This window comes from Cebidichthys violaceus, unplaced genomic scaffold (assembly GCF_023349555.1).
Source record: "Cebidichthys violaceus isolate CVI_PGR_0920_01 unplaced genomic scaffold, fCebVio1.0.p SCAF_7, whole genome shotgun sequence".
Taxonomy (NCBI): Eukaryota; Metazoa; Chordata; class Actinopteri; order Perciformes; family Stichaeidae; genus Cebidichthys; species Cebidichthys violaceus.
Window position 1 is genome coordinate 1,841,130 of NW_027176927.1, and position 69,279 is coordinate 1,910,408.

General features: G+C 40.9%; 4 protein-coding genes and 1 long non-coding RNA gene across 6 annotated transcripts in view; 4 read left to right on the forward strand and 1 right to left on the reverse strand.

Annotated features, from left to right (window-relative positions):
- ago1 (argonaute RISC component 1) overlaps nucleotides 1-3,654 on the reverse strand; it is an 18,674-nt gene extending 15,020 nt beyond the window's left edge. The window contains exons 1-2 of the mRNA XM_068735499.1: nucleotides 3,228-3,654; nucleotides 102-288 (exon numbers count right to left, since the gene is read on the reverse strand). Of these exons, the coding sequence (XP_068591600.1) occupies nucleotides 102-288; nucleotides 3,228-3,252 (212 nt within the window). The 5' untranslated portion in view covers nucleotides 3,253-3,654. The remainder of the gene's footprint in view (nucleotides 1-101; nucleotides 289-3,227) is intronic.
- A 3,433-nt stretch (nucleotides 3,655-7,087) lies between these two features.
- Nucleotides 7,088-12,402, forward strand: dhdds (dehydrodolichyl diphosphate synthase). 2 transcript variants are annotated; one of them, XM_068736362.1, is made up of 9 exons: nucleotides 7,088-7,131; nucleotides 7,490-7,570; nucleotides 8,381-8,497; nucleotides 8,587-8,729; nucleotides 9,577-9,693; nucleotides 9,828-9,929; nucleotides 10,049-10,163; nucleotides 11,126-11,233; nucleotides 11,696-12,402. In XM_068736362.1, the coding sequence occupies exons 1-9, from the start codon at nucleotides 7,102-7,104 to the stop codon at nucleotides 11,936-11,938; spliced, it is 1,056 nt and encodes a 351-aa protein (XP_068592463.1). In that variant the 5' UTR covers nucleotides 7,088-7,101; the 3' UTR covers nucleotides 11,939-12,402. The 2 variants fall into 2 exon arrangements, with proteins under 2 accessions (XP_068592463.1, XP_068592464.1); XM_068736363.1 differs by lacking the exon at nucleotides 7,088-7,131 and adding an exon at nucleotides 7,138-7,366.
- A 1,914-nt stretch (nucleotides 12,403-14,316) lies between these two features.
- On the forward strand, nucleotides 14,317-18,033 carry LOC137891402 (uncharacterized). The gene is made up of 6 exons (XR_011105346.1): nucleotides 14,317-14,513; nucleotides 15,706-15,720; nucleotides 16,009-16,041; nucleotides 16,396-16,440; nucleotides 16,693-16,749; nucleotides 17,385-18,033. It is a non-coding gene; the product is annotated as an uncharacterized lncRNA (long non-coding RNA).
- A 2,348-nt stretch (nucleotides 18,034-20,381) lies between these two features.
- zgc:193593 (uncharacterized protein LOC564090 homolog) lies at nucleotides 20,382-28,230 on the forward strand. The gene is made up of 3 exons (XM_068736414.1): nucleotides 20,382-20,487; nucleotides 26,473-26,585; nucleotides 28,027-28,230. Exons 2-3 carry the CDS (start codon nucleotides 26,535-26,537, stop codon nucleotides 28,171-28,173), a joined length of 198 nt encoding a protein of 65 aa, XP_068592515.1. The 5' UTR covers nucleotides 20,382-20,487; nucleotides 26,473-26,534; the 3' UTR covers nucleotides 28,174-28,230.
- A 15,985-nt stretch (nucleotides 28,231-44,215) lies between these two features.
- Nucleotides 44,216-48,875, forward strand: LOC137891394 (uncharacterized protein C1orf232). The gene is made up of 4 exons (XM_068735973.1): nucleotides 44,216-44,552; nucleotides 46,125-46,202; nucleotides 46,432-46,538; nucleotides 47,418-48,875. Exons 1-4 carry the CDS (start codon nucleotides 44,472-44,474, stop codon nucleotides 47,779-47,781), a joined length of 630 nt encoding a protein of 209 aa, XP_068592074.1. The 5' UTR covers nucleotides 44,216-44,471; the 3' UTR covers nucleotides 47,782-48,875.
- Nucleotides 48,876-69,279: the final 20,404 nt, after the last annotated feature.

Below are 69,279 nucleotides of genomic sequence, written 5' to 3' on the forward strand. Positions count from 1 at the left end.
GTTGAATAAATAACCACTTCTGATACATGACAACAGATAAATACTGATCACAGACACAAGAAACGCTGTGACCAGATGAAGGGGTAGCACCGTCCCATTACCTGTTGACTCTCCGCGGGCACTTGTCGGGCTTGATGTCCACCTCGTAGTGATAGACGTCAATCTTTGGGATCTCCACCTCGAAGTAGTTGGCCAGCAGCTTGATGGGCTTGCCCACGGTACCCATGCCTGGCCGGCGGGGGGCATGGAACACCTGCTGCAGGGGTGGGGGGAAGGCCCCCATGGGCACTGGAGAGACAGAGGAGACAGGGAGCCATCGATGAGGACAGGTGACAGAGGGGAGGCGGTTCAGAGACAAAGATGGTAGGAATGAGGAGGCAAAGCAAGGGCAAGAACAAGAAAAGGAACAGAGGAAGCAGAGGAAAGCTCTGGGAGCGGATTTTGGCATTCTCCACTCTTATTTTCAACATTTTATAGACCAACCAGCATTTCATTGGCAGAGGAAGTAACAAGCAGCCCGCCGCATCCACTGATTAGTGACCATCATGTCTTAAAAACAAGTCTGAGCCGGTCAGGAGGTCTTAACACAGGGAGGGTCCAGGACGAGATGCTAGATGTGAGGCTAGCTGTGTGACTCCTGCCTGAGAGGGGCCCAGTGCCTTAACCTCTAGGTCCCCAGAGAACAGCCCTCCTCCACCACAACAAAGACCCCAGCTGCCCTGCTCCTCCGTCTCACACACACACACACACACACACACACACACACACACACACACACACAAATTCACGGGTGTACGGAATAGAGGGAGCGCCCTTGCTACGGTGAACACACACACACACACACACACACACACACACACACACACACACCCTCATACACACAAACACAGGGGGCCCCCTCTACATTCCCAGCCTCACCATGGAGACACCACGGCAACACAGCATTGTCATGGATATCAGGGGACCTGTGTGTGTGTGTGTGTGTGTGTGTCTGTGTGTCTGTGTGTGTGTGTGTGTGTGTGTGTGTGTGTGTGTGTGTGTGTGTGTGTGTATGGCTGTTGGAGGAGATGGGAGGAGGCAGGGTGCCGCTGTGGTCGTATTGAAGAGACCTTGGCCTTTTTGGTCACTACACTGAGCATGTGTATCTCAAACTGGAAAAGCCCTGCTTTAAATAGCTGCGATGGAAATCCTCTGGTCCAACATACCCCTCAACCATAAGCTCACTGAGTCTTTTGGAAAATGCCAAACTGACAGGAAGAGTAACATCAGCCATGAAAACACAGAAAGATGGCTCCGCTTCGTGTGCGTCTACGTGTAAAAATCACACAAATCGGACAAACGCCACAAACACAGACGCCAGACATGTGTTGACCACACGTTACACCGTGTGCAGGAGAGCATGTATGTGTGTGTGTGTGTGTGTGTGTGTGTGTGTGTGTGTGTCTCGGGTGAGTTGTGATCGCCGCGCACTCACACAATGACGCACACTTCGCCCTCGTGCCAGTGAAGGCAGATGGTGGGAAGCGGAGCCAGCGCTTTCACACATCCCAAGACAATAGCAGGCTTTTCCCGGGGCGGCAAGACTTAAAGCAGAGCTTCGGTGCTGCATCACGACATGGAGACACAACTCACAACTTTCTGTCTACGGTGACGTAACAAGCAGTAAGACCAGGTCACATGAGAGAGGACTACTATCAAGGGAAACATGTACATGTACATGAAGTTATTCTGGTTTATTTCATGAGCCTTTTGGGGACATCTGCAGGACGACGTCTTCAAGCATTCAGGACTAGACAGTAACATTTTTTTACATTCTGGGTTCAGTGTGTCGTTTTTTTAAAATAAGTCTATCACAAAAGAAACGAGGCTGTACAATCTCAAAATAGGGATGAGTGGTGACCCCTTCCCTCATCAGGAGATCACAACCAAGTGCATGAATGAGGAGGAACAGCCAATTATGCTTCAATTGTTTTGGGCCAAACAGTTTTGGCTCTCTGAATAATTGGCTGTTGACCACAAGCTAAACACGGCAATCAGCTCTATCTTGGAAAATAGCACGTTGAATAATCACACTTCAAAACACAAAAGCAGACTTTGAGATGAGGGGCCCCTCAGGGCCCCCCCCCCCATCCTAAAAAATAAAAACAAGCCTATTCAACTGAATTCCATGCTCAGTGTCATGGATTGACAACGTAATTTCAATCTCGGGCCTATTTGTACAACTAAAGACGCCATCCAAAAGATGCAGTTAACAGGTCCTATATGAGTTCACCATCTCCTTCAACACAACAATAGACAGCATTCAGTTTACAAACCCTGCCTTCCAAAAGTACAAGACAGACTCAAGGCGGGATTATAAATGCTAGGGTTCAAGATGTTCCGTGATAGCTGGGCTTTAGACCTGGGCATCAAGACACACACTACCTAGTTCGTGTTTCGATTGGCTGCTTCCACACCTCAGCCATCCAAGACAACTGCTAAATAAAGATCAGCACTGCCAATGATAAGCACATCTGAAGCACATAAAGCATGCAGACCGAAACCCCACATGTAACTGCAATGCACACTGCACATGCTTCTCAGTCTAAAAAAAATAAGGAGCTTCTGTGATCTATAACAGCAGATGCACGGATATCACAATTGAGGATTATTTTTGGGTTCAACACATATAAATAATTCATGCGTCTCTGCAGATGTTTAAGTCTGTGTCCCTGATGTGTGCGTGTGTGTAATGTACACAGATGTTAACCACTCTTTGGAACAACCTGAGCAGTGTGAGCATCCATAACCATGTCAGAGAAAAGGGAGGCTGTGTGGGGAGTTCTGGGTGCAGCCAGCTGCTGCTGCTGCTGTGGTGGTGGTGGTGGTGGTGGTGCTTGAAGGCGGGCTTCACCTCATCCCTCCTCACCCCAGATTCCCACGACCTCCCCTGGCCCCCGCGCATGGCTGGGGATATTGTCAGCGCTCCCTCAAAAGGCTCGTCTACAGCTATAAATCTGAATAAATAATAACGTTCTCTACAAAGTGGTGTGCATGCAGACTACAAGAGACCCCCCCCCCCCCCCCCCCCCTCCATCCATCTCCCCTCTGTAACGATGCAACAGACGTTGTTCTCACCAAGCTCCCCTTTTTTCCCAATTGCAGTCTATGTATTTGCAGCAGCCATAACTCAGGTATGCGGACTGATACAATTTTTTTTTAACTTAAGTACAAAAAATAGACCTTACCAGCGCCAGACGGTCCCGGCTCCATCCCATTCACTTAGCTGCGCGGGTACAAGCTAGCTTGTCCGGGTACTATGGCCAAAACCCGCCGGCCCCTTCAGGCTGGAAGCGTCTCAGACTTCCAGCCCCCTCCTCTCGGCGTGTAGTCTTCTCCTTCTCTCGGTGCACCCCCCTACCAGAGCCCCCCCAGACCCGCAGAGGAGTTGAGAGGCTAACGGCAGATAGCTGCCCGTTGCTTGTCTGCCCGTTGACCCTGGAGGCAGTTAACGGCAGAGCTGGAGGGCGATGCTGTCTTCTTCTTCTTCTTCGGACCTCTCTTCCTCCGCGGGGGCCGTGATTTGGCCCGAGTTGTTCCGCGGCGTTGTGATTCTCTTGTCGGTCTGTTGTGCTCCTGCTCACCGTTCAAGCAGGATTCTCCAGCGGAACAAAAAAAGGGCCAGCCCCTCACCCCCCCCCCCACCCCCCCCCCCCCAAAAAAAAAAAATCTGAAACTTCTTCTTTGCCATTTAGAAAGTGCAAAGGAACTGTTGATGAACTTGCTGTCACACCCCAGAGGTTGAAGGAGGAACTACACTGCAGATATGCAAATGACCAGAAGCAAGTGCAAGGACGAGCTCACTACTGTGTCTTAAACATTTAATAAAGACACATTATGAATAATAACAATAACGGATAAACCCACAACAGATGACCATAATACTGTGAAATAATTCAGTCCATTTAAAAACTAATAGACTTCTTAAAGACATCAAATCCTGCATGGCGGACGACTTTCTTAAACTTAACCAGAATAAATCTGAAATTATATTATTTGGACCACAGCAATCTCCCTTCGAACATATTCTTCTTTTTTATTTATCAATCTATTAATCAATCATTTCAGTATTCATTCATATTATTTATTTAATTATTTAAAATGTATGTATACAATTTTGCAACACTTTGGGTCCCTATATAATGTTTGTTCATTAATACGTACACTTTGAATTTGTCTGCACACATTATTCATATATCCACCTATTTAAACCTTATGATATGAAACCATCTTAGTATTTAAAAAGAAGGCTAACTATGTGGGGTATGAGTATAATAAATATGAGTAAGGCAGTGGTGGAAAGTATACTCAGGTCCTGTATAAGTACATTTGTGACAGAAGTATATCCATTTTACTTTACATTTCTTCATACTTAAACTTCATTACATTTCAGAAGGAAATTTTGCACATTTTTGATGTGACTTTATCACACACAACATATAATCACTCAACATATGATTTGTTGTTAGAGATGAAACCACCCAGCAATGATGTACTAGTACAAAGTAAGTAGTTAAAATTACTTCAACCTCGACGAGCTAATGAATTCATTAGTGATACTAATTATGGAATGATAAAATACGTAATTATATGACCCATAACACTCCAGGACCAGTTATCAGAGCTGAATAAAGAGAGAGTCCCGTCAACAGAAGTTCTAAATTCTTGATTGTCAAGTGATTCAGAAAGACTTCAGATAGTTCCAGAGAGAGACAAAATTGTGATTTTTGCCAATCAGCAGTCAATAAATTCATAGATTTATAATATTCCTAAACATCAACATACATAGGTATTTTGTAATTATTAGAATTTGCTAATATTTGAGGATTAGTAAGTGTAACAGACTTTCCTGTGTTGTTGAAACTGAGTGGGATTTAGTGGCATCTAGTGGTGAGATTGCAGATTACAAGCAACAACACCCCTCTGTTCACTACCTTTCCAAACGTGTTGGAGAACTTTGGTCCTCTGGTAGTGATATCGTTAGGATTTTATTACTATAAGGAGCTACTCTTATCGATACTCAAGTTATTTTTCATAACTAAATAATTGCTTTTACAAACTCATACTGTAAGGATTACAGGTACGGGAACCCAAGAGCACGACTCAGAGACAGAACACAGGTATAGATTTCTTTACTTGGTAAAGGCAGGGTCAACACCGGAACGTCAGTCCAAAAGGCGAAGAAATCCAATAAGGGGCAGGCAAAACAAAAAAAACAGGCAGGCAGGGTGGGAACAAGCAGATCAGAACAATATGATATACAGTATATAACACTGGAGCGCTTGGCTGAGACACACAAGACAACCTGGCAGGGAACAAGTGCAAGTGAGTGGACCTAAATAGTGAGTGACGAATGAGGGAATGGGCTGCAGGTGAGATGGGCGTGGAAGACCAGGTGAGGGGAATGAGAGACGATATGGTGTGAATGGCCCTGAAATAACAGGAGACTTAAATAAACAGGCAGGCAGGATTAAAACAAACTAATATGAAGGGGGATTTGTGACACATACGGAATAGAATACAAATCATCATTTAGATATAACTAAATATTGTTTCCAGAGCAGCAACAGTAATGTTTAAAAGAGCAAAATCACTGCCAATAATGACGAACACAGACATCAGATATCCTGTCCTCCTGGCTGCTTTGTCTCAGCCTGCAGAAAAGTTTACGAGGACAAACTTGTAAACTTAGACTACAGACAGACCGCTGTTGTTTTAGCTTGTCAGCAAAAAAAAGAAGAAGCTTTTGGCCGAGCATTCATGCTGCTTTTCCAGACATAGCAGCGGTGGATGAGAGATGCGGACAGAGCCGATTGAATTATAGGTCGCTTTCATTTACATGATCATGCTTGTTGAACAAATGTATTGATAAAGTATCGTTTTTTTACTCGCAAATGTTTTAAGTTATGATTACAACAGCAAACAAGCATGCAAGGTAATTGTGCACTTGCATTTTTTAACAAAAAAAGACCACACCAATGCAATGAATAAATATTGGGTTTATTGCTTTTTTTTTTTAAAGGTAACATGGAAAGGCTTGGAAAGCTCAGGGTGCATGGTCAGGGTGCTGGTGTTGTCTCCATTGAATTCTCCTCTTGTGCTGAGGGGGAGAAAAGGACAGAGGTGTAAAGGTTAGTCACACCCATATATAATTGGACAGGAACTTGCGTTGGGAAATGAGGTATGCTGTTTGGTTCCCCAACTTAAGGTATGGAACTTCATTAGTTGTGATCAAAAGTTTGACATCACTAGATCAGTTTTTACATCGCTGTAGCACTTCTGACATGCAGCATTACTGCAGTATGATTCCTTATAATGATATTTATTACACATTCAGTATGATTACTTATATAATGAATGTTAATATTTAGTATGAGTCCTTCTATAATAAACATTTAGCATGTGTTGTCATTGTTGTCTTATTTAAAACACACCTTGTTATGTGTTCAATCTCACTGAGGTTAACTCAGCACTCCTGACCTGCAGCCTCACTGATGCAATTACTGATGCAATTACTGTTGCAAACATTGGATTTGCACTTTTTCACAAATAACGGCCTCACCATTGGGATGATTAATGTTGTGTATATTTTAGTATTTTTGAAGTATCAGTGAGTTGCAGGTGCTCTCCACCGACTGCAAGACCCAGGGCGTGTTGGGAAACGCCAGGGTGTCGCCTGATCTAAGAGCTGATTGGCTCTTAGTTTTGACAACAAACACCACGTTTTGTAGAAAATAAACTACAAATATAGAGAATAAAGGATAGAATACAATGCTAGATTCATGCACATTTTCACGTAAATATATATTTACAAGCAAATATAAATAAATTCGAATATGGTCTGCAAACCACAACAGTTCGGTTACAGTTTGGTGTACTTTAATTTTAAATTTAAGTCCAATTATTTTACTTGTAACGTATATACAAATACTTGAGTATCTTTATATTGAGGTATTTCTAAATTTAACTTTTCGTATGGAGGTTAAGTTCATCCACATATTTTGAAAATCTACTAACGTCTAACCGGAAGTAGTCACTGCGCGTTTACGTCACTTTACTCCAATGCGGAAGAGGTCGTCATCGTTAAAAGCCGTGAGTTGGAAGCTCCCTGAAATATGATAAAATTACAGTGATTTTGTAGAGCAGAACAGCGTCGGGTTCAATAGTTTGAATGAACTAAGCGGTTTCCATAAAGCGTGTGTGTTTACCGGACCACGTGGGACTCGGTTTTGGGCTTTTATAGCCTCACAGCAGTTCAGTTCACTGCATGTCTCGTGAGCCAGGCTAAATCAATCACTGGCTGCATGAAACATTACAGAAATCACACGTTAGTAAGACGTTATTTTGGGCATATAAACAGCAGCTTCGTCATTGTTTCTGACTAGTGAAGGGTGGGGTACAATGTTGACATTCATAACAATTTAAAATAATTTAAATCACCTATTTTTAGACTGTTGAAAGCCCGAACATGTCGTGGATAAGGGAGGGGGAATTAAACCTGCTTGAAAAGATTTCAGCCAATATCCTGAAGGTAAGCCTAATGTTGTGTATTCTTGTGTGCTTCTTTGTATGTACCTCTCGTTTTTATCCCCCCTGGAAATTAAATAAGCTTCTAAGCTGTGTTTGAAATACCCAGAGGGTCATTAAACAACACTAACCGCAGTTTGTTGTATTACCACAAGTATCAAATACTGTTGTGACCGTTTACTACAGAATCAGTTCACTGCACAGTACTAGTATCTAAAACAAAATGATGCATTGTATTGTTTTTTAATTTTGATATTAATTCTTAAGGAGGTGTAATTCCTGGCTTTGTATCGTGCTGCAGACAGAATATTCTTCTCCATCCAGATGTTTCGATAAGTCTTTGAGGATTCTGTAAACACCTGGTTAACCTAAGTGTTGTTAAACAACTGTCTGGGTTTTTCAAAGATCAACAGTTTTAGTTTTGTGACTCGACTGTAATGTTAATACATAGGAGCACAAAGCCAGAGTTAACATCTCAATAGCTTGTTTCGTTCGATTTTACTGAATCACTGTTCCAGAGCTTTCCACTGGATCTCTCAGTCTTCATCGGCAGGTAGAGGTTGCTCATACGTCGTCCGCTGATGAGGACTGTGAGATGAAGGTCAAAGTTTTTAAAAAAAGAATGCAAGTGGAGCTCAGGTCATGAATGAAACTTAAAAGACAAGAGGAATCTTCACACTGTAGAAGCTTGAACCAGAGAATATTTAGCATGTTTTTGCTTTCCTGCTGATTGGCAAATTATTTTAGCTCTATACGACCTTATTACTAACATTACTTAATGTCTGCATTGTCTGACCTGCATTGCGTCTCCCAGGCTGGACCCATGCCTAAACATGTGGCCTTCATCATGGACGGCAACCGCCGCTTTGCACGCAAGAAACACATGGAGCGCCAGGAAGGACACATGCAGGGCTTCAACAAGCTGGCAGAGGTGAGCTCAACGCTTCTCAAACACACGGCACCCAAGCATAAAACCGGTTTGCTCATTTTACGTGCGTTCCTTTGTCCCTTCTACACCAGACGTTACGGTGGTGTAAGCACCTGAACATCCAAGAGGTTACAGTGTACGCCTTCAGCATCGAGAACTTCAAGCGCACTCAAAACGAGGTGGATGGGCTGATGGAGCTGGCTAGGCAGAAGTTTGAGAAGCTGTTGGATGAACGGTGAGTTTCCTGTTCAGGAGTCTAAAAAAGGCGTTTTGTTTTTTTTTCTTTTCTTTTCTTCGCTTGTTGCTTTTGGGACAAGTCACATTTGATACATCTTATGATTCACAGCTTCCTTAAAGATAAGTCGAGAGGAACCAAACGACTGTTTAGTGTAGTTAAAGTAAGTTAAGTGTCTTCGCAAGAATTAAACGTCGAGGTGTCAGTGTCAGTATTTTGCAAAAATGAACCGGGCTTCAGATGGATAGTACGCAGCCAAGTGTAACAAGAACTTTTTTTTCAAACTCCCTGTCTAATGCTTTTATATCTGCATAGTTCAGTTACAACCGGATACGCTAACAATGGCCAATGAGTAAGATATACTGTGGACTGAAGGGGAAGAAAGGCTGACCTATAAATAGGAGCAACAATATCAGTTGTTTCCATGTTATTTTAGATGACACTGACTTCTCCCCTGCAATACACCAGAATATCTAGTTTACACCTTTTAGATTTGGCCTCTTATTGCACTGTAAATGTACAAAAAAACATGTTAAAACCAATCAACAAGTAAAGGCTCGTTAATCTGCAGTTCCACAAGTGACCACTAGAGGTCGACCCAAGAGTGATCTAGTCTCTTTTATTTACTCTCGTATCAACTTGCCTCCTGTTGCTGCCTTGAATTATCTGGTTAAATAAAGGCTAATAATAATAATAATAATAATGATAATATTCAATAGTCTTGGATTGAATGTCATCTTGGATGTTTCAGCCTCGTCTAATTGGTCGTTTTGTTCTCCCTCTTCTTATTTTCTTGATTGTTCCTCTCCCCCCCACACCCCTCTGGTCTCTCTCTCTCCTTCTGTAGGGAGAATCTGGAGAAGCATGGCGTGTGCATCCGGGTGCTGGGCGACTTGAATATGCTGCCGCTGGACCTTCAGCAACTTATTGCCAAAGCTGTGGTCAGCACCAAGGCGCACAATAAGTATGCGTTTTATTGATTTGTTCCTCCGCTTCGATGACGCCTATCGTTAGTGGCTCACCCTTACCGCCACACTGGCCATGTGACACAAACAGATGTGTATTCTAAATGACCACAGGTATACAAATGTTTTGCAGATGTTTCCTGAATGTGTGCTTCGCCTACACGTCGAGATATGAAATCACCAATGCGGTCAGAGAAATGGCTTGGGGAGTGGAGCGGGGCTTGATCAAAGCAAGGTGACGAACGGCAAAGACAGTACCGAGTTGCTCTTGTTGATGTTCTGCCAACACCCACAATGCAACCTGGGGAGCTTTTGGTCTAACGAGCCGCGTTTGTGTTGTTCTGTGGTGCTCAGTGACGTTTCAGAGTCGCTGCTCAGTGAGTGTTTGTACAGCAATAAATCTCCCAATCCTGATCTGCTCATCCGCACTTCTGGAGAGGTCCGACTCAGCGACTTCCTTCTTTGGCAGGTGAGGAGGACAACGACTGCATGGGGAAATCAATGATTTGTTTAATTATGATTATCATTAACTTTGAAAACACTAAAGTAAGATTGGAGATATGAATTCCAAGGCTTGGTTTAGTGTTCAGTGATCAATGCAAATTAGGAGGACTGGCTAATCTCCAGGCGTAATTCAGAATTAGAGAGCTTGGGTAGAGTCACATCCCGTCTGCAGGGATGACATGTATGTTTTTTGCAGGCCGACCCCAGAAGTAAGCGTTGCACTGGTTCCCTCGGCAGAAAGCAGCTGGGATTTTCCATCAGAATTTTGATAATCGCAGACAATAAACTCTGTGGCAAACACAAGTTTATGATAATGAAATGTTTTCTTCAGCGGGTTAATCTTCACGAGAACTAACTATTATGATTTTTTGAAGCGTGAACGCGATCGTCAGATGTAAAAAGTTACACTTAGGTGTAAACAAACTACACAACGAGGCTGTGAAGGAGGACTAATCGCCGTGATTTACACACCGTAGAACCAGAAATGAACATCTCTAAAGCTTGTGTTAACAGACCTCATTTCAAACATCGAACCAAAAACCCATTCAAAATAATAACATTGAACGTGAGACGAGGAACCAGAAGTGCAAACATGAAAACTCTTTTTCGTGTTTTAGGACTGTTTCCTGCAGCACTCTATGTAGCAGCAGACAAAGTTGAGAATTGACCAACGAATTTCACCAATAAAAAAAATAGATTTTTAATAAAGGAAGAGCACGCCATTTGTTTTCATGTACAATTTTTTTTTTTTATGATTTATATATTCATACTTTTGAATGCCTATAACAATGTATCATCCATCAAATTTAGGTTGCAATCTGGACAGCATTAACCAAGTAGACTAAATGATTTGATCACAATGTCAAACACTTCACAGCTCCTCCTCTGAGATGTCTATTGAGTCTCTTTTAATCTCCCACTCTGCAGACGTCCCACTCCTGTCTAGTGTTTCAGTCGGTTCTGTGGCCCGAGTATTCCTTCTGGAACCTGTGTGAAGCCATTCTCCAGTATCAATTAAATCACACGTCCATTCAGGTGAGGCCTATATGAGGGGAACGTCTCAGAACACAGAGGCCTTTGCGGAAGATAAGGGTCATAATGTTTGTGTTTTGTGGACCTGCCAAAAGTGATGACTCAGCTGCGCTCCTCTTGTCACTTTTGAGACGGGAGCATCGTAAAGCAAATATCCTGCTGGGTGTCTTATAAATCAGCGTAGTTCCCAATCTCGCCAGCTTCATGTTGACTTACTGCAGGCTTATTGTTTTGTAAGATGTTTATGTTATAGTGTCCATCCACAGAATGGCTCAAAACATAAATTAGAAAAATGTCATAAAAAACGGTGTGATGTTGCAAAGCTGCAAAAGCTCTGATAACCGTAATACCTCGTCTCTATGACTTCAGCCTCCAGTCACTTGATGTGTACTGTCTGTCGTGCGTGGAACCAGTATCAGGACTCCTGTATACATCTACGTTGTTGTTGTTGTCGTCGTCTTGTAGAAAGCCAGAGAGCTCCATCGAGAGCACCAGGCCTTACAGCAGCTCGAGGCGGACCGTGCCTGCGTAGCGGAGCACCTGCAGCACCGTGGGAATGGGAAGCCCGCCGACGCCCAGAGAAGACAGGAGGCCCTGCTGCACTACACCACCCGCCGGGAAGAACGGATTCAGGACTTCCTCGAAGCGCTGAAGCACAAGAGAGACTCTTTCATTAATGACTTGTGGAGCGACGCCGTCTCGGCCTAGGAAGGCTCTCCGAGGAGGATGAAACCTCCCCGGTCCTCTTCCCAAAAAGGGCTTCTGTGGAGAAATGAAGAGTGGACAGTAACAGTAGCTGCGTTACTGGTTTGTACAAAACGAGAGGGCAGTTTTACCCCTATGGGGCTGTAAAATAATCAATATTTATGATTGAAGATCTTAAAAAGAAAGTCTAATAGGTGGAAAAGTCTGGTCAAAATGTAGTTAAGTAATTGTGTAAATTGTCTGTCAACTGCATGCCATTGATTGGAAGATCTAACTACATGAATGGAAGCCAGGGATCCCAAAGCAGCCGTCCAGATTAATGTAAGTCAGTGCAGTTCTGTTGTGGCCCAAAGAAAGTGTTTGTTGAGTGTGAACTTTGATGACATAACTATATTTTGACCAGCTTCCTTTAACGGAATAAAGCGATTATTGTATGTCAGCTACGATTAAATGATGTACAAGTCCCACCTTTGTTCTTGCACACCACATGATGATAGGCTGTCTTTGAACAGTTGCTCCAGTTGTTGCCTCCGTCTGGCTGTAAATACGTCGGTATGTCAAGTCTTAACTCGTGCAGTAGAGAAGTATCGCCTGAATCTCAGGGGAAACCAGAACTCTGTGTTTGGTCCGTGAGATTACTGATTCTACCACTGGAAAGCTTTTAGCCCAGACAGCCAGATCAACTAAAGCTTCAGTTTCTACTTGTAGCTGCTGGAGTCGGTACTGGAACCTCTCCACTGATTCACATGGTAGATATATATAATCTATAGCATATAATAAATCAGTGGGATTGTATAGAGTTGCTATTTTGTTCGAAGCAAATATTTGCCTAGTAGTTGTAATGTTTTAGTACATATAAATCTCGGTAAACTATGACTCCTTCAATTTTATCGCCTACTTATTTTAGGCGCGGCGAGTTTATTTGTAGAGCACATTTCAACAACGGCAATTCAAAGTGCTTCACATAAAACCATTAAAAGCATCAAAACAAGGTAAAAGAAAAGGAGATTTAAAAACAGTCATTAAAACACTAAAAAGCAGTGTAAGAAATAAAATACAGTAGTAAAATGTAGAAATGCAGGAAATTGATTAATATCCTTGAATGTGGTTCAATCAAAGGCAGCAGCAAACAGAAAAGTCTTCAGTCTGGATTTAAAGGAGCTGAGGGTCTCAGCAGACCTGCAGCTTTCTGGGACTTTGTTCCAGATGTGTGGAGCAGAAGAACTGAACGCTGCTTCTCCATGTTTAGTTGTGACTCTGGGAACAGAAAGTAGACCGGTCCCAGATGACCTCAGGGGTCGGGATGGTTCATAAGGTAGCAGCAGATCAGAGATGTATTTTGGCCCTAAACCATTCAGTGCTTTATAAACCAACAGCAGGATTTTAAAGCCAATTCTTTGTTGGACAGGAAGCCAGTGCAAAGACCTCAGAACTGGAGTGATGTGATCTACTTTCTTGGTCTTAGTGAGGACTCGAGCTGCAGCGTTCTGAATCAGCTGCAGCTTTCTGACTGACTTTTTACAGAAACCTGTGAACACACCGTTACAGTAGTCCAGTCCACTGAAGATAAATGATGGACAAGTTTTTCCAAATCCTGTTGAGACATAAGTCCTCTAATCCTTGATATGTTCTGCAGGTGATAGTAGGCTGATTTTGTGATTGTCTTGATATGGCTGTTTAGTCAGTTTTTCTACTTAGTAGAATTAGGAGTTTTAATGTTCTTCCATGGGAAATATTATTACCAAAACTAATATTTTCAGTGAGGTAGTCACTAATGCAACTGATGTCACTTTAATCCAATGGAGTAAGACATATTGAGGTATTTACCTTTTTTAAAGTAGCAATACCACATTATCAAAATACTCCATTTCTATTAAAATCAAAGGATGATTAGCAACAAAATGGCCCCATTTCGGGTATTTTATTGATGATTTATGAATAATTAGAATATTATTACTAATGCATAAACAAGTATGCAGCATTTTGATGTCAAGGTGGAGCTAATTTAAACTACTTTATATTCTGTTGGATAGTTAACGTTGCATCACATTGTGAACTGATCACCTGTTTTGCATTGAAAAATGGGATTTGAAAGCTAATTAGTAGAGTTTTGTTACTAGGAGTACTGTCTACACTGTGGCATTGCTACTTATTTGTCGGTAAAAATACTTATTCCCCCACTGAAGTAAATGGTGAACTGGGCCTACTTGTTTATGATGCGGTGCATTTTTCGACCACAAACTTCAAATTCCTTCAACACAGCGCCCCCTCGCGGCACTGATTGGTATTTCCCGGGTTTGCGCCTGCCTCTTTAACAAATGGGCGGTGCCTGTACGCACGTGAGGTATTTGCATCCAATGACAGACAGCGAAACACAAAACCGGTTCGAACCGGTTTCGTTCTTATATTTCAGCGTATAAACTACAAAAAACATTCGTTTGCATTATACATTCGCCATTTTACGCAGCGACTGGTCGGTTGTTGTGTTATCTCTGCGCGAAAAAAAAAAAACGTCTTTGACGATTCAATTTTTTGAGCTTTCTGTCCGCTTCCTATCAACAACATGGGCAAATCGAAGGTAAGATGATTTATTTGTATTTAAACTCCGTGCACTAGGTTCGTGTTAACTCGGGTCAACCGTTAGGCTGCGTTTGATATATCTGCATCACAGAAACGTCATCATCCCCGACAAACAGTGCAGCCATGGCGGTCCGACGGGTAGAGAGAGACCTGGGCGGGCATCCTCCCGTTCGGAGAAAATTAAAGTTTGCACTCTCGGTGGTAACGTAAAACGCACCGTTATCGGTTAAACACGACTGATAACAAACATTGTTATTTTCACGCCCTGCGCCAAATGCTCCGACAAGTGCAGCCGTTGACATTGCGCTGTCTTGTTTTTTCCCTCTTTGGCAGCAGGGTTTGGGTTGGAGGGGGGGTGTTGACGGTTTACAGATAACGTTCCGCGCTGAATCGTTAAATGTGTAGGTCAATATGAACGCGTAAACTCGCGACCTACTTAATCACCGAATGGGGATTTTTGTAACCAAGCAATCGAAATAATAAGTTATAAGCACAACTTGCACAATTCAGGAAGGAGTTGGGGGAGGGGAGGTCACATTTATTTATTTATTTTTCCCTCTTGTTTTGAATCCGGAAAGTCCGACTTGCTCGTGCATGTTTGTTTAAAACGGGTTTAACGTTGAATTTAATCACATTTGGCGTAACGATATCTAGGTCGGCTGACTTTACTACAACGTTACACGTGCGCGTGTCAGTAAATTAACGAATATATGGATGTGGAATTTTTTTTCTCAATTATTAATATATTTTAGTCCATTTTGCGTGTCGCGATTAAACACCCTGTAGCATATGGTTTTAATTAAATTATAATATTTGACATTAAAAAAAGGTTTTCTTTCTGAAATCTCAACCTTTTTTAAATTTAATTTAAATTAGTTTTGCAACCTCTGCAGGCTTTTGTGTGGCTGCGTTTCGCTACACGGCTACAGATTAGTAAAGTAATCTTATCAGTTTTCCGACAGCTGTCTGTCGGCGCGCACTGATACAAAACAAAGGAAGCTGTCAGCGCGCCAAAGCGGTGTCATAGTGACAGGAAAGCCCGAATTTGAATTCAAATATGCGCGGGAAGTTCATTGTCACGTCTTTTAGGTTATGTTTGCAGAACTCCGTGATTTTAAGATTAAGTGATATTTGAGTTGTCATGACTAATTTTAACAATGTTTTTTTTTCTTCTATTCTTTGTCTTTCAGGCTGTCCGCCCTGAGGTTTGTACACATATTTACTATTTGTTCATATTATTCATAATCTATTGATGCTCTGTTATTGCCATTGTATACAAAGTATTTTAATACATTCATAACTGAGATTTGTGGTTAATTGCCGCTTTGAGTGTAATTTTCTTTAGATTTTAGTTTTCTGTTTCTGTCATTTTGATAAGACAAGCCATCTGATGCCCTCTTTAGGGCTGTGAATAGCATGTTTAGTTAGTGTCATCATGCAAATTAGTTACGACTGAAATCATTACTGAAGGTTTTCTTCCTCTATCTCAAAAGGAAAGACGGTTTTCCAGGCGGCTGGCTGCTGTGGTAAGAAACACGATTAATTAATCCCTCATCAACGACTGCTATTTTGTTTTGTGATTATTTTTATTCGTCACCCACAAGTTGTTTTTCTAAAAGCAGCCTCCTCTGATTAACTTAAACCTTGAAATTTGAATCAGCCTAAACTCATTGTCTGCCTGTGTGCTTTCCACAAACAGGCTTCACTCAATATCAATTAATCCGTAACCCTTTTGTAATTACAATAGTGAACAGGGGGATTATTTTGAGAGATGGTCACAAAACTAATAACATGCCTCATGTCGCCAGCCTTTTTTTTTTTCTTTTCTTTTTTCTTAATCTCCTGTTAAATACTAAATGAAATGTCTTTTTGTCTTGCAGAACCCTCCCAGAGCGCTGGAGGTTAAGAAGAAACCTGCTGTAAAAGTATGAAACCGATAACTAGCTGATATCAACAGAACATCTGTGTGCGTGCTGCATGTCACATGTGAAACTGATTCATGGCCTTCACTTCCTGGAAGGGAAACTAAATGTGGCCTAGTTCAAGGAAACAATACGGAAAAAAACCTTTTTGATGAACAATTCCGATGTTTTGGTATCCTGGTTTTCCTTCATTAATCTGAAACGTGTGATAGTTGTGTCTAAGCTGTTAGTAATCAATGTTCTTGTTATTTGTAGAAGGCAATCAAAGCAAAGAAGACCAAACTAGCTGAAAATGGGAACCCCAAGGCTGAGGTTTGTTTCTTTTATGAATTTTCTTTTCTTTTTTTGTAGGAAATTTGTGCCGTTAAATAATAAATAAGTAATGGGAGCAAATTAACAGAACCATCCAAAGTATGTAAACTCATCTAAAGAGTGTCGAGAAGACGATAACAAATGTGATAAACTAGCCTACCACCAAACTTAATTTAAGAACTCAAATTACATATTTCTGTGTTTTGAAGTGTAAACTTGAGGGCACAAAAGTTTAAAAATAGTTTTCTTGATATTGAGGAAGTGCCGGTATCTTTGGAAGTGTGATTGTGAGCAAAAGCTGTAATTATACACTGGAAACAGACACTGCCAATCAAATGAAAGCATTTCCTGAAAACTAAAGTCCTCCAACAGATTTGTGTTATTACCATTTATACTGAATAAAGTTTTAGAAGCCAGATGTTCTCGGTGCACACTTCACCTGTCAGTACACCCCACCCCCCACCCCATTTTATTTGGTATCATAGGTAATGTCTGTGTCCGACTTGATGGCAACATGCAATTTACTAAATATGATATGGAGTAAATTATAGCACGATGAAGATCACAAAGGAATGTCCTGCTGAAGCAAACGATGCACATAAATAAAGTATAACTTTGTTTTCTTCTGTCCCCAGGAGCCAAAGGCCGAAGCCGCTGAAGCCAAATGAAGAACAGTTGATGTGCTCACTCTGTGTACTTGGTGATTGTACAGTTTTAAATTAGTATTTTTTACCAAGTTTTATATTACAAATGTCATTTATATGTTTGTTTGGGCTTGCACTTGTAACAAAAGTTTGTTGTCACATTCATATCCATTTAAAATTGATTACCGTCCATATCTCGTAGGCGTGGCATTTTTAGTTTGTCTAATCCTGTTTCTTTTGTTGTTTTTTTTAAACTGCTGAGTAATAGATATTTTCCACCAAGTTGGAATTCGAATCTAATTTTAAACATTATGAGGCAGCTAAAGCATATTGTTAAAATTTGAGGGAAAATAGGAATTTTGCCTTTTATCTCCTTGTATTTTAATGTCAAACTAATAAGAAATTGCTTACCAAATGTTTTTGAAACACTGTATGTTGAAACAAGTTCCAGTCAGTGAAAACACCACACAAAAAAATACTGTTATTAGGTCAAAAAGATTGATACATCCCAAAAACATGTATGACGTGAACCTGGTCATCTGATGGAAAGTCCCGTTAAGTTATGTTTCTCTCCTGACTGAAGCTTTTCTGACTTTAATGGCTGATCTAAATGTTCTTGAATAAAAATTGTCAAAATGTTTTCATGGCATTACTTTGTTGCGACATGAAAACATAAATAGGAGAAAAAGAAGTAGTTTTGGTTCACAGTAACCCCCAAAACTAATTCTCAACAAAGATGCTTTTATTTCTCCGCGTCACCACGGGGGGTTTAGGTTAGTGGCTTAGTCTTTCTGTTCTACCTGCTTTAATCTTAGAAAGGTTTATTCTATAGTGCTACTTGATTTAGGAAGCTGGTTGACTTGAAATGATGAGCCTGAACTTCCTTGGATATTATAAATCCTCGAACCAGATAAAAGCTAAACCGCTACGTAAAACTCCTAGAAATGTCCTTTGAAACATGTAAAAACTACACAATTGTAAATGAAGCAACAAACTATCTGCTGTCTTTTAATTGTATGAATTTACTGTTGCATCAAGTGGAGTTCTCTCATCGTTTGGTAGCTAACCTCGATCTATACTCAGCCTGTGCCAAAAGAAGGCTCCAGTAATCCTGAACTACAATGTGAAACAGTGGAGCGGATTTATAAAGTTGCACAAACTTGAAACATCTGTCCCGGTGTAAACGGTTCAGCAGGAGTCAGTGTTTGAGCTGAAGCTGCTGTGGAGAAGCTCTCGGTGTCTTTGCTCCGCGGCACCAGTAGAGCGCAGCGTCACACCGCTGTAACCAGAGGAGACGCTCATCTGGAACTCGGTCACATATGACACGCTTTGTTTTGAAACCTGTAACCAGACTGCTCACCGCGTCCAGGGTCCTGCTGCGTTTATGGTTTAACACAGTGAGATATGGGACAGGAAGGCAACAGGTGACCAAAGTAGGTTACAAAGCAGCAAACGCTGTTCACGACCCTTTAAGAAATCCCTACATCTTTTGTGAAGATTACTTGAAAGCTGTTACCACTCAAGGTCTTTTAAAACACATGAGAAGTGTTTACCACTATCCATCTTTATTTTGATGTACATATACTTCCCTTGTTATACATATTTTGTATATTAATCCGGTATTTAATTCCCCTCTTTTTGTTTCAGCTGTCTGTTGTACTGTGGTTTTGTTAATAAAGTTGTAAAAGATATTGTAGCTTCTGTCTTTTTTCTCTTCTCTAAACGCTATTTGATAAAAACAGTTTACCAATCTCACCATAACCTCCACTTAGTAGCTGTTCTGGAGCTTTTGATCAAAACACACGATCTTCCTCATCACATGGAGCATCGCTGGAACGTCTTCATTTAAATGTAGATGTGTCAATCTCAATTTATAAATTATCAGAGATGAGAAAATCTGCTGAGGAAGATCGTGTGATTCGATCAAAAGCTCCAGAACAGCCAATGAGTGGACCTGTGGATCGTGGGTAAAATAAGTAAATGCCATGTGTACATTATCTGTTAAGGTGACCGTAGCAGCATTCTGCTGGTTGGGGTGATATACATTCCTAAGCTACATACTGTAGAGTAAACGCATACATTAAATCTGTCAGCTGTCATGTCTCTCCACATGTGGTAAAGACGGGTGGGAGGGGGCTGCAGCACAGCACGGGTCACACGCGGGTTAAATACTGTGATGGAATCTGCAAACACGACATCACTACATTCATGCATGAGATTGATATTAAACCGACGGGTGCTTTTCCACTGTATCGCACAGGTTGAGAATGAATGTAAGTCCAGTGACCCCGAATACGACGTGGGCAGCAAAGAGGTCCCACCAGCTCCAAGACACTCAGACTTTGTAGTTGTTTAGCCTCTTTTCCTTGTTGTTTTGTGTTTCTTTGTAGTCATTATGTATCTCTTTGTAGTCATTTTGTGTCTCTTTGTAGTCTTTATGTATCTCTTTGTAGTCTTTTGTAGTCATTTGTCCCTTTTGTAGTTGTTTCATGTCTCTTAGAAGTTGGATATATTGTGTGATACAAAGCAAAAGCTCCAGAACCGGTACTGGATGGACAATGTTGTGGGATTGCTTTGATTAAATGTTGTTTTTAAGATACAGAACCTTTTCAGTTTATTTTAAAGATTTTGAATACTTTAAGGAGTTCTTATTGTCTTGAAATTGTTTGTTTTTTTAGTCTGTTGTTTTTATGCAATTTATCCACACCTGCTTTACCAATTTAAGGTCTATAATGTCAACTTAATAAATGAACAAATGCTTTTTAGCCATTTTAATTAGGCCCCATTTCCATAGTGTACACATGACACATGGCAGTCACGGTGTAAAAACAAACTATATGAACCAGCATGTCCTTAACATGACGGCAAAACGTGGACGAGTCCATTTCTCCCTCACATGGGGGGGTCTATGTGTTTCACGTGCACACCAGCACGCGTTGTGTGTGCTGCAGGACTCAGAGAGCCACACACCCCCGCCCATATAGGACATGTCCCGGCCTCCTATAAAGTCTGTACATCGTGTACATGTTGTACCTTTCACCCAAACGCAAGCTGAGAGCCCCTGAAACCGTCCAGTAACCCGGTGCCGCTGCAGGTAAGCGCTCTGGTGTCCAATTAATGCTGTGAAAGAAGTGTAAAGCTGCAAAAAAGAAATGTATTAACTGATGAGGAACAAGCGTCCACAGCTGGGTTTACGACTCCTAGAGAGGGAAAAAAAAGGAAAGTGTCCTATTGTCTCTTGGTAGTAATTGCTCTGGGTTCTGGCTTGTTTGTTGGTTTTATTTCCTTTTTTAAAACTTAAATCTTTTTGGTTTTTGCAGAGGTTTCATTAAAAGATAATCGTAGAAGCTGTTGAGTTGAGCTCGTTTGGTAGAAAATTGAGTCAATTGTCTGCTTGTGTTGAAACTCTATAATTTTAAAGGGCAAATACACCTAAAATGAAAAGCTGCGTGTAAAACATTTGACATCCATTAATTAAATAATTGAATTAATTGACATTTTAAAATTAAACTATGTATAGTATTTTGGCGTGTTGTGCAGCTGACTGGGACCAAATAGTAGATGTGGTGTTTTATTTAAAAAAAAAAAAAAAAAATCTTTGGCAGTGTGGCTGTACATTTTGTACAAATACTGTAACGTTAGTTTAAAATGACCATTAGGCATTCTTTTGTGTTATTTGAGTCTTTAATGAAGATTTTCATAAGTCTGAGCTTATAAATCTGAAAAAAAAATCTTTGGTTTTGTTGCTTTAATGCATCCAAAAATGCAAAATATATAAACTTGACTAATGTTAAAATTATATATTTGCTTTCAGTGTGTCTGTATGCTCAGTTCGTGTTAATGTGAAGTCACTGTGCTCGTTGCGTGTCATCTGTACATTGTGTACCCTGGCAGTACAGACTGGAGAACAACGTGCAGTTTGAGCCTGAAGCGTAAAGATAGGTTCACTGTAGATTGCATTTAAATTTTTTGATTTTTGATGTTCTTTAATTAAACATTGAGGCATGTCAAATGCCTCAGAAAGCACATAGTGCATACCCTTTGTTTACTTTCTTTGATCAGATTTACAAATGTCCCCCTGGGGATGAATACAGTATCTATCTATCAGCTGTTTGTGTGTTGGATCAGTCTGTTCTGTTGGGTCACTTTCCTTTTTGTTGATTGGATTCACACTCTGTGTCGGCTTAGCTGAGTGGCTTTATAACAGTAGGCAGGCAAACAATTAGCTTGATGCTAATTAACAAGCTTGCCGTCTGGCTCATTTAACTGACAAAGCTTCATTCTTCAATGTGGTTCTCTCCCAAATTCAACTTTTACTTTGTGTCGGCCATGTTGGCGTCTTCACAGCAGGGGGCCCAAAATGGAGGTCATGTCTAGGGTTTCATTGTCAGGCACACCTTGATTGGCCAATAAAGAGGGCTAAAAAAGGCTCTGATGTTCCCTTTAATTGAGCTGAAGCGATTGGTCGATCAAAATAGATTTAATAGCTCTGAGAACTTGGACGGGTGTTTTTTGTTTAATTCTTTTTATAGACTAAACAATTACGCTTATAAATCATAGACTGATTGATAATGAAAATAATCGGTGGTTGTAGCCGTAATTATTTTGTGATCGGTTTCTACACAATTTAGCAGGATGTTTTTGTTGGTGCGAGTAGTGCGCATGACACGTGATGCAGAACCAAAGTTCACAAGCGCAAACTTTTAGCGGTATGCCGTTAGCAGCACGTGCTAAGGTTAGCACAACAAGATGGTTGTCAATCACACTATAGAGAGCGTGTGTGTGTGTGTGTCACGGACAGCGTGTCAGAGTTACTCCACCTTTTTGTAGGGTAGCTTTATGTGAATGGAAACTTATCCAACATGCTGAAGCACATTCCATGCCATCATCACCCAGACCGCTGGGAGGAGGAGAAAGCAAACCGGAGCCCGAACTCCTCATCTCCGCTGCTTTTACGCAAACATGATAAAACAATTACTAAAGCAATGGGCATATAGCCAAGGTGGAACAAATGAAATCACTCCTTTTGGGTTTAGTGTTTTTATTTTTTTTTTTTTACAATTTATGAATTTTCAATTTCATAGCATAAGAGATGCTCCTCAGTTTTATAGCCTTTTGTGACCTGTAGCCTTTTGGGAGAGAGTTTGTTCAGTGCTCAGGTGTTTGAAATGTTCCTTATTTTTATAATGGAAGTTTACCAAAGTTGCCAGTGGGCAAAAATGCTACCTCAGTCTCCAGCAATAAGACTCAGTGTTCTCAGTCTTTGACACTTTCTCTACTTTCTGTTCAAAATAAATGAAAAACATATCCTTTTATAAATCTATTTTTCTTTTTTCTGCTGTTCCAAACCCTCGGTGGACAAAGTGCCTCTTAAACCATGGTGTGAACTGAGAACTCGCAGGCTTCCGATCAGCAGTTGTCAGTTCCAGCGTTGCATCACAGGCGATGGTGCACATAGCGCAGATAAACCCTGTTAGCAGTCGTGTACATGCCATAGTCATGAATGTGGCTGAAGCCCAGATGATGATTGCCTGACCAGACAGTCGGGTTGATGATGATGTAATCCTTAACTGCTGTTGCCCTGCAGGAGACTTTTTTTTTTTTTTTTTTTTTAATTTTGTCGATAGCGGTGCTGCAGCTGCTGTTGCGTCCGTCTTTCCCTCTGCTGCCGTCCACACTCTCTCGCAAGAGATCCCCAGCTGCAGGCGGGTGGGCTGCAGAGGGACTATTAAAGGACATGGGAAGGCGGGACCAAGAGAGGAGGAAAGGAGTCCTGGTATTTCATTGGCTGTTAGGTGTTAAGTACACCATGTACCCAGTAAATGTCTATGGGCCCAGTGCAGGCTGATTTGACATCCTCCCCAGGGGCTTTTTTTTTATTATCAATCTCAGTGGGAGATGAAGTAAATTGAATTCAGATGCCAGCGCTCTTTGTGTTTTCATAACCTCTCCTGATAGACATTTTTCCTGTTCTTTCTACAAGCTGTAAACCAATTTTGTATCCCTGTAAATCATTATTATTATTATTATTTTTTTTTTTGTATTTGAGGTAACTACAAAGTAGTTTTGCCAGAAAGCAAACATCAGACATTGTCCATGTGTTACTCATGGAGTCTGTCAACAGCTGGTATGTTGAAATGTGGTCACAACCCGAGTGATGCACATGTGGGGGGGGAAACGCCCTCTCGCTCTTCAGGTAGTCCTCAGGTAAACCTGAATAGTTCACAAGTGATTCACCTGGACTCCTGCCGAGGCACGTAGTGAACCACTCCTAAACACTCACACATCAACATGGATCAGCTGGAATCCAAAGGAAACCATGCCAAACTGCTGGCTTTATTATTATTATTATTATTATTATTATTATTATTATTATTATTATTATTATTATTATTATTATTATTGCATTTTCACTCCAGTGATTTTAGTATTGCGCCTCCATGTAGTTGGAGAGGCAGCGTTTAAAAAATATATAGTCAAAGATATCTTGACTTTGTCTCCAGTATGGCTCATGCTCCAAAAATGCTGGATCCTACAACTCCCACAATGCACCTCAATAGTATTGATTATTTGACCGACCATACCCACTTCTTTCAAACCTCTCGCCACCAGTTTGAATCGCAGGCTGTCTGCTAAAAACGTTAAATCTCAAACCAAAACGGAGGCGCTTGAAGGCGTTTATTAGGAAGTCTGCAAAACGCATCTGTGTTAGAGGAACATGAGGAAATGTACATCGTTACAGAAGAAACTCGGACTACAAAAAATGCAAAACACAGCAGTAAAGTGATTTATTCATTTTTAGTTTGAGTTTAAAACACAAAGGTGGATGAAACGCCGTTCTCTGAGCTGTCCGTCGTATGGCGACCTGGTTGGCAACGAGCCTGCATCACCATTCCTGCCAATTGATCAATGGGAAATTATTTTAAAAGTCACTGGTAATTACTGAAAGCAGTTTTATTTTTCTCCTAATGTGCCTCCACAAACTCAGATCTGCAAGCTAAAAAGCTAGTCATATCAGATTATAGTAGACTTGCTTGGACCCTTTGATTTAATCTCTTCTGCTGTCTGTAAAGACCTCAAAAGATGAGTTAAACTTGTTAATGTGACTTTTTTGCTTCTTGTTTGACACTGACATTAGCAGCCCTACATACCTCCTTGTTGATTAGATGCCAATGATTTGAGTTCGAGATAAATTTGTTCAAGGTGTGACCAAACTCTACAAAGCCCAAATATCCTGATAACGCCTTGTGTGATGCATGTCAGTTGCAGCATTCAAACAAAAAAAGGTGGATTTTACTCTAAACTCGTTGTGTGACTTTAACACTGGCTTGTCATCAAGGATCCATGGATGGTGACTGCAACTATTTGTTCAGTGAAATGGAAACAGGTTATATAACACAAACAGCCACTAGAGTAATTATAACACGCAGCTAAAATAAATAAATGTTAATAAAAGAAGACCATTATAGTCCCATGTTTCTAATCTAGAGGTTTGCCAGGTTCCTGATGGACTCTTCTGAGCTCTGTGGCATTTAATTTCTGCTCCAGCTGAGATTAAATGGACACATGAGGCTGGTTATGTAACGCTACTCTCTGACATGCACGCTCCCTAGAAGAAGGCAGTGTTGTTCTGTTATTATTGTTCTGCATTATTCCTGTTTAACATCCTATCTGATGGTTCATAAAGGGTTTTTCTTGTTTTGGGAGGAGGGGTGAGGAGGGTTCGTTTGGGGAAAGTAACCCACTGAGAGTAATGCATTTCGACAGCATGTATGTGTTCTGAAAGTGGGCGTGTGCTGAAGGCGAGCCCGCAGATCGGGTTGGGTGAGAGTGAGGCTGTATTTAAAAAGGCGGAGCGCGGCGCAGAAGCTCTCAGTAGTTAAAGTTCGTCGCTCTCTGGTTGGCATCTGTTAGGATTTTCAGCGTGGTTGGGGAAGTGGAAGGTCCCGCTGGTCTGTTTTTGGGCTTTTTTTCTTTTTTCGCCAATCAAAACAGCCTCTGGAAGGTGAGGAGTCCCAACCCGTTTGGTCGAATAAGAGCAACTTTTTCACACCAGGAGCCGCTTTTGAAAGCTTGGATTGCATCTCTGTTTCTCGTAAGGGGTGTAACTCAAACCAGGTTGGCACTTTAATGCTTCACACATTTCTACCTGATCCTCAATCCTCCTCCTCGCCTTCCCTGGAACCTTGATCACAAACGTTGTCAATCCCAGCTGAGCGTGACTTCCCTTGTTGTCTATGCGGACATCTTTTTTGAGTTTGTCTTTTTATAATGTACAACCTCATCTGCTCCATCTCTTATCTCTGGGATGCCTCTTGAGATGCCTCTTTCCCATCCTTGCAACAGTAGAAACCATCCAGTTTGTAAATGTTAATTCTTGCCTTCTCGCTGTACTTTTTTGTTCTTTAAAGCCACAGTTAGACGGACATCCACCCCTCCATATGCTTTGGTGTCCCTCAACAATTGGGTGTCCAACAATCATGCAAAACGCCACTTCCTTCATCAGTCCCACGTAGGATTGTCCGATGCGTGAATGAAGGAAATTGTCCTTTGCTGCGTCAGTTTAGAGCGCAGCATGAATAGAGGCTCTGTTGCTTTGGTGCAAGCGTGACAATTTAATAACAGAGGGGTTTAAGGGGCATTCCGGGAGTAAATGGTGTCACGTAGGTCAGATCTAAAATAATTATATGATCGCTTATTTTTCTCTACATGGCGCTCCTATTGGATCAGAGCATGGGAGTTTTGTGCCGTGCCTGCAGGCGAAAGATGTTCCTCCCTGTTGCAGAGATCGGATGATTTATTTGCAAGTCAATGTTCTCATCCTCTTTTAGCAGCAGTACTCAAAAACTCCTCTAAAAGTTTGGTTAGGAAAGTAGATTATATCTGTAGAAGTTGAGTAACGACTGGATACAAGATTTACATTTTCTTTTTCCGTATGTTTTGGAGACTAAACTGCCGGTCATTTCTGGTGGATATTTTGGTTTCCTGGCTGTATTTGTAAGTCGGTAACTTTATTTTTTGTCGGCGTCTTTTTGTCATATTTCCACGCAGTTAAGTGAATTCTCCATTTTCTTTGCAGGTCTTGAGAGCCACCCCAGCTCTTCCCTCTGTTTGGCCCCACCTCTCACCACATCAACAGACATGATCATCAGACTGGGCAGACTGACACCTGGATACTTCCGCCTCCTCCAGGTATGTGCAGATTCACCAGTGTGTGACTGGGATATACTTTGCATAACTCTAATTTGATGTGATCGTTTGTGAGGATGACCAGTGCTTTATTCTGGCACATAATCTCCACCAAACCATCTGTCGGAGGAATGCAGAGTTTAATTGTTGCTCAAGAGCTTTATTTTCACTTTTTGCAAATTGTGTTTTAGCCGTCAACATGTCCCTCACAGTTAGTCTTTATCCTTTGCTTATATAGACATTAAAACTGGTTCTAATCTGGACCGCGTCACACAAGGGGCCCAGTGCTGTTCTGTGACCCACAATCCGCTTTCATCACCGCTATAATTAGGGGTGACACTAATCACTGATATAATTTCCTGCAAGTTTTCTTTTGTTCGGTCCGCTGTCATCATAATCCACTCATCAGTAGTGACCCTCCGTATGTCTCGCCCACTGTGTAAAGTCTTTGTTTGCTTTATTTACACTAATTTGGAAACAAAGGCTGTCGCCTCATGTGGCTTTACATTGACTCAAAAGCCCAACAGACCGGAGCAAAGTGACTGCCTCTTGCATGCGATTTGACACATTGGTGGGACAGTACAGTTTCAATGCGGAGTATGTATTTTGGGGAGTCTACTACAGTGGAGACAAAGATTTCAACGTGGTTCGACTCGAATGCAAATTTGTGCTTCGGGGCAAAATTTCCCCAGAAAATCAAGTTCACACAACTTCTAACAGAGTAAGGTTAGAGTGTGTATGTAAGGAAAGGTAGCTGTTCAACACCCAGTACCACTTTCATGTTTTTGTACAGTTGTGCTCTACAGTAACCTCTCCTTTTTTAAAATATGTTCAACCACTTAGCATGGATAAAGTAGAAGAGCGCTTGCTAAAAATCTGCAAAAAAAGTGTAAACAACTTTTCTGTAAATGTCTCCTTGATGACGTCTTAAAAATAAAACCTTGTCCAATGGTCTAGAAACTTAGGCATTGGCTCTGAAGGCATCCACACTAGCATTTTGATAAAAAAGTGTAGTGTGTATGTATAATTTCTTTTTAAATGCTAACATTCCTATCTCACTGCTCCAGGGGTCATAGGGGGCAAGGAGGAGCTGTACATTAAGAGACTACACACGGTTAGCATAATCAAACGTGGGCAGTCATTCTATAAAAAAACAACAAGTCATTGGATCCCGTGTGCATTTTTGGCTCCTTTTGTGCCCAGAACATTGTGTTCCCCTTTTTGCTCAAGTCTCTCCCTTCCTGAATGTTTAATACTTTTTCCTGCCGTGCGTTTGGTCACACGGCAGAGGGCTGTGGAGCTAAAGCTGCAGATGTTTGGTCTTTAAGAGAGAAGTCTCTTAGGACAAAATATTTGGTTTGGCCAATAAATGGCTCATTGTTCCTACTGTTGGCTGACCTCTGACCCTCGCCCTGGTTGTCTTTTTGTTTTTTTGTCTCTGCAGAGGCAAGTGGCCGGTGAGGTGCAGACGCAGCCGCAGGACCGTGCCGTCAACCAGATAGCCATGATGCTGGCCATCATGGGCCTGAGCTTGTCCTACTACAGTGCCAGACAGATGACGGAGAAGGTCCAGGTCCAGCCTGCGCCCTGAAGAGACTTCACTACCCTGATCGTGGAGATAACGGATGAGCCAATGAGAAGTGAAGGTGGAGCGACAGAAGAGGGTGGGGAGGGGGGGAGGGAGGGGGTGGGGGCGCAGGTGCAGAGACACAGCAGTGTCATCCAGAACCGCACTTTTGTGACCTCGCAGTCATAGTCACACTGAATTGCTGGGATCCCTCACACACCATGTGTTTTCTACACTCGTAAGGGTTTTGTGGGGGATGGCTCACTTGGGGTCGTGGATAAGACTGGTTTTATGGACTGGTTTGGGTGGGTGATCAACACCGGCTGACTGCCAACTGGGTCTGACCGTTAGTCATTACAAAAGTACATGCTTGCAAGATGCCGTCAATACCGTTCTTAAGTACAAAAAGGGAGGGGGGAACTCTTGTATAACTGTGAATTTTGCCAGAGCTCAACGCTTGTCCAAAAGGGGGTTAAATAAAAGAACGGTAATGCCTTTTTAAGGGAAAGGCTGACTGCACTTGAGATGTACCTTGTAATGAAGTGATGGCAGGCCCAGAACATGGTTAAAGGGGATTCAAATTTAGCCCAAACTGTTTTTTAAGTTTTCTGTAATTCTTTGTTCCTTCTCGAGAGAACCTTGCAGAGCCTTGTGAACAGATCGAAAGCTGTATTCACAAACAGTCAACATATATACTTGTGAAATGTATCTTGTCAGGTGTCAAAGATTCAGTGAATGGTTGCACAAAAGTGCATTTTTAAATGCTACATTAGATCTTCAAAGGGACTTAAAACTAATTGTTTTTTTTTGTTTTTTTCTCTGTGATTTCACACTATCATAAATCGTGTTAAGATGTGTGACCATCTTTAATAAGCACACTGGTTAAGAACCCTTCCTGCAATATCTACTACATGTTAATGCAAACATTTAACTTTAATGAATATTGCATGGGTGTGCAGACTTCTAATCAAAGCAAAGTCAGCCTGTCTTGTTTTTAATGATGAATGTATTACTTTATTTTGTAAAGATTTAATAAAGCTGTGAATATTTTGAATGAGGTGCGCAGTGAGTGTTTAGTGATCTATGGCTTTAAAAAACAGTCTCTGAGTTTGAACAGTTCCTCTGTTGGCGCTGGAGGCTACAGTATTTCCTTTATCAGAGGATCTGTGTTATCTGCACGCAACAGGAAGTAGTTAAGCTGATGCACACATTGAGTCTTTCAGTGAAGCAGCTTTTTTTTTTTTTCTCTCATGCCTGCTTGTGTGCCCTCTTCTCACGCAAGCCCAAGTGTATCGTGAATTTGCAAAAATGTGGTTTGTGTAAGGATGGCTTTGATTAAGAGTCGGAGTAGGAAGCAATAATGAATTGACGGTTTCAGGAGAACATGCTCAACAAGTCTATTAGTACCAAGGAGAATGTCATGTTCTACCTTGAATGTCAAGTTTTAAAACCCAAGCAAATGGGGCGTTGGGGGGAGATCTGGGATTATTTTTGGTTGGTTAGCTCGTGATGTGCCTTAATGTGACGTCTCTGGATGGTAAATTAAAGAACATGCTAACATTTGTCCTCAATATTAAGTGGCAGCCATTTTGAACACTTCTGAGTATTTCTGAAACCTTTATCTTTTCAGACTTGTATTTCCACAGTTGCACACAGTTTATAAGTGTGAGCAAACTAAAAACGCACTCGATTCCCATGTTCCCCTGCAACAGACAGGTTTGAGGCAGATTGGCGATAGCTTTTCCGCACGTCCTCCCCTTTCTCTCGCAGGGCGCGGAGTTTAGAAAGTGCGCATGCCTGTTCACGGTCTGATGTGATGCCCTGTGACAGGCTGAGGCCTCGTTGGGCGCCACGTGCCCCTCTGCCCACGCCGCAAGCCCCTCCCCATCGCCCTTCCCCCTCGCACATCACTGGGCAAAAAAACCTTGCTTTGCCGTCTCAGTGATGCTAGGCTCAGGACACAACCCTTAACGAAGGGCGCCCATTGGCTAACCGGCGGTGCGTCACCAACATCGGCTTGGTTCTGAGCCACAGAGACAAAAGGATGGGGATAAGGTCATTGGTGGGGGATGTGGAAGATGATTATTTGGGATAGAAGTGGGGGCTCCATTCCCTTTGTGTTATTTAGTTTTGATATATCTTAAGAATTGTCACAAAGGGGCATACGATTGCACTCAGAGTTGGCCGCAACAGTCAAAACCAAGTGAAGTTCTGCAGATGAGATGGTTTGATAGCTGTTTGTGAAGGCCTATATAAAATGCTTTGTGTCGAAGATGGTGATGGGTTGAATTTGGAGCTGCAGGTGCAAAAAAGAGACGCCAACAGGACTGTGAGGTTCATTCTCAGATGACTGTCACCTTTAATGTTCATAACCTCCTTGATGAGCAATTATGAGAAATATGCTCAACTTGTGTGTGCACGATGAATCTGTAAGACGGCGGGAGAATGTGTTGCTTCTGTATGTATCATATTTAGATACGACTTATTCTTGACAGGCTGTATAATAGAGAAACATGGTAAACTCCATTTGAAGCATAATAGCACTTTAGCTCTATTTTCTGTCAAACAGTATTGTACATACCTTTTTGTGTAGGCATTTCCTTCCACTTATGAACAAATTATATGTTTTGCTGCTGCTTTTTGTTCAATAAAGACATTAACATATATTTCCTGACTGTAATTTTATGAACTATCTCATGATAAGCCTACTGCTGAAAAGTCACATGAATTAGTTCATAGTCACCTTCATCATATATATACATATATATATATATACATATATATATATACATATATATATATATATATATACATATATACATATATATATATATATATACATATATACATATATATATATATATATACATATATACATATATATATATATATATACATATATACATATATATATATATATATACATATATACATATATATATATATATATATATATATATATATATATATATATATATATATATATATATATACATATACATATACATATATATATATATATATATACATATATATATATATATACATATATATATATATACATATATATATATATATATATATATATACGTATATATATATATATATATATACATATATATATATATATATATATATATATATACGTATATATATATATATATATATATATATATATACATATATATATATATATATATATATATACATATATATATATATACATATACATATACATATATATATATACATATACATATATATATATACATATACATATATATATATATATATATACATATATATATATATATATATATATATATATACATATATATACATATATATATATATATATATACATATATATATATATATACATATATATATATACATATATATATACATATATATATATATATATATATATATATATATATATATATACATATATATATATATATACATATATATATTTATTTATTTATTTATTTATTTAGGACCGGGTTAAGAAATCTTGTGAAACAAGGCTATGAGCATTTCAGACCCCACTTTGTCAGCATTTTTCTTAAACCAAAAGTTTGATTATGTCCATCTGACAAGAACATTAGAGAAGCAAAAGTTGCACGTTGCACTTCAAGGCCTTCACAGGCTTCTTTGTGGTTGTTTTTATTATCAGTTATCTTGAAATATGTTCTTCTGTGCTCACTCTTAGCTGTCTTCTGAAATCAATTTTTACATTTCTGGGCCCCACAAGTTGCGATGATGTTGATTTTGAGACCCAAAAACCGAATGGCAAGAGTTGCTCACAGGATTGCAATCACGGCTAGAATGTCAGATTGTCATTTTTGTAAAGTCACATACATGTTCAGACACAGTCCTCCTAATTTCAACGTCAGAAAGGTGTAGGGGGAAGGGGTTTCCTAAGCTTAACATAGACCTGTATACTGTATATTGACTGTATATGACATGATTGATGTAGAGCTGGTGCAAAGACACATAAAACAGTATATCGGCATCATGAAGAGGCACACATAAAGAATGTAAACCACAGTCCTGCAGTCCTGTTTATGTGCAGAGGCCACATCGGGTCACATCTCCAGCTCCCCTGGCTGAGTCAGGCTGAAGAGACGGCAGCGTGCACGTGCCCGGCTGGAGCATGTGCTGGATGGAGGTTCACTCTGGGGGGTGGCCTCTGCACGGGGGAGCCGCTGCCGTGACTGGCGTCAAATGTGCCGACTGCAGAAAAAACACAGTGTCTCTCAGATCCCCGACAACCCCACCCTGCAGCACAATCGACAGCATCCACTTTTATCCACAGCCACATCGAATCATCTTTAAATACAGGCTTTTACTTTGAAAAATACCTTCTAATGACTAAAAATAAATGTTTCAGTGATCATTAAAATGTTTTGTTTTTTAATCACTTTCATGGGCCACAGGAAAACCTGCCATGCCCCAAAAACAAACAAGTAAAATGCAATGTGCTATATAAGTTAACCTGACAATTGTAAAGTTGTGTTTATAGGTTGGCTGTAGCTGTTAGTGCTTCAGTATTTCGGCCCTTTAAACTGCCAGGTCAGTGATGTAGGACGCCATGTTCTGTCTCCTAATCTCACTCAGATTTTTTTTCTATCTCCCTATGGCTTCCTTTTCATTAGGATTTACTGAAAAGCGGCTTATCTCTGGACTCTAAGAGCTGTTTGTTTCTCTATTTATGGCCTCAAAGGTTCCCCCCCCCCCCCCCCCCCACCGGGTTTATGATTATTTTGCTTTATGACTGTTGCTAATTGATGTGGTCCATTCAGGACAAACAGCGATAGATATCAGACAAACCCTATAGATATTACACTGTGACTACCTGCCTAAATAATGTGCATTGTGGCAAACTGTTTAATGTAGTAACATAGTGTCACTTATTCTATGAATATTCTGGATAAAAGATAATGTAAAAAATAGGTCATAGTGTTGCCACTCCACCACATATACAAACGTTCAACAGTTGACATGAATACTTTTAAGTTTCACATAGATTTCAACGACACTTTTTCTCTGGTTCTAGTAATTTTTACTTTAGACACACTAGCGGCGCGGCTGTAGGGATGGTTGCATTGGTCCGTCGGTAGCTCCTCCACTAATAACGAAACTAATGATGTTCCTGTCAGTCTCAGCTGTGTGTAGTGCTAAACACATGTTAGCAACACGCTTAACTAAGATGACTAACATGATAAACATTGTCATGTAGCATTGTCTTTGTGAGCAAGTTAGCATGCCGGTGTTAGCATTTAGCTCAACCTCAAAGAGCTGCTAGCATGGCTAACTCTTGTTTAAACCGTTTCTTTTGTTTTAATTAGAATTTTTTAAATCTTACAACAATGTTGTCACTCAATCTAACACTACCATCTGTTCATCTTTTGTCATGCCACCAGGAAACACATTGGAGGAAATCATTTGCAGAACTTTCGTCATTAGCCAGACCTTTCTCCAAAGCACTGTGTCAGCGCTAAAGAAAGCTTAAATGGAAATCACTGGAGGAGGAAGTCGTGACTTAGTAAACCACAAACATTTGGCTCCGTCACGCAACTTTGTGCCTCGCAGTGTCATGAATACATGCTAGGATATATATATTTATATATTCAGAGCAGATGTTGAGTATTTTAGCTGTTGGACGTCATCCTTCCGCTTTGCATCAAACATAGGAGAAGTAGTAGCCTACTGGACCAAAACAAAAAAGCAAGAACCTGACGCATAACATTATGATTTTATCATTAAAGTCTGCTGTGAAATCAAGCACCTTATCAACTCGTTTGGTCTTTATTGAAGTCTGTAAATGTAAAGTTGAAGTAGTTTTCAATGTAATTCAGATTATTTAAAGTATTCACATATGTCAGCTGTTTTGAGTAAAATATTTACCTCCAACAAGTGATTAAGTGGTGGAAAATCTATCCCACTGTATTGGACATTAGTCAAAACTGTCCCCACTATTTTCTGCTTCATGTATCCCTTTTTAAAATCAGTTCAGACCAGTCCTTTTGCCAATGAAAGCCTGAGAATGTTGTTTCAGCACCCTACAAGGTTTTCATGGGCACATTTTTTGCTAAAGCCACTGCATGAGAGGAGCAGTGGACAGTAAGCTGGTGATTTCCTGTCTATACTGGTGGGGGATGTTTGTAAGAATACTAGCGACTGTGGGAGCCAGTGCTGGGAATACACGGCGGTTTGGGAATAATAGATTCTTTTTTTCTGTCATGAACGGATAGTGTTCTGAAACTATCTCTCTGGACAAACTGTTATACATGTAAAGTGTTTTCACGTAGTTTCAGTCACTGTTTGAGAGCTTCAGGTGTTTGCATTTAGAGTATTTATGTGGACAAAAGTGTGTGTGGGAGTTTTCTGTTACACTGCAATACTTTTTTTTATTGTCTCTCCTCTCTTTCCAGTATTAACAGACTTTTTTTGCCTCATTCTCCACGCCAGTGCAATACTGCTTGGTTAGAAAATGTCTTACCCAAATGTGGAGTGCCTTGTTAGGAATAGATCACCTTTCCCAGCTCAATGCCGTCGTACGACATTGACATATATCACTGCAAGGGCATATACCTTCAGCCATGTGACCTACTTCTCAGCTGTAAACAGGATCTTATATAAGTTGTAACATGACAGTACTCACTTGCATTCATCTACACGGGCACTTTCCAGTGTGTACCTTGTCAAAACTAAAACTAACTAAAATATCTTTAATCCTATCACTAGCACATTTTGAAGATGCACCTTTTCTGGGAATCGCTCTGTGGTTAAGACACACTGAGATACTTAAAGGCTCCTGCAAGGTGTCTTCTCAATCTCTGAGAATATTAGCCTGAGATTTAATAGTAATTACCTGGTTATGAGTATATCATAAAAATGTGCAAAAAACATTTGCTTGTCTGTTTGACAGCTGTGCATTCAGTGTGGGATTATTACTATTAGCTACCACATGGGAGCAATGACAACGGGAAGGTATTACTCACAAATCCTCTGTCTCCGCCCACATTTTTCCTCAGGAGGCCGTGGAATTTGAACCAGCCATCAGCAATCCTGTTCAAATAAGATACACAGTATGACTTTAGGTTACTTTGTGTCATCTTCAATAAGTTCTGGTGCTCCAAAATCCATGTAGAGACGTTCACTGATTTCCTAGAGTCACACTTTGCTGGGCTTGTAACTGCTGAGTGAGGGTAAACAACGGTTTAGGCCCTACACTAGGACTACAGTACTTTGTCCCTGTATCAGCCTGTTTGCCTGCTTATACCTGCATCGTTTTGGGCTTTTATAGATGTGTTTGCATGCTAGAGTGTGGTCATAACAAATGCAAAAACAAGCTGTATCTTGGCTTACAACAAACTAATTCTTTGTTTGCTGCTCGCACATGTTGCTTGTGTCAAAATGAAACACCCACTGCTGTGTTGAATACTATCTACACCCCCCTTTCCTTTTCTGTCACTAACTACTGTATATGTAACTCATCCAGCACAGGATAAAGTTCCACTCACATCCGTTATACAGCTCGAAACCCAAGACTGCTACAAATAGAATGCAGAGTTCATAGATAGCCGTAACTTTCTCATCGTCTCGTCTGATCCCTCCGTCCCGCGTTCCCACTGCATAGTACAACACAGCTCTACTCAACTTGTTGTGGATGTTACCAGTAGAACCACTTCATTCTTGGCACCCCTCGAACAAGGTTCCAAGCGAGCTGAGCCGATACTAGAAGGTGGAGTTAAAGAAACAACGCAGACCACTGATTGGTCAAAGAGAATAATCACGAGCCCAACAAGGGACATCCTGCACAAGCCTGCCATGTTTAGATAGCCAAGCTACGGTCAATAGCATTTTATTTTTCATCGCATTCGGATTTGAAAATATGTCAACCGTCAAAACTATGTCCTACACGACACTACGCACACTACAGTCTCCAAATGACCAAGTGCAGACGTTCTTCTGTTTGGTTGCCGATGAAAGGGTCCAGCGAGTGTCGAGTTGAAGATGATGTTACGAAAATGAAATGACATGTCGAGTTTAGTCGACTTTCCACATACAGATACAGTACATGAACTACACGGCATGGAGTGAGCTCATGTATTGACACACACATGCATGTAGACTGTATTTACACTAAGTTCTTCCCTTCAAGGATATGTTCTCTTATGAAATGAGAATGAAGATCATTTCTTACTATGTTCATTTTTTTATGATCTCTAAAGTAGTCAATCAGCAATGTGTTCTGCTTTGATGGAAACCAAAAACCCACCTTTTTAAACTTTTTAGTGTGGCTACCATGAAATTTACAACCTGTATATATGGAGCCATGTGTTTTCATTTGAATCTTTGAATGTCTGAGTCTATATCACATCTGTACAACATCATAGTTTTTTTGCTGTGAGGCTGTATGTCTGTGTTCTTCTTGGTCTTGAACTTTAAATTCCTGTGGAGTTAAACAGCGGGCCTTGGGAACAGCCTCCAGCCGCGCAGCAAAAACCTGCTTGTAACTTTTTCACAGCCGGTTTGAACAGGTTAAATTCTGAAAATAAAAAATCCTTGCACGGGTGCACAGAGGAGCACACAACCACATACAGTGAAAACAGCTCCTGAAGTGTCCTCGGGGTACAAACTAGTGCCTATGCAACCACACACAAACTCACATGTGAATGCAAAGGCGCTAATTGTCCCTGTTTATCTTTAAACTTGTGTGAACCCTGATTCTCCTCAACAAAATAACCTGTGTCATTTTGCCAAAATGTCCCCACCCAGATGCAAGAACTGAACCACAACAGCAGAACTATCGCAGCATGTAGACATTGACACCACACCAAGCTGCTTTCTGTTCTCGGCTATAGCTCTGTTAATAATCCTGGAAAGCGAAAGACGGCAGTCCTTTTCTAGTTATTATTTACAGTCATAGTCTGCCGTCCCAGTGAGGCCCAGTGGTGCTTTGAGCTCTTCATGTCAGCAATGCTGACACACTTATATTTAGCAGGTAAAATGTTTACCACGATCACCATCTTCGCTTAGCATACTATCTTAACACAAAGTATAGCTAACGTTGATGGGAATGTCAATAGTTTAGCGGGGATTTGGTCATCGTCAGGTTTTAGCTGGTGATGGTGCCACAGGAGAAGTCATCACTAAAGTTAGAACACATAATCCTGTGGGGAACATGAACGTGTGAACCAAATTTCATGACAATCCATCCAATAGACGTAGAGACATTTCAGAACCAAAAAAAAGTCAACCTCATGGTGGAAAAGTCATTGGTTCACCAAAGGCAGTAGGATTTATCATCTGGAGATCATGAATGTCTGTATAAAATGTCATAGCATGCGTCTAGTAGTTATTGAGGATATTTCCAGTGTACAGTTTTTCAGTCTATACTATGACAAACAAATAGAAACCATTGGCTCGATCAATGTAGTCACAACAAACCAAAATGTCTGGTGTACTTTGGTAAATGGCGGTAATGTTTACGTGATTTAGAGTCGATTGTCTGAAACATGCAAAACCAATGTTTTAGTCTTTGAATTGATAAGATCACTGCGTGCCGTGTGGTGATGGTAACAACAGTTAACTGGAGTTTCAACTCTGTTACAGAGTCAAGTGAGTGAGTTCAACACCTGATAAAGACAGCAGGTCGGTACATATTGACATCATCCTCAGGCCTCGTGGACTGTAGGGTCTTAAGTTTACCATTATTGTTTAAAGAGCTTCTTTGTCCTACTGTCAACATTGACTAACATTCTCATGAAACAGAAGGATATATGACAAATGCCAGAGTTTAATCATCTGATGAGCGCAACAGTTTTGCTTAAGCTGATTCGAACTGGTCAGAGGACTCGTCCATCCTGGTGAAAAGCTGATTGAAATCATTTGTTTTAGACCCCAGTGTCTCCACTGATCCCTGGAATGCTTCACTATTTACTGACAGATCGACCTTCTGCCGTGGCCTGTTTTTTCAGGATAACGCGTGTGTGTGAGGAGGAGTTTTGTTTGTGTGTGCGTGTGTGATTGAGGTCACAACTTAAGGAACCCTGTAAACCTGCGGCTCATATCAAAGACTGTGTATTGCTACATGCAATGTGTGCATGCAGCAATACATGAAATGACAGCTCGGTTTAATGTTGAGTTTGGATTGTCGTGGATAATAACAAAAGCACATTAACTCTTAAATTGAGCAGTATTACCGTTTAAAGGAGCACTATACAACATTAATATAGCAGCAAACGACTGCAATGTAAAGATAAAACGGAGCAATGTTTACCTGAGCAAATAATGAAGTTGTTCTCTCTGTGCGTGTTGTTATAAAAGCGTCTTCTTGCTTTGTTGAAATAGTCATCTAGTAAGCGTAGCACCCGCCCTCTGGTTCCCCTTCAGGTAAACACTCACTACGGTCATTGCCCGTATTCCAAAAAAAAAGACAATATTCCTGAAAAGATGTTTACATGGCCAATAAAAATTAATATTCCACTAATATTCCCGTTTACATGCAGCTGTGCATATTCCGATTGATGTAAAAACGACCCCATGCCGCATCCTCATCAGTGAAAAGGACGGCATTGCGATATTTGAGCATATCCAAAAACCTGCTAATATCAAAGTCTTTCATAATGCTTAAAAGAAGTTGTGCTTCTCCTTCTGAACATAAATGTGAGCCTTTCTTTTGGACATGCATCTCCACTTCCGCTCTGCAGAGTTTTGTCTGGTTGGTTCGTGCACAAAGCACAGAGCTGGTCCTGAACAGCCATGTCTCACTTCCTGCCCTTGTGTGTTTTCCCGCCTTTGTGATTGTCTAACCTGCCGCTGATTGGATTCACCTGTGCCTAATCATCCTCACCTCACCTGTGCATTTAACCTGTGTCTCCCTGTCTCTGTGCCAGTTCATCTTTGTCCGCTTGACTCAGCAATTTTCCTAGTGTTCGTCTTCCTGTTTTTGTTTCTGATCTCTGCTGGATATTTTAGACTTTGTTTTTGCCTCATCCTTGCCTGTTTTGTTTGCCTTGTTACCCGATTAATCTCCTGTGTGCTGAACATGTTTGATAAGTAAAGACTGTTTTTACTGCACCTTATCCTGCTCTCTGGGTCGTGCATCTGTGTCCTGTTTATTCCCTGTGGGTTTACCAATCCTAACTGAGGAAAGAGGCGTGTGTCGCAAAGTGCCCAAAAAACCCCCAATTGAGACGCATATTCAGAATACGCTGTTTACATGTCCAGAGAATGCTTCCAAAAAATAATATCGGCATATCCCACATGTCTTGGACATGGGACAATTGGAAAATGGTCCATTCGGAATAAGGCCTAATTGATGATTTAAACCTGAAACGTTGAGTTGCTTTTTTTTTTTTGAGCCTTGTCCTTCAACCCTACAGTATCTCACTCAGGTTTTTCTGACAGGACACACAGCAGAATAAATAGAGCATTCACATAAAGTTCAGCAGGCCACTTACTCATTCAACTCATGTTGTGTTTGAGGACCACCCTGTTCTTATCTTCCCATGGCTCTGTCTTTACATTCAAGCCCATTTAGGGGTGGCATAAGCTTCATAAAATCCAGGCTCACACACGCACACACACACACACACACACACACACACACACACACACACACACACACACACACACACACACACACACACACACACACACACAAAGGTGGAATTTCTTCATCCAATCCAAGTCGCTGCATGAGCTCAAAGAACAGGCTCTTAAATGGACGGGTGTTACAAGGACACAGTGAGTGTTGGCTCACCTGCACTGACCTCTGAGTGGTACATTTCACACAGATGATGGCTTACTGCTGTTTCACTCACCAACATCAATGCATTCATAGAAGCAAAGGCAATGGTGGAATGTAACTTTATTTATTCAAGTACATTTGTTAACTTGTATCTGCATGTTATGCTACTTAACCTATGCACTTCACTATAGTTCAGAGGCAAATATTGTCAGGTCAGCAAAGACCACCCTCTCCCCTCCATCCCGCTCGTAGCGCCCTGCTGCTTTGTGCTTGTACAAAAGAGGTTGAATTGATTTGCTCCAGCCTTCTTCCCTTTTGTCCGCAGGATTAGTTTTCACTGAATCAAAATCTTCATTATTTTCGTTGGGAAGGATCTCTCATGTGCTTTTACATTCAAATGACCCAGGCCTGTGATAGTTTGAGAGATAATGCCGGAGCTCCTCAGAGGAGGCTGTTGTCATTTCCCTTAGGTGACATTGAACAGGCTTGTGTGTTGACACTGTGGCACTGTGTGCTTGTATATGGATATCATACATTTGCACACTGTGTTCTGTACATTCTGTTCCACATCTCTGAAGCACAACACTGGAGCACCCCCTAGAGGTCCAACAAGGGAGGCAAGGCTCATAACACAACACCCAAGAAAGGATGTATCACATGCATACGATGCCCATGCATATGTGGACTCAGACGCCTGCAGACATTAGCATGGACTTTGGCTCATATTAATGGTGGGAAGGAAGTAAGTGTTTGTGCAGCTGTGTATAAGTAAAGAAACAAAGAAGAGGGCCCCTTGGTTGTCTCAAATCATCCCCCGATTATTATTATGATTGTTATTAATAACACCATGTGTCAGTAACAGTCATGCATTGAGATTTATAAATCGTATCAATCACTTGCGACAAAAAACATCTCACAGTCTTCATTCCCTCATCTGGTTATGGACTGGCCCTTTGGGGCATCAAGCGAAAAGGTAAACAATATTCAATTATTTCGTGAAACATTCAAATATAAATAGTTTGCTCATGTTAAGATAGTGTCAAGACACAGACTGCTGCGAGTCAAAGGTATTGACCCACATTCACAGAGGAGTTTGAACTGGAACATTTAAAACAATGACATATCTGTGCTGCATTTATTTTAAAACAGAACAGCTGCCTGTGGCCACCGTATGAACCTCTGTGAGCTTATATTCACGTGACGGCAGTGTGAGGTGTGAGATTTAGACGACTATCTTTGCATGTTTGATGACATACCGTCTTGCTGCCATATAACATCAGCTTTAAACTTTCTTGCACACCACAGCTGGATATAACATGCACATGTTTATCTCTTTGGGTGTGCCTCTCCTGCCCAACATGTTTATTTTTTTTTATATTTGCATGGATGGATTTCAAGATACAGGACGGACATTCAAATTTAGCAAGTGATATGCAAGCTGCCTTCTACTCATCTTGATATTGTATTTTGTCATTTATTCTTTTTTAGTATTGAAATATCTCCCTCACTACTTTATATCAGCATAAGGAGATTGTTACATTGTTACAAATTCAAGCTTTCTCATGACATCCAAAACCAGATGGTCAACGCTGTTAAAGGGCTCTTGAGCCACCTTGTGGTCATCTAACGCTACGACCTGTAACAGGTAAGTTTCTCGTTGGATGTTTTCCAGATAAAAAGCAAATACCAGGCAGTAATCTGATAAGGAAATCCCAGTGAAAGTGAACGTAAGAGGTCACTTTGAAGAAGGAAGAGAGAAGAGGTAATATGGAGGCTTCACTGGTACAAGGTTTTTATTTCAGTATTGAGACTGACCCTTTCACAGTCAGGTCATGTCAGGGACTATTAGCACATTAAGCCGTATTGATACTATCATGTAAACGTATAAGTGCGCAGCAACGTAACACCAGTTATGTTAATACAGCATGACAGATTTTAAAATATGTTCATACATTTTGAAAAATGACATTTTCTACAATATCTATACTGCGCTTGAAGGCTCATCGTTGAAGCTGAGAACTAAAAAGGTCACTACTTTCAGCCACATCTGAACTTTCATCTCACAGGCTTGGTACGTAGCAATGTGATGACCAAACGCACAGAATGTGACTGAAAGCTCAAGAAAAAAACAATTAAGAGAAACTTGTTATTTTGTCAATGATCAATACCGACGTTTCATGCACATTATTTGAATTCCAGATTCACTTGAGAAAAACATCTCACATAGTATGTCTATGATCATTCACTCTGCAAGTAGTGATTGACAGTAACTTCTTTTACTGTAGTACATTTGTACATCTTTCTTTCCTGCTACTTTTACTCCACTACATGTATTTGACAGCTATAGTTGCTGGTTACTTTACACATTACAATTTTACATACTCAACAATAATGAAAATCTTATAAAATGATGCTTTGTAGTAGATTTAACTGTCTAACAGTATATAAAGTAATTCAAATTAGCTCCACCTCCACCATCAAGTTGCTCCAAACGTGTTAATGCATCAATAATAATAATAATATCATAATACAAAAATATGCAATAATACAACACTCTGAAAGAGGCCATTCTGCAATAAGTTTTAATCATTTGAGTACATTTTGTTGCTAATACTTAAACTAAAGGAAAAGATCTGAATACTACCTCCACCACTGAATGATAGACTGTGACCTTTAGTGAAAGGTGAGATGCATATATGCAAATACATGTATGTACTTTAAATACACAGTGAGTAGACTTTGTTAACTATTATCTTTTGTTATGCAAAAGTCCTGTTAGACATACTACTGTAAAACGTTAATGTGTAGGTTACTTCACTGGCACAGTAGAGATTAAAGACGCTGTGCTGCCTCCATAAGGATCCACTGCCCTGGTGTGGTGTGTTAACTCGGGTAAATACATGGGTGTGTCTTTTCCACTCGGAAACATGAGCTGCTCCGGCCTAAAACACACTGGCTGGTCTTCAAATAACAGACATCCATCAGTCTGTGTGCACAGACGTGTCGTCCATAGAACTGCATCCATAATTCAGGTTGGTCTTATGGATCTGCCCGACCTTACAGCTTCATTACCGTCCAACTGGTACGGTAAACAAAACCAGGAACAGCAGAGCTATAGGACAAGTTAGATCACATTTCTCTGATGAATCGAGATTATCCTTCAGGCTAATTTGGTTAGATTTACATAAATGTATAGCAAGTACTGCATTCATGTCGATTTAGAGTTTTGCTTTAATCATTGCTGAAATAAAATAGATAATCGAGATGTATCGAGTCAGCACCGTATTTAATAGTTTTAAGCAAATAAGCAAAACAGTGTGTATTTCTGTACTCGGCTGTATTGTTGTGGGTGGCTGGCTGGTGAAACTCAATCAGTCATCAAAACTTTATACATCTCTCTTTATCTACACGGCACTCGTCAGGCCCTCTCAGGTTGCCAAGCGACCGGTCACAAAAAAAAAAAAAAAAAGCCTTTGCGATGAACCTGAAACTGATTGGTGTTCAACTGATATGCTGCAGCAACCAATGAGAGCAGAGGAGGACGATTCGCAAGGAAGTGGCTAGTAACAGTGGGGTTGTGTGTTGAGATGGTATTAACTTGTGTACCCATGAATAAACTGCAGATATGAACGTGTGTGTGTGTGTGTGTGTGTGTGTGTGTGTGTAGGGAATTACAGATCAGACAACAAGTAGTTAATGCATGTTTCTAAAAGAAAAAGGTTTTCTTTCTTTGTAACGTCTGTTGAGGTACATTATGAAGAGTTCACACCCAGCTTTAATTAGAAACTGCTAATTTTGAAGGAGGGTTTCATCTCCAATTATGAGAAAACATCAACCTGCTCAAGGAAGTGAAGCATCATCCAGATTTGAGCATTAACATGTCAATACTGAGCATGCGTGTGTGTGTGTGTGTGTGTGTGTGTGTGTGTGTGTGTGTGTGTGTGTGCGTGCATATGCATCAGGGTTACAGGAGCCAGTCTACCAACACTGGCTGACAATGGACCTCTAGCTCTGGGAAAGAGACCCTCTGAAAAATGCATGAGGAAATCTACACCTGTTTCCAGGTAACCAAGGCAGGGATTCTGAACCGTGACGCTGAATTCACTGTGTGTGTGTGTGTGTGTGTGTGTGTGTGTGTGGTGTGTGTGTGTGTGTGTGTGTGTGTGTGTGTGTGTGTGTGTGTGTGTGTGTGTGTGTGTGTGTGTGTGTGTGAGTGTGTGTGTACACACCTGCGTGGGCGCTTGCAGCACAGCTTCCTAGCTTTACCTGTTCAGACACTCTGTGGGGACGATAGCAGCTGTCAACTCCGTTTGCTTGACTAGACCGACACTATCAGAGCGGGAGAAACAACATGAAACAGTGCGGGCCTCGGTGCTGAACTGGTCCTCTGCCCTGCTGAGCTGCTGAGAACTTTTACGCATGGAAACAGGTCAAAGTCGGCCCAACTGAGACGAGCTGAGGCCGGAAGCGGACACTTGGCGGAGGGTGGACCACAGAGGCATAAAGAGGTCTTCACAGGTCTTGCCCTGAGTGTTGAGCATCTATTTGTGCAAGTATGAATCCGGTGTGGAAAGTCTATAAGAGCAAAGTGCTGAAGACTCTCAACCCTGAGTATGAGGAGGACACTCCTGAAGAGGTACGGAATTTACAACTTTCTCCAACTCACTGATTCAAATGGTTGTAATAAAGTGTCAGAAAGTTGATATGGTTGTTGGACCAGAAGTCAGAGAGTCACCAGGTTTGGTTTGCTGATCATGTTTTATTCATCACAGGGTCAGACGAGCTTGCTAGACTGTTTTGTTTTCCGTGCGAAGGGAACTTTAAGGCAGAAGTTAGGCCCACATTCTTCCTCTTGTGTATTTTGGCTGTTTTGACTGAATTATTAACTGATCGAATTGTTGATATTGATCAATATGTCTTCTGTTTCCAGTGTCAAACAATAAACCAGTAGCAGATGTATTAACAGCCTCAATAAAGCAGTTTGTAACTGAAGTATATTTTACATCAAGACAACATAACAAGGGATGTGATCAGTGGTGGAAAATAACTCAGCATCACATTTCATTATACCATTTGTAGGTAGTATTTCCATGTTATGTTACTTCCTATGTTACCTCTACCCCGCTACACTATCGTACACTACTTTTACTTGTTACTTTTCAGATTCAGATTTTATAACGATGAGATTATAAAACACATTTTTGAAGATTAAACCAGAGGTCACCGATCTTTTTGGCTGGTGACCCCCTACACACATGTTCTGATGTAACTTAAACAGATGACTTCATTTGTATAGTTGCTCAAGGTAAAAGTTAACAACATTTCACATAAAAAAGAGACGATTCAAGAAAAGTTCAATAAATAAATAAAACGTTTTGTCGCAGAACATCAGCTTTTCTTCTTCCATAAATCATCTCACAACCTCCCACATTTATTTTGCACGCCTTAAGTAAAATACCGAACTGTATATAAAGTGATTAAAAGTAGCTCCACCTCCACCAGCTACATTAGTAACAGTCATTTTTCTCAAGTAAGTATTTCAACACAAGACTTTTACTTTTAATGGAGTATTTAACATTGTTGTACTTGTACTTTAACTTCAGTATCTGACTATATCCACTTCTTCTTCTACTACCACTGCTTTACACGGCCTCATTGCGACACCTGTACTCCATCCAAGGTTTGGTACCAACGGAACACAGTGTTGAGTTGACCCGGATCTCTGGAGGACTCAGAAACTCGATCCTGCACGGGAGCTGAACAAACGGATTAGTTGGCATTCCACCGACTGACTGACATGTGGGGGGGGATTCAAACTGTGGTCTCTCGCAATGCCAGGGCATCTACAGGGGCGACAGGGAGCACTGTGTGTGTTTGGAGAGATAGTTTCCATTTGGAGGGATGTGCAGAGCTGCTATTTGAGTCGACATTGCTCCATGCGCACTTGTGAAATATGACACAGCTGATACAAAGTGTATCGCCATGATCTCAAAACGTACACTGGTGTGGAAATATTATTTAATTAAAAGTAGTCTCTGCCTTCTAGATTTGTGATGAACATTTCTTGATGTGCGCTTTTCGGTCTTGTTCTGGGTTTTCTACAGGTTGTAGTATTCACATTTTGCACTAGATGGTGCACAAATCCTGTGCATCTGTGTTTGTTGCCGCGTGGACAGGTACATCCATTTTGTCCTTTATTTTCTTGCAGGTCACAGAGGTGGAGAATGATGTGAGTCCCGTGCAGGAGAATGAGGGGCCCAACGCTGTATCCCAGCTGGCCAAGAAAGTAAGTAAACAAATACAGTTTAGAATCATATAACTGTTAAATGTACGACACATCCTCACTGTTGTGTCAGTAAAGAGGAACATCATAACAAGTGGATGTAAAATCACAAAAAAAAGTCTTCCTCTACAAGTATCAGAAGAGCATTGTTCGACTGATCCTCTGAAACCACCTAAATGTATACCTACTTTGACCTTTGACTCCACCTGTGTGTGTGTGGTTGTGTGTCCAGATGCAGGGGGCCGGGACTAAAAGCTGGAACAGACTATCATCTCTCTTCAACAAAGAAGATGAACACCAGCTTCTAGAGGAGACTGAGAGCCCGCCAGTCGCCGACCAGTGAGTTGGAATCGTTCTTCTTTGTTGACATCTATCCTCTTTCTCCCCGGACGGATGTCATTCTCGCACCTTGTACCATCTGTGGGGTTTGTGTCGATAAAATAGAACTGGTTTGTCGGGTATTTTTATAGTTTCTTGTAGCCTATTTAGCTCACTGATAAACTGAATGACAAAAAAGGAAATTATAACAAAATCTAACTAAAACTATCAATGTAAGCTTTGACTTGATGGGGCTAAATTTGGTTAAAACATAAAAGTTTAATAGACTTCTAGGTTTACATTTACTGTAAATGACTATATTTAAAGCAGCAGTTTTGGAAAATATCCGATTATTTTCTCTCCTGCCGTCAGTTAAATGAGAAGATAGTTACCAGTCTCTGTCCGCTAAATATAAAGCTGCAGTTAGCTTAGCTTAGCTTAGCATAAAGACACAGGGGGGAACTGCTAGCCTGGCAGTCCAAAAGTAACACAATCTAATCACCAGCACCTCTAAAGCTCACCGAATAACCGTAGACTGTATAACACAGTATGTATGGAATATACAAAAACATGGTTCAGAGGTGATGGTATAGTGGATTTTGCTACTTTGGACAAACCAGGCTAGCTGTTTCCCCCAGTTTGCAGTCTTCATGCTAAGCTAAGCTAACTGGGTTCTGGCTGTATCTTCTTGCGGACAACTAACTCACCAAAAGAAAGTGCATAAGTGTATTTCCCCAAAAGTCAAACTACAGTAAACCTTATTTTTGACCAATTTATCTTTGTTTTTTTTCTGTATCAGCCATTATAATGAGTAGAACACTGGAATAAAATGTAAAATCAGAAAACATTTAGTTGACGATGGTGATTGTGTGTTTAACCCCACTACTTTTATATCCTCAGTCCACTTGCAATAAAGCCGGAGGAGCCTCCTCGTCCCACTAAGCGCACAGCAATCTGGGACAGCTTTGCGGCCAACTGGGCTGCCAAGAAGCAGGCGGAAGCTGCAGCTGCTGCTGCTGCCGCTGCTGCAGCGAACGAGGCAGCACCGGGTCAGGGTGAGGAGGGGGTGACAGAGGCTGGAGGAGAGGAGAGCCAGGGTGGGCAGATCCCTCAGGAAGAGGAGAGTGAAGGAGGAGGAGGAGGACGGAGCAGCAACAACAGCTTCTCCAAATACGTCTCTCTGGGAGGAGGGAGCGAGGACACGTCCTTCAAGTGGAACTTTGTCACCAACAAGCTGGCAGAGCTGAAGACGAAGAGCAACTAGCTGCTCGTGATGAAGGAATCTGGAGAGTATAAACAATATGATGAAGAGGTTGGGTGTCGGAAGTTTATGGAGCAGGCTATATTATACACAGGATGTCCTGTAACGGAACTGTACAGCTATTGTAGAAGTCCTCTTTTATCTAAATTTAAACGTCCTTTTACAGCCACATCACAATGAACAAAAAAAAGTTAAAATAAAGCAGGTTTTTAAACCTTTACGCAACCCTTTATTGAGCCCACATACTCCCACCACACAAATAGAGAACAGATTAGAAATATGTTTTGTATTTACTCTTTAAAAGAAAGGACAGATGATACTCCGGAATATACTAATAGATACTTCTACTATACTTTTACAGAATAACATGAGTTTATTCCACAAAGGGGACTTCTACAATTACTTGTTCTGAGAGAGAGAGTTACGCTAATTGATGAAATTCTTTATTACTTACAGATGAGGTGGGTGTACGACGCATAGCGGCCTGCAGAGCTAACATTTGTCTCTTTCCCAGTTTGAGACGCAGCTGCTGACAGTGTAACATGTGATCATTAAGGTTCAGGTAAATACAACTGATGTATTACTTTATCCATCTGTTGGATCTGTTACATAGCGTGCACAATACAGCCCTTTCTTGTTGCATGGTGATATCTTCTTTCCCAAAGTGCTTTTTAAACCACAAGAAGGGGCCTTCATACCTGTCAGCAAACTTGATCTAATCTATAGTTTAGCAAAAACCGGATTAAGAGATTAAAGGCAGTAATAACTGGATTAGTTGAGGATTATCTCACTTAACCTGCGCAGAGGGCAGGGGATTTCAGTGTAGAGATTTGGCAGAGCGATGTAACTATTACATAATATTAGCATTTATAAACTACTTTTTCTCCCCTCGGACATCAGGGAGGGCAAATGTGCTGCACAATTATATGACATGTGTGAAATGTGAATGTGTGTGTGGTGAGATAATGTCAGGTGCACTGACTTGATGACTTAACTGACTTTAAATTTCTGATTGTGACTGAGGCTGTGCAAAGCGTGCGTTTTTAACATTCCTAATGTTGTGACATGAAAGAACATGGCATTTAAATATTGTTTGATCTCAGATTTAGTTTTTTGTCTTGTATGTTTTAATCTGTTGTTTTGTTTTTTCTGGTATGCTATAATAAAAGACTACTGCACTAAAAGTTCTGACAAAGCATGAATGAGTAAATGTCATTTTCTTTCTTTCTTTCTTTCTTCTTCCTTTTGTCACGTTACTCTAGTTTCTTTTTCAAAGAAGACTGAATCAGCTGAAACAGGCCTAAAAAGCAAAGGAAGAAAATCTGTATTAAGAATTACGACTGCTAATGTTTGGACTTTTTAGTGCTACAAATAATCCCAGTCACTCTACAACAACAACAACAACAATAGTGACACAGTTGCTGCACTTTAAAGGTTTCATTGTAAAATGTTTGCTTTGCTTCTTGACATTTAACACATAATCTTTTAAAACCGTTTATTTCTTCAAAACCTTATCTCTTGTTTTCAAAAGGCCTTTAAATGCGTATCATGAGTTACAAATCGCATGATGAGGAAATGGTGGTTCATATTTTTTGGGGTATTTCTTTTTTTTCAACAATATTGAAACATATATTGTCAGAAAAATAAACGGTTGCATGTAATGCACTCCATATTTTCAGTTTTTTTCTTTTTCTTTTGTCAAAAGCCTCTGATGAACAGATAGGTTTCACCTGTGCTGATTGACTCGTCAGGCTATAAAGGAGGACAGGTGGAAGGGAGCGAGAAACCAGCTTCCTGTAAACACAAAGTCATTTTTTGTTGTTTTAGCGTTAGTTGGTTTTGATTTGAATTTGAGGTTCTTGGTAACCCCAAACAAGGGTTTTGTTTTGTGTTAGTTTTGAGGGATAAAGTCCTTTGCTTTGGTCTGTGCCTCCATTTGCCTTTTTTTCTGAGGCGTCTCTTTAATCCAAAATTGAAATGTGACAAAATCAACAGAAGATCCAGAGCATGATTTAAATCTGTGTCCAGTCTGTTGCTCCTCTAACCAGCGGGGGGCTCCCTTTACCTTCTGAATGTAAAACATGCGTCTCCTCTGTTTTCTATCTTGTTATACTGCCTGTCTCTCCATCACATACCGACTAAAGCCATCCTTTATGATCGAGCCAAAAATATGACCATATGCTCTGTCAATAATACTCCCATCCCTCTTTTCCTTCACCTCCTTTATTTCCTTTTGTTCCCTGATCTACACCCATTTCCTCTCCTACTGTGCCATGTTTCCTCAGATACAACACTGTTTCCTTTTCAATATAGGGGCCTTTGTTGACATTTCCATTTAAATTTGACAGTACGCCCTAATAAAAGGCGAGGATTACGTGAGCAAATGCACCCAAAGCTCGGGTTCATGCTCTTTTTTTTTTTTAGCTGACCAGCCTCCATTATTTCCATGTGCTTCCAGTGTCAGTCAGATTTCAGGGCTGTCATCGTGTATCCTGTGAAACTCAGTGAGTCTCAGTAGTTTCATCCAGACTTCCACAGTTGTCAGTCTCAGTTTGACTCAGAGCAGATCTCCCCCTACTCACAACTGTTGTTGGATATATTTATGTAACTCACCCAGTTTCTGTCTCAGAGTCCATAAAACAAGCCCGGGAGGTAAATCTATTCCACAAAAGCTGATTTTAATCATGAGAGTGGCTTGTTTGGGTGAAGGCTGATGCATGCTGCTGACTATTTGGTGCTTGTGTGCAGTTCTCGGGCCCATGTCGAAGTTTTATTACATCAACTCTCAGTGGAAATGGGGTGTGTGGAGCATGAAAGCATCCGAAACGGAAGTGTTATGGTTGTCAGTTTGTGCAGGGGGAGACTGTGTCGGATGGGAAGTCTGTCATGTCTGTAAAAGCAGCTTCTCAGATGCTGTACTATATTTTTTTGTGGTAAATTGTAAATAGAAAGTAAACAGGTGCCATAGGAGTATGATAAACCGGAAATCTCCTTTAAAGACTTAGAACTCAAAATTCTCTGTGATTTCATAACTAAAATAAAAAGAGCAGCTTATACAATTATTGCCTTTGTGCCACAATTACAACATAACATTAAGTTTGATCTCAAGTGGCAATAAATGCCAGTTTTCTGCATGGAGATTAACATTCATATTTTATGGTTATGATCAGGGTGCCTACTAATAACTTCAAACTGTTTCACATTGATCAAATGTGACAAAGTAAATGTTGCATGACCTAGTCTTCAAAGAGCTTCTCCAGCGTTTTAAAAACCACTTAACTGGGGTTATATATTTTTTGTAGTGCGCTCCCTCATTAAAGGGCCACCAATACAGGTGTTTTCACTTAACCTGCCTGATTAGACCTCATCTCAGGACTCTGTGAAGCTGTGCTTGATTGGCATCAAAGTCAAAGGTGCATTCAGACTGAAATGTACTCGTGCGGTGTGGTCAACAGCGCCGGAGACAGGAAATAGAATGGTTGTAAACATAACCTTCAGAAGCTAGCATGGTAGGCTAACAGCAGCAGTCCACAAAGTTAGAAATTACAGTGTTTTATCAGGGCGATGTTTCTAGAAGATACCGACAAAACAACCAAGGTGATTTGTTCTTAACTGACCAAGAAAGTTCAACAGAGCATGTGTTTCACCTGCTGAACGAAAGGGAAGAGTTCCTCAAAACAAGCAAGATATAAAGATGGTAAAACTAGAGAACTAACTAGTTTGACACCAAATATTAAGGGTTCTCTATGATATTCTGAGTATTAATATAGCAAACAACTATTTGCTATGTAAAGATATAGATAAAGATAACATTTTCTCGCTCGGTGTTGCCAAAAGCAGGGGAGACAGGAAACAGCGCGTTTGTAAACCAACGGGATCCCACCGAAATACGTGAAATGACCGCGACCTCTTAACGGCGCATTAGTTCAGGTTTAGGCAACGAAACTAACATTAAATTTAAGCAATCAAACCACTATGGAAAAACAACATGGTAAGATGAATAAAATACATAAACACTTCATGATCGTCACTTTACAACAACTCAACAACACCCTAACCCTAGGACACGAAAACCGGTATTGAACACCAGTCTCTTGGTTGAACATCTTGTGTGTGCCACCATCAGTCCTGAATACATCCAACTCTCTCATGCTCACACACCACCCCAGACGTGTCTGCTATCGTTTGTCTTTTCAAACAGGTGTCAAACAGTACGTCACCCTGTCTCTCTGATCCAGTGGCCTTTGCCATTTGGCTCACTTTTGGCTCTCAGTGTAGTACAAACACTTCCCCACCCCCCTCCTACACGGAAAAAAACACTCACAGTACTTTCTTTTTTTCTGCTGATGAACAAGGATGACTAAACCGCTTCGCACCTTGCCCTGGGCTCTGTTGCACACACTGTAATTACTTCAAACAAAAGCAGCCCACAACGCCGTGTGAGCCTGAGTTTAATTGTTGCACGTAGCCCACAATGCTTTTCTTTCACGCTGTTTGCTCACATGGATAGGAGATGGTAAATAGAAGATAACAAGTTTAATCTGTTGGTATCCATAATTGTCTTTTTGTGGTGGGATTGCTTTTGTAATAATGATTATATATGGCAATACAGTAATCGTGGCAACGGGTTAATGCTACGAAGGCATAATGGCTCTGATTAGAGCCTTTATATTACATTTTCAAGCTAAGTGCATAACCTTAGACTAAGCTAAATACACAAGAAACATTAAATTTAGATTTGTATTTTACATAGATGCTTTCTGAGGGAAATTTGGTTATCCACAAAACTTTCGTTGTTGCTGAAATAAAGAAAGAGAAAACATCACATGAGGTCAGCGGGACCATTTTAGAGACACAGTGCAGAATGGTGAATTTGGGTCAAACTACCATGTGATTATGTTGTAAGTTGAAGTCGTATTTCCAGCGTCTGTCCCTTTGTGACTCCTCTTGGCTAACTCGAGTCTTAAATCATGCAGCCAAAGTGACCGGCCAGGTTTGGGAAAGTTTGCCTTCAAGATTACAGCTCAAGCTCTTGAAGTTTGGCCCTGAGGTGTCGTCTTTTTTGTGAAATCTGAGATCACAAGTGCAGTCGGCGAGAAGATTTACAGGTGAAGTTATGGAAAACAGCAAAGGTGATGTTAAAGATGACTTCAAACGTCACACACACACATTTATTACATAAACGCCCTCACAGACAGACAGACATGTCTGGTAGCACTCAGGTATGACGACTGCGTCTCGACAGACACGGTGACTCACACACTTGCGGGTGCAGAGATGTACACACAAACATGCTGTCTGAGGATTTTCTGAAACTTACCTACAACTACCACACCTGCTTGAAGCAAGAATATGGCAACTAGTCTGTGGAATGCACACACACACACACACACACACACACACACACACACACACAAACATATAAAATCTAAGAAAAAAGACTGGCGAAGGACGGTAATGTCATTGTTTTGTCTCCCCTGCAGCACATTTGATTTGACATTAAATGTCTATGGTGGTGGAAAGAGCTGACTTTTAAAGAGGTCAGCCCTTTTGAGACTCCCAAGGAGTTCTGTTTCTAACTGGCCAAGTAAATTATCTGACCTCTGTTCAAGTGAGAATATAGTTCACCTGCCGAAGACTAAAGGAAAAAGTTCCTCAAAACAACCAAGAAGGGAGGATGAAAGAGCATGAAAGTTTGATGTAAAATGTTAAAACAAGGTAGCAATTACTCCATCTTCATTTCTTTTTAAAGGCTACAATTCCTACAGTCTACATTTAAGTATGAATCAAATATCGCCGCACGGTCAGCGCCCCTCTGCGTCTGATACCGAGGCACCTTTTTAGTTTTGTATGTGACGCGACAGGGTTTCCACTAACTAGAAGTTTTACCTCCCAGTATAAAATCCCCAGGATCTTCCTCCGACGGTCACTCAGTATCAGTGATTGAAGAAAGGAATATAACTCTAGATTTGGCTTTCAGTGCTTTTTACGACCTTTAGGACCTAGTGATTTGAATAAGGGCTATTCTGTTAGTATTGGGAATTTGATTTACCTTAAATAAAATGAGCCACAGACTTACAGACGTCTCTTTCCCAGTGTAAGTCTTTTTGGGCCCATCACATCACGTGACAAACCCAGAAGTTGGAGTTTCACCGTTTGACCACTAAGTAAAATTCACTTCAGAGCCTCAGAGCCTCAGAGCCTCAGAGCCTGGCGCTCTTCCTGGAGGAGAGTAATAAACCAACAACGACAAGGTAGAAAAAGACTTGCTGGCTAAGAACACATAGATGTAAATAATATAGGTTTCAAATTCTAACAAAAACTGCTGAGAAAATAAATGTGTTCAGTGTCAATTAGAGTCTATGTGTGTTTTGCTGAGTAGCAGTGAACGTGACAAACTCCACAGGGCTCCTTTAACGTGGCCCTCCGGACTAACCGTGCAATCGTATTATCTCTTATTTGATTTTCATTAAAATATTCAGCTCAACATCAGTAACAGTGCTGCATGCATCCTTTTAAAGCAAAATGTGTTTGTGGTGTAAACCATTATTTGTAGCAGAATTAATTTGACCACATATTATGAAACACCAATGGAGGCTGCTAATCTCTTCTCTAATAGTTCTTCTTGTTTACAGTAAATAAACTAATGTCCCAAAAGTAATGTGGTCATATTTGACTGACTGGATGTGTCAGAACTACAGTTGCGGCACAAAGGTCATATTTTCTGGCGGAGGAGTGTGAGAGATTAGCGGTAACTTTGCACCAGACAACACTCTGAGAATTTTATCAGCCAAAAGCAGGAGGTACCCCAAACAAACATGGAGCCAAAGCAGTCGTCAGTGTTAATCTCCAGTGTTTGCAGTGTGTCTGCAGAGATAAGGAGGCAACTTGATTTTATTTATTTTTTTCCAAAAGTAAGTCTCTACTGGGTTATTATGACCTCTGTCCGTCTTGCAGCCTGTTACCTTGTTAATCCTCAAGAGATAATGCGTGGGTCCCTGTTCAAGGTGGGGTTTGGTTTTGGTTTAATTTAATGAAATGATTATCACTTAATGCTCAGAAACGGGATAATTAATCCTCAAAACTGTAACTATTTTGAAGTTACAGAGCTTAAAATTGTCATAACGACAACATAGAATGATGCTTAATTCACAAAATATAAATATAATTAATCTTTTTTTCTCTCTTTTTAAAAAGAAGAGTGGTATTTTTTAATTGGCATGGCTCTGTAGTGACTCTGACAGGTTTTATGATGTTTTCGTGGAGAATGGAGGCAAGGAGGTGAATTATTCAAAGACCCACAATCCTCAGTCCCTCACCTCGAGTTAAGGAGGTTCTCACAGGACGTTTCATCCCTCTAATCTACAGGCTCAATCTCAGTTTTGTAATCTCGTGGCTCTTTAGCAACGGATTTGGGACCCCCTTTGAAAAGAAAACCTGCCTCCTATATCCCCCCCCCCCTCCTCCATATTTCCCAGCAGAGGGGTAATCTCTCTGCTAAACCACCCCCTCTGGCCACACCGCAACCCACCAAAAACACAAATACACACACACAGGCACAGGCACGCAAACACACACACACACACACACACACACACACACACACACACACACACACACACACACACACACATACACACACACCCTGCCACCCATCATCAATCTACATCTCTGTTGAAATCTGATCACCCATCTCCACATGTAGGTCTGTCTCTGTCTGCTGTAAATAGATTGATTTTTTCTTCGGCTTTTGACGCTCTAACAAGAGCTCAGGGCTTAACGGATTGTCCCATGACCGCAAGTCAATACCTTTTCAGTTTTTTTTACTTGGTTCATGTTAGTATATGTTGGTTGTATTGATCATTTCCACACAACGGGTGTGACCTACCAAGAGCGGCACTGAGAGCTGTAGAACATGAGCCTTGGTATTTCCATGCATGACATAGAAAATATAACTGAGCAGCTGAGATGTTTCTGACTCCAAAATTATAGTTTGTGGAGTTATTTTTAAGGGAGCGATATGCCAGAGGGTTACAGTCCTTCATCAATCATACTGCTTCCCAAAGCTGGGCCCTCAGACTGCTGCTGTGGGTGTTTTGGTCACTGTAATAAAAGTGCTTGCGTGTGTGTGAAATCTTTATCTTGTATATTTGGGTATTGTGGTTGCTGGAATGCTAATCGATTCTTTAACCTTCCACACGGTCTCTGTCAGGCTCAAGTTACTGTTGCTACAGCTGTTAAGGGTCGTTGTTCTTTGCTTTTTCTCCCGACCTGCAGCTACAGCCTCTAAGCCTAAACACACACACACACACACACACACACACACACACACACACACACACACACACACACACACACACACACATATAAACACAGACACACAGAGCTCACCGTGAGAACTGACCGACTCCAGCAAGACACTGACAAACTATTCAGAAAATGTATCTGAATTTTGAGGATGATGGAGATAAAACAAATCTCGTCTCATGTACTGTATTCATACTTTGGTAAGTTTCATACATGTAGAAGAATCTCTGTGATCCAGTAAGGTGTCGCAGTACTAGAAGTAGAAGTACTGAGTCAAAGATTACCGGGTTTGCTTTGTGATATCCCAGGAACAGGAGGGAATTTCTTCAAATTTGGCACAAACTTCCACCTGGACTCAGAGATGATCTGATTAGATTATGGAGTTCAAAGGTCAAAGTCACGGCAGCCTTAAGGGAGTTCTTCAAAATTGGCACAAACTTCCACTTGCGCTAGATTTTGGTGGTCAAAAGTCACTGTGACCTCACAAAACACGCTTTGGGCCACAATTCAAGAGTTCTAATGCTAATTAGGGCAATTTCACATGAATGTCAAATGGGATAAAATGATCATGTGATGAAGTTTTGGACAGACATGGATGTAAACTGCGATATGATGTGTTGGAGGAGGCATACAACGCAGAGGTGTTAAAGGAATAGTTTATACTTCTTATCTAACTTCCGGAAATATAAAAAACGTATTTTCCAAAATGTCAACTATGCATACTTTTCTCTCAAGCTCCCTTTTTTTTTATTCTTCACACAACAACTTCTGTCACTTTTCTAGTGTACAGCTACACCAAAGAAGACTTCGGGGAGAGACTTTCTGAAATGGTGCGCTCTTATCCCCATTTAATAACACGTAAAAGACGCAGCAAATGGATTAAATAGGCAGAATGACGGCAGATTCAGACTTATTTGTTTTAAGCATAGTGAACCAATGTTATAAAGAAGGGTATTTGCAGGGTTTTTCCACCGTACAACCCCCATAGTCCACGTACTGATCATGCATCCATGCCCAGCAAATCGAGCCTGGAGGAACCAGTGGCCCGTAACGTAACTAGCCAAGTCGGAAATTACTCATTGATGCACAGCTGGAGACCTCGCTGGCCCTGTTTCTCATCATGTATGATCAGTGCAGGTATGGAGACATGCAGGGTTGGAGCGTAACAGGGCAGACATCTATTCACAGCTATACAAGCTCAAATGGCTCGCCTTACACCCTTCTCTTCCTCCTCTCCTGCAGGAGCCATGCAAACCCCCATCGAGCCTGTCATCACGATGTCATTAAAGCCCCTCCGTCTCTCCTTCGGCAGGTCATTCTTTCGCTTTTCCTTCCCAACACAAATTCCTCCCTTCCTCTGCACGCTGCTTCTCTTTTGGAGTCGTCGTGTGTCTGTCCATCTCTATTTCTGACATGGGAATCTGCGGCGTCACAGCCCGTCTGGCCGTAGAGGAGGTGGGGTGAGGGGACGTGGCGGAGTGGACGGTGTCACTCGATAAGGAGTTGATGGAGGCCGTCAGGAGGTAGAGCTATTGTGGGACAAGGCTATTGTGGGGAGTTGGCATTTATGAGGACTTGTTTGTGTGGACGTAAAACAACTAAATGATGTACAGTAAGATCATGCACAAGTCATACACCGTGCAGAGGATTACAAGTCTGGTGGTGGGACCAAAGTAAATAAGTAAAATAAAAACAAGAAATATTTCTACAGAATTATTCTTATAACTCAGAACTTTAGCTTGGATTTAGTTATAATTCTGAGTCAAACAATCAGTCAAATGCAGCCACCTTGCATTTGGTCTAAGACTCAAATATTTCTTATTATCAAGGAGTAGTTGTAGCCCCCTCCACACACACACACACACACACACACACACACACACACACACACACACACACACACACAGAAAAAGCATGAACAGATATTCACCATATTTAAATTTGAATAGAACATAAATAGGAAAATATCAAATGAAATGGAACAAACTATATAAACATAGCACGAAAGGAAGCAAACTAAAAAGGAAACAAAATGTGTACAGTTACAAATATACGTACATACAAAAAAAGATATACAATATGTGTAATATATCATATTTTGTTGTGTTATAACTCCTCATCACAGCTGTCTGGCGTTACGTCTGACGTGTCTGCCCACATGGTGAAAACCGTTTGCAGACTCATGGGAGATTACCCTAATCCTTTCGTTCATCTCTGGCAATCTTGAATGGAGTGACTAATTGTTCCTTTGGAGGACCTCTACACCTGTGTGAGTGACGCACTAATTGGCAAATTAGATGCCGGGATCAGTCACGCTTCAAATCCCGTTGAGGAGACAACACCGTCACAGTCGCCAGAGTTGGGTGTCAGATAAAGGCAGGGCGTCGGGTTTTGGACAATTCAACTCAGATTCAGCTGTGGTCTTCAGTCACGCAGTTTGAAGATGTTACAGAGCTTCATGTGTCACCTGAGGCACGTTACAGCAAAATGCTTAAGATGTGTTTTTTGTGATTTCTTGTGCTTGTTTCAGTTAAAGTTGAACATCACAGCCAATGTGTGATTTTGACCACACTGTGATTCACACCACTGTTAATGACTAAAGCTTGCTTCAGTGCTAAAAAAGCAGCACTTGGATCACAGCTCATCCTGGAATAGATCTACTGCACAAGGCTGCAGAGTTTGCTTTAACCTCTTAGCTTCTCTGCCTACAGTGAATAAGTCATCACAAAAATGGAAACTTGTCTTTACATAACTCAAATATGCTGCAGTATGTTACGTCATGGAGCTGCATTCCTCCCTGGACTTTGCACAGTTATTCAGGATCTTGGCAATAAGAGCTCATGCTGATGGACTGAAGAATGTAATTAGAGGAAACAGACTGTATTAGACCACATTAGGCTTCACCGGGTCAACAGGCAGTTCACATGTAATTTACTGACCGATAATTTTGTTTTCAAGTGTCTTATCTGTCGGTTGTGATCAGCATTGTGGGTAGTTACCTTCGGATATGATTACTTCAGTGAGTTTATTCTTGCGTTTAATATTCCTTACTTATTGTCTTCTTAAACAATGCTGTAGATTGTTGTCATTTTTCTAAAATGTAATGCAAAGGTATTGCTTTGCTTTTACATCAAAAGAATCTTATTTGTAATATTTTACATCAGTGTTTTTATAAAGGGCAGAGAATGTACAAGATGCTATTCTTATATTTGTTTTTCCACTTTCACTGCTTTCAATAAGAAACACTTAAAGTACTGACACTGCAATAGAAAAAAGTAAGTCATAAAAAGGGATGTCTTTAGATATTTTTGTGCAAATAACCAATCAAACAAATGGGACAGAATTATGGTTATGGTGGGAAGAGTCATTAAAATCAAATCAAACTATTTATGACATAATAACAGCAAAAACAAGGATTGAAAATCAAGCAAAAACCACTAAAAACGAATGTGATACCTCCAGCACTGCCTGACAGCTGTTCTCCTGTACGATACAATTAGACCCCACAGAGGATAATATGTCAGGTGGGGATCCTCTGTGGGTTTTTTTGGGCTGTCATTGGCCGAATCCTCAAGGGAGGTCCTGCCCAGCATGGCGCCGTGGTGATGGGCCTTCCCTCGCCTTGGCAACCAGACTGGGGTTAAATTAGGAAAGGCTAACCTCAGAACTGTGGCGGGGATGAGGGCGAGGTCAAACGTTTTTGTCTGCTTTGATGATGGCGGAGGCTGGAGAGAGCAGCAGACCGACGGCTCTTCATCAGGAGCCTGACGCACCCTCAGAGGACGGATCAAGTGCTGATGGTTCCTACTGCTGTGTGCATGTGGAGATCCAGCTAATTCATGCGCCACCATTCATTTTATTGTGTCCTGTGCAAACGGTTTGCAACATTTGTTTCCTTAACCTCTCCACTGTGCCCCAGCTTGAACCCCGGCTCTGTGAGAATGCATGGGACACGTAGTAAATTGTCCCCCTGCATTAACAGTTGGCGAGTGTTCAAAAGACAACTCAGCCAAACAACCAATCCAATCCTAGTTCAGCAATCGTAATAACCACCACCTCATCTTCATCTTTTTTATATCACCTTTTTAAAAACAAAAACACAACAACACAAGTGTAAGGAATTGATTATACACTTCTAACCCGTCAACTTTTCGAATCAGGACATGCAGCTTTAGCCTCAAATGTTTACCATTATATCATGTATGTAGCCATCAAGAGCATATTTATGATCTTTCACATCTTTTTGATTTAAAACCAATCAGCTAGAAATATTAAAAAGTCAGCTGGAGACTGACTTTTTACAGCCAAGCTACTGTGTTAGCGAGTATATTATCTAGCGACAGCTGATAAAGTCATGCTGTCATTTCAGAAGACGTAATCAACAGTTGCAGAAATGAGAAACGTTCTTTTGTTTACTTCTGAGTGAAATATAAGATATGCTGTTTGAAGAATGACTAAGGTAAATTTGCCTTTGCTAGAAGTGTAAACTGCCATGTGAGAACGAAAAGCTTGACGAGCGTGACTGGAGTAATAAAGAGGAGTGGGGTTGAGCTAACGGTCACCTGGAGAGGCGTAAAGAGCAGACGGTGATTTACTCTCCAGGCCCGTCTCCTGGTGTCTGCCCCTGCTGAGGCTGCAGAGCTTCTCTCTCTGAAGGTTACAGTCTGAGCCTGGACCCAGTCTGTCTACGCTGTAGCTGAGCTCCAAATGTGTGCTGCAAAAAAAGCTTTCCACCGCTACGCATGAAGCATGAAATGTTTTGCAACAAAAGGAAATTTATGTCTTTAACAATCATGTGCGCTGTAACATTTGTAAAATATTTCCACCATGGCTTCCTGAACATGTCTTACAGAAGCCTTAAAGATGTGTAGGCCACATGGTGTTCCTCTAATACTTATTCAGTGTATACTCAGTAAAATACTGCTATTAGCATATTTGTTTCCAACAGTGGCATACAATATGTCCAGCGTTACCTGATTTGAAGTTTGCCAAAATAGAGCAGTTCAACATTTGTGGACATATTTGTGTTTTGTAAAAACATCAGTGGTATACTTTTTTTTTTTTGGCTCTGCAGCTCTTTAAATGCGTTGTAGGAGTTGTAGGATTGAGTGATTTTGGAGCCTTACCCGTTGGGATTGTACCAGCTCCTGTTGAAGTGAACTATACCTGCATATATTATAACAAATGGTCGCCGCTTCCTCTGAAATCCATGCAAAAATCTGTCGTGTTGACCCGAAAATAACTGCATGGTTTGAGGATTTCACCGTCACCGAAGGCTCGTGTGAGGAGGAGGTGCTGAGGGAGAAGTTGCGGATGATTTGATTTTTTAAACATACATTTTCCCAAACTAATTTTTACTGGCTGTGGAACACATCAAAGCTACCAACTAAAAAGGAAAAAGGCCTGTCATTGGTTGTACCCAGGCCACATTGTGAACATATGGTCCCCCGGAGACGCTTTTACGCTGTTTGGTGAAAACATCAAGACCTGAGAGTGAAAGAGAGTAAACGAAAACCATAGGGGTGCAATAAAGTGACTAATAAAGAGACTGTATCGAGGTGTTTGGGTTATGAACTCTGTGCCCTCGTGGGAGTCGAGTATCAGCACCGGAGAAGTGTAGATGAATGTTTTCATGGATACAGTCGGGGAGCCAGAGCCAGCTGTCGACCTGATGTTTTCTTGTTCCCACATGACTGGGAATATAGATCTGACTATGTGATTAAGCTGCTTTCTCACTACCCAGTGGCCTAAAATGCTTTCACAGAGAAGAACACACTGCAGAATGTTGCTGTAAAAGATGAAGGATGGATTTAGATACAAAATGTATTGAAATTATAATAATTTTCAATGCAATACTTTGACAAGAGTGGAAAACACTCATTTTTTAAAATCTGCACACACCCATGTTTTGGGACTGTCTTAGGGTGGCATGTCGGGGCGGTAATAATAGAGTCTGTCTGCGCTGTAACAGCAAGTTCACAAGTTTGAAACCTGAATAGTTATTTGCCCATCAACAGCTGTTCGGTCATCAAGTCTTGCACGACTCCTGCCTGCTCACACAGCTATCAGGCGGTGTTTGCATCTTAATGCACCACATGCATGTTAGTCAACGGGTCATTTGTAGGGAATATATTATAAATTGGATAAAAGTAACATTTTTATTGTTTTATGTGGAATCAAGATTTTGGAAAGTCACCCCACATTGAAACTGGGTCGTTGTTGAAGATACTGAACGCTCTTAAAATCAATTACAGTAATGACTGGTGGGACGCCAGAGCACTTCAAATTAGATGCAGCGCAATCCTGCAGTTAAAATACTGGTTTGCAACCAAAAGAAAGTTGACTTTGATCGCTGCTTCAACCAACATCATCATCAAACTGGCCAAAGATGTCATGTGGCTGACTGTGGATTGTTGATTTAGCTCCATAGTTTTATTATAAACCTGTTTACTGCTTGTTATGAGGAGCATCTGCTCTCAAAGAGACTTTCAAACTTCTCCAGCTAGCGTGGGTGAATTTTAGGTAATAAACCTGTAACAACTAAGAACATGCTGGTATTCAAGATGCCATTTTTGGCAGCATGAAAAAAATAACTTTTTTTTTGTTGTTTACTGGCAAAAGTGTATTCCTATAGTCTTTTGAATAGTGACTTGCTTGTTGTTTTTTTTAGCAGAAAACTGGCAATGTATGTCATAAACCAGGAAATACCAGTATGCAAATCTGTTATGTATCTCTACATTCTTCAAAGCACAACTAAAACCATTCACCACAAAATCTTTTCTAGTTTGTTTGTTGAATTCTTCTCATTCTTCTTCACCAAATGCGAAGGAGTAAGTAGGGCGTTACACCGACACCAAATATTGGTTAAATATACTCTACAGTGAGAATATTCTTCTCTCTCAGAGCAGAATGTGCAGTAAACCCTGCTAATCTGCACTCCTAGCAGGTGAAAACAAACACGGAGGATTATTTGCTGCTAGTATTTGGCCCGGCGCTGCTGAACCCTCGACCACACAGCCTCAAACCCAAACTATCCAAAACACTGGAGTTGTCACAACAAAGAAAATTCATTTCTCTCTTTCCCGTCACAACAAATAAAAGTGTCCCGTTAGCTTGCTCTACAGTAGTGGCTGCCCAAAATATGGTAATGGATTTTTTATGTTCACAATAAGGAAGAGCACTCCCATTCCCATTTCTTCCACTACATCAGTGACATGTGACATGTTTAGCACCCTTAACTTTCACAAATGTCATTGGTAGATTTTCACAGCTGGGAGATAGGACATTGTGTTCAGACAAGAAGAAGAATATCAAGAAATCATATTGCAGAAAAATAGTTCTGCACAGAGAACTCATTGAGAAACCTCATTTGGGTTCAAATATAATATCCAATATATAAATCTGACATTACTGTTGCAGGCAAACATACTGCTCTTTGGTTAATGGTTTTAAGGTGTGCACATTTTAACACATGCTTATGAGTAGCTGTATATTAATATAGCACTCACATTTAAAAAAAACCTGAAATGTATTTCCAGAGAATAAATCACTTTTCTGGTTCAAACGTCAGAGAGATTCAGAGTCATAACAACTTATCTCAGATATGGAATATGTTGTGTTTTATTTCTAATATGAAATCATGTTTTGGTTGTTAAATCAAGACACAGACAGATTATTAAAATTAAAGATAGGTGAGAAAGAGGAGAAAATATTCAAACAAAGAAGGTACATGATTTAGAATTTTCAACCTGAAGAGAAAAAGAATATTCCTGATAGTCTAATCTATTTCTTTGAATATTTTCTGTGAGAAAAAAGTTCCGGAAAGAGCCAATTATTCAGTTTTTCTGCTGACAAGTAATGAAGCCTGTCAGAGATTAGCTGGCTGTTAGCAACTGGAAGTATCGTACCAGTGCTGAGGAGATATCTTTGTGTTTCACTGTCAATCTGGGTGGAAAAGTACCGGAATAAAAGCACAGTCTCTTTATTGGGGTATTCATACCAACGTAGATTCCTGCACGAGGCAGCGATGGGTAAAGTAAACTATTTAACTATAACACCTAAACTAGGAAACTGTCAAAAGCTGGAATACTCTTGGAAACCTTTCCCTTGTTCTACATTGAGGGGTCAACTGACCTCACGAAGAACAAAACACATAAAACTCTTGTTTCCTCTTTTTGTAAGTTTCAGTTGGGGCTGAACCCGAGCCCCTCCGGCAGTCCTGCCGTTGTTCTGCTCTAGTCTTTCCCGACGTCAGACGGTTATTTGAAGAGGGTCCGTGGCTCCTGGTCAGGTTTCCCACAGCACATCTCGCCGACCCCCCGGGAAGCAGAGGTCACGCATGAGAGAAGGGGGAATGAAAAGGGCCACTCCTCTGATTTATGACCCGACGCAGCCATTGGATACCTCCAGCTCAGGGATGGTTTTTGTTACGGAGGTGGAGGTACACCAAAGCAGATTCCCCCAGCACCTCCTGCCAACGTTGGTTTAAGATTTCAGACATTTAGAGGGGGAAGCTCGGCATTTCAGAGTCAAAAGGGGCAGTAGCTGAAAGAGCTTTGTGGTGTGTCCGGACAATAAGCAGGTACAACACAGTTATCTTTTTCTGTTGACTGATTCTCTGGTAGGTTTGCATACCCAGATGTTAGCCAGCTGTTGGATTTTGGAACATCGTTACATAACTGATACGACTGCTGCTGTTTTGGATCATTCCAGTCATTCTTTGGACTCACTCGTGAGGATTTTATGTTGGTGTCTCGGTCGAGAGTCTATGATTTTATCAAATCAAACTGTGGGCTCACGTTGTGGTGCCCTCTTCCACTCTTGATTCATAACTCAAGTTACAAAACTACATACTAGGGCTGTCATTTAAAAGCTCGAAAAATGCAAAATCAGTATGGTTATTTGTTTGGTTTCCTTTGAACGGAACACATGTAGCTTTATGCAGAACTTAGTCGTAGCACGGTTGGTTTTCTTCATTCTTGTGCTGACAGACATGAATCAAACAAGGACTCTTAGAATGAAGCTTTAACTTAAAAGCAAATTATGAAGGACTTACTGTTTGTGAACACAACATTCAAAGTTGTGTCCTCACTCCCACAAGGGCGTAGGTTTGGTCTCAGCATTGGTAGGGACACTCGAGATTACAGGGAACAGAGATAGCCTTATTACTATCCAAGGGATAATATACTAACAACTTTCAAAATATGTTTCCATTGTAGAATGGGTGGCAATGTAAGGCTAGCAGGTTTGCACTGTGTGGGTAGTTACATACCTGCAAACTCATAAGAGGTGAAAAAGGTGACAATCACCGAAACCCAAAACCCTGCCGGGGGAGGTGCATGCACCCCCAGGAGAATTTTATTTTAAATATGAGCTTTAAAATGTAGCATTCTGGTGTACTCTGAGAAGAGAATTAAATGATAAGACATTTACTTGAAGCAAAAAAATTATTTCTTATTCAGTTATTAATCAGTCTTTCAGCTCTTGAACCCTGTTACTGTGTGGCTTAATATTGATGGACTTCTACTGTTTCTATAAAGCTGGTAGAATTGTAGCCTATCTTCTATTTGCAATTAATATGCATTCAATCCAGGTCAATTATTCAAATTCAAATGATAATCTACTCTGGCTAAGGTATTTTATCAAGAGCTGTGATTTAACTGCAAGCTTCCAATCTTGCCTTAACCCAGCAAGTCTGAACTGTAACGGAAAATAACGTAACTTAAACCTGTAATGGAGGGAAATGGAGACGGTGTAGACATCTTAACGCTGATTGGCCAAGACTCGACACGTCACATCAAAGATGTTTTATTGGGAAGATCACGACATCAACTTTCCTCCTCGTCTCACTCCAATCTGAGAAACGGTTGAGAAATGTTCCTATCTACAAAGCATAAAAGGGTCAACAATATCAATGCTGAGACCAAACTAAATACTAATATGAGGCTTTATTATTTCCTGGCGTATTTAGTAGCTTACCGTGTCAGACTACTGCCAGCTCTCTTTCTGCAAGTCACGATTCACGGAGTGTTTCTGACTCTGCCACTTCAGCCAATTAAAAGACAGCATTTTGTCTCGCAGGCTCGGGGGCGCATTGGAAAACTTGGAAATTTATTTTTCACTCTTCTGGGCGACGATCATAGTATAGATAATAATACGAATGAGTTTGCAAATATATTGTACAAAATTATTTTTTATAACAGGCACTTCAAAGTAACTAAATATTGGTGGGGACAATTGTGTCTTTCCCAAACTTTGGTCGTGACTAGTCCCTATGGACCATATGCAAACCTACGCCCTTGCATTCGCAGCATCACATACGGCACCGAAAGTGAAAGTCAACCCTAGATTCTTTCTTTTTTGGAACGAGCTTTGACCTCTTCACGTTACGCTTTGTTATTTTTTGCGTTTTTTTTCGGCGCAGTGTCTGGCATTGTGGTAGCTGTCTTATGGAAGCATACTTGCGGATGCGTTGGGGCTTCACACCCCACACCCAGAAAACGTCCCAAACACAGTAAAATAAGCAGAAAATAAGTAAATACACGTAGAGGGCACGGTCTGTGCAGATACAGACACCGCCGCAGACGTCTAGTGGGTCATAAGTGATGATTGAAGGGGATTAATCCTGCACAGTATACCTTTAATAACAAAGAGAAAACAAATGTTGTATACTTAATTTGCCCTCTGCACCATTCTTATATTTTTTTCAGCTCTGACTTAGTCAAGTTTCTCTTTTGTATTGCAGCGTGCCCGTCAACGGCACATCCAGAAATCCAGCTAATTTATAAGGCAAACTGACATCTCTGAGTACACTACTACATACTAAAAACGGGGACACAGCTCTCTCGTCCTCACCAGTAACTTCATTTCCAGACCACCACTGCTTCTACAACGTCCCCATGCTTGCAGCATTTTGATGTATCTAGCACACCACTGATGAAAATGTGCCTTGGCAACAGCTGCTAATTGGCTTATCGTGTTTTATTCTTGTACCGGCAGATCATACAGACCTTTGTGCTAGTTTTGTGTGTTCAGCCTCTCTCTCCCTGAGTCATGAACCCAGTTTCTCTCGAGCGTAGACATCCACAGTCTGCTGAAGCTGCTGGCACAGAAGAACTAGGCCAGATTTGACACACTTCACAACCCATGCTAACCCTGACACACATTACTGCTTCTCGGAGCTCAGAGGAAGAAAAAAAAAATCCTAGCACAGTTTGAGGCCACTCGGACACAAAGTGATCATATTTGACCAGAGTTGTTGTCAAACAGCTGGAATGAAGGTCTTTAGCCCCGAAGAAGCTCATTGTATGTCTGCCTCTGCAACGTGACACTGAAAACGTCTTGTTGTGACAGTTGCTCGAAGCGTTGAAGACCACAGTGAGTTTAAAACTCCAGGCAAGAAGGGAATCACATTTTCATTTGTTGACCTATAAGTCTGTTACACTTTTGTGGCAGCGAGGAAACAAAATGGCAGTTTAACTTCTTAACATTTGTGGAATGTTAAATTGCTCAGATTAGTTTTGCAAAGTTTCAAGAGATGCTTTATTCGGGTAGAACTCCAAACCAGTTTGTGATGTCATTATTGGGTCAGAACTTTGCTTGACAGGATTTGCTGGTGGGCAAAAGTGTAGAGCAGGAGGTCTTTGGACCCCCTGTGGTGATTGTTTTATGTGAGTGGAAAACCACATCAGAAGCATCAAAGCCTGGAGTGGTGGTGGATCGCTGCCAGTTCATCATCCACTTTGCAAACCAGGCATTATCTGCGAGCTCGGCAAAATTCTTAAACAGGTACACCATCTTGAATTTGCAACAAAAAAACACTTAACCAAACCACGTCAACCCTGTAAGAATACAATCTGAGTTGTCCTCTACTTTACCAGCTATTGTCGGTTTGTCTCCAGGAAGACTGAAAAAGAAAGGCCAAACCCAAAACATGACCATATGTTTAAACCTTGTCCTATGAACCCAAAACAGGATGTCACAGCAGGACCTCCGGTCAGAGTAACTGACATAGACACAGGGACATAGGAGGGCTATTGTTTTCTTCTGCTTTGGGAAGGACAGAAAGAGGGAAAGGGAAGTGTGGTTATGGGATGGAGAAATTGGATGTGTGCGTATTTATGTGTGCAGTTACACTGAAGTGTTGCTGTGAGAGACTAAAGGACTTTAGAGTTATCTGAAGAAACAAACCAGCTCGCAAAATTTTGTTCAGTGTCTGCGAAACAGAGCCCTGGGAATGTGTCAGACGATTGTATCCTTAAATGTCCTTAAACCTTGTTGGGCCTCTTTAAAGGGAAAGTACTTCCTAAAATATAAATCATAAAAAAAAATCTTTGTGAATTTGAGGTCTCTATTAGCTGAAAAGTCATCTTCTGACAAACCTTGTAACTGCTCCATGGACAGTGAATAATGGATCCACTTCCAGCCGGACAGCACACATTTGATTGTTATTGATGTTGAGACATTTTGTATTTCACATTTGCAATACATGCATGTAATAATCATTATGTTAGCTTAAAGTAACAGTTTTGACATGATGGGAAGTTTGCTTGTTTGCTTTCTTTATCACAGCTGAGAGGATTGATACCAACGGTAGATACCAAGCTGGACTAAAGGCACCTGACCAGGTCATATCAATTTCTTGGCTGGGACCAGCAGCCTATAATTTCCAGAATAATTGCCATTTTTACACTTAGAGACACTTTGGCAAACCAGATATAACTTGTTACTGAGTGCCCTTTAAAGGTGCTGTGGGGTTTGAAACCTTCATCCAGTGTTTTGTTTTCAGCTAACCGGCTGATGGCTGTAGCTAGTTTTCTGTCATACGGACACGAGAGTGGTATCAATCTTGTCTCTCACCTATAAAGCATTTTGAAAATAAACCTAGAGTCAGCGATTAGCCTAGCTTAGCAGTACTGGAAATAGCTAGCCTGGCTCTCCAAAGTATAGAAATCTGCCTTTCAGCACCTCTAAAACGCACTAATTAAGAAATGTAGCTTGTTTGATTCATCTGTACACAAACAGAAAACTAAATATGACAAGTTGTGTGTTTTTTTACAGGGAATTACGTGCTGCAACTATTTCTTGGTGAACAGAGGCAGCACTAGTAGGTTAGCTGTTTTCCCTGCTTCCAGTCGTCATGCTAAGCTAAGCTAAGTGCCTATGGCTCTAGCTCAATACTTGACGGACAGATGT

Bases quoted from the DNA above. Each gene is read 5' to 3' on its own strand.
- LOC137891394 (XM_068735973.1), top strand. From the start codon at position 44,472: ATGAATCCGGTGTGGAAAGTCTATAAGAGCAAAGTGCTGAAGACTCTC. The intron at 44,553-46,124 runs GTACGGAATTTA...ATTTTCTTGCAG, and splicing joins AGGAGGACACTCCTGAAGAG to GTCACAGAGGTGGAGAATGA. The intron at 46,203-46,431 runs GTAAGTAAACAA...TTGTGTGTCCAG, and splicing joins TATCCCAGCTGGCCAAGAAA to ATGCAGGGGGCCGGGACTAA.
- zgc:193593 (XM_068736414.1), top strand. From the start codon at position 26,535: ATGATCATCAGACTGGGCAGACTGACACCTGGATACTTCCGCCTCCTC. The intron at 26,586-28,026 runs GTATGTGCAGAT...TTGTCTCTGCAG, and splicing joins GATACTTCCGCCTCCTCCAG to AGGCAAGTGGCCGGTGAGGT.
- dhdds (XM_068736362.1), top strand. From the start codon at position 7,102: ATGCGGAAGAGGTCGTCATCGTTAAAAGCC. The intron at 8,730-9,576 runs GTGAGTTTCCTG...CTCCTTCTGTAG, and splicing joins GAGAAGCTGTTGGATGAACG to GGAGAATCTGGAGAAGCATG. The intron at 10,164-11,125 runs GTGAGGAGGACA...CCCACTCTGCAG, and splicing joins GCGACTTCCTTCTTTGGCAG to ACGTCCCACTCCTGTCTAGT.